The sequence below is a fragment of the Ambystoma mexicanum genome, chromosome 4q, assembly GCF_040938575.1.
Source record: "Ambystoma mexicanum isolate Mex_15411 chromosome 4q, UKY_AmexF1_1, whole genome shotgun sequence".
NCBI classification, from domain to species: Eukaryota; Metazoa; Chordata; class Amphibia; order Caudata; family Ambystomatidae; genus Ambystoma; species Ambystoma mexicanum.
The window spans coordinates 1157970553-1158042641 of record NC_090928.1 but is presented as its reverse complement, the minus strand read 5'-3'; positions in this window follow the sequence as shown (position 1 = coordinate 1158042641).

Genomic DNA, 72089 nt, shown 5'->3' with positions numbered 1-72089 from the left:
CCATTGACCTGATCAATGGGTATTGGACTGTACCTGTCAGTAGGGAGGACCAATACAAGCTGGCCTTTACCTTCGGGGGGCAGCAGTACACGTGGACCCGGACACCCTTCGGATACAACAACTCTGTCAATGAATTTAACATCTTTCTACAAAAGGCCATGCTCAACCTGGGTGAGAGGGTTAACCTGGCCTATGTAGATGATATCCTAGTCAAAAGCTCAACTGTGGAGGAGCACATAGCGGAGATCCGTTATGTCCCGACACAGTTGAGGGCTGCCGGAGCAAAACTCTCTTTCCAAAAGGCACAATGGTGCAGAACCCGTGTCAATTTCTTGGGGCATGAGATAACTCCTAAGGGTCTCTGTCCCCAGGAAAAGAAAGTAGAAGCCCTCCAGAAAATAAAAGACCCCACAACTCTGGGGGAACTAAGGAGCCTCCTTAGACTAACTAATTACAACAGAAAATTTATTGAGGATTACGCAGAGATCAGAAGACCCCTGATCCATCTTTTGAAGGGGGGGGTCAAGTGGGAGTGAGGTCCACAACAAGCCGAGGAAGTAAGAGAACTCAAAAGAAGCCTCTCACAAGCGCCTTGCCTAGCTTACCCTGTCCAAAACAAGGAGTTCTTCTTGGAGACAGGGTTCTCAAATACATGCTTGACTGCAGTATTATATCAAAAGCATGACAAGGTCAATAAAGGAATCTCCCATGGGAGTAAGACTTTATCCTCGGTGGAGGACAAATTCAACGATTGTGAGAAGGCACTCCTGGCAACGGTGTGGGCATTGAAGAACTACCACCTGTTTATCCAGGGGGAACACATCATAGTGGAGACTCCACACCAACCTTTGCAATATCTTCAAAGTGAAAGAATCTGGGCAGGAAATGTGAGTAATGCCCGAATTACTTCCGGGATTCTGTCAATGCAAGGCTTTCCTCTGGAGGTCAGATATGGCCAAAACAAGGAGAGTCCCCTCACACAAGGTCTGGCTGACTTGCATGATTGTGCCAGAGAAAACTGTCTCGAGGACGAAAGTCTTAAAATCAAGGACAACATGGAGGCATACCTTAATTCCCCACACAGTCTATGAAGAAGACCAGTGTGAGGGAATGCCCACTGTCTATGTGGATTGGTGCTCCTACCATGTTGACAACAACGGGGAAAAGGAACTTGTGGCCAGCGTAGGGAATGCATGGGTGAATGATGCCCCAGAACCCTCCGCTGGGTACAAAATCGGTCCCCGAAGTAGTCAAGTGGCAGAGCTGATGGCTGTGCATCAAGCCATCCTCACTGCTGTCCAACACCAACTGCACAAACTGGTCATAATCACAGACTCAGATTATGTACGGGACAGGTTCGTCGAGCACCTGGTTAACTGGAAAACCAGAGGCATGCTATGTGCTAATAATGAACCACTGAAACATGGAAAATTAATACAAAATATTGATGATCTGGTCACCTCGAATGGGATGACCATCTTCTGGAAAAAGATCAAGGGTCATTCTAAATTTGCGGGACCAGACAAAACAGGAAATTACCTAGCTGATCAGCTGGCCAAACCGGAGCCATCCAAGGGGACCTACTTGAGATTGAGTCCCTGTTGGGGGAAATCCAGGTCACTGCTATCACTAGGTCCCAGACAAATGCTCACAAAGAACTCTCAACTGCACAATGGAGTAAGGAGACCCTAGATGCTGATTTGATTGCAGCTCAAAAAAGTTGATCCAATAATTGGTAAGTTTTATCAACACATTGAGGACCCTGAGAACTTTCCCCTGACTGATACCAATTACATTGGGAAAGAGGACCTCAAAATGTTGATAAAATGTCCAAAAATGTTCTGAATCCAAGACAGTTTGTTGGTGAGGAGATCCATAGATGGCCATGACCAGTGGGTGGTCCCTACCTTATTCCGAAGCCTGATGCTAAGTCGTGCCCATGATGCGGCCACAGCCGATCATAGGGGGTTTCATACGACACCAGAAATCTTGCGAGAGGTTGCATACTGGCCACACATTGGGCAGGACCTTGACCAATATTTGAATGGGGTCTTGTGTGTGCAAAATTTTAGCCAACACCACTCACACACTGTGCTCCCCTCCAAAAGAGGGGGATGACACTGCCTTGGTCAGATTTACAATTCAATTTTATTGGGCCCGTGATTCGCTCCTCTAGGGGGAGCAAGTACATGTTGACTGTGACATGCTTGTTCACTAAATGTGTGGAATGTCTCCCGGCCCCAAATTGCAAGGCAGAAACAGCAGCTGCCCTGATGATCAATCACATCTTCTCGCGTTTTGGACTACCCCAAAGGATTGAGTCAGACCGAGCTAGTCACTTCACTAGCGAAGTGATGACAAAGATGTGGGAGATACTTGGGGTCAAAACGAAACTACACATTGCCTACCGGCGAGCCTCTAGTGGTGGACTTGAGAGATACAACAAGACTATTGTGAGCATATTGAAAAAGTTGTGGCAGATTCTGGGCGAAGTTGAGACATTCGATTACCCCTTGTCCTGATGGCCATCAGACCTACCCCTTCTTCTGCAAAAAAAAATGTCTCCATTTGAGTTGATGACTGGACAAAGGATGGTGCTACCCCAGCATCTGCTCTACAGAACCAAAGAGCAGACCTTGATAAATGCCTCCACAACTCATGAGTATGTTGAGAATCTGAGAAAACACCTTCAACATGCTTTTGCATATGCTCAGCGGAATCTAGAAAGATCTGCAGACAGTATGAAGACCCACTATGACCTTAAGACAACTAAAAAATAATACCAACTAGGAGACCAGGTCTACTTGTACAATGTCCAAAGGAACCAAGCCAAACAGCGCAAATTCATCCCAACTTGGCGGGGTCCTTTTGAAATTGTGGACAGAATCTCACTAGTCGCCTACAAAATCTGCATCCCAAGGGCAGTTTGGCAGAAGGGGAAGATAGGTGGGTCCACATAAACCAGCTGAAGAGTTGCCATCCCAGGCACACTTTGCGGCAAATAGAGGAGTCTACCGGAAACCCAAAGGGGGACATTCCGGTGACCTAGAAGAATCCACCTGTTAGAAACATTAGTATATATAGGCGGGGAATATGGTAAATTATATTCAATGTATGCATCTGCCCCACTACCCGAGTAGTAGAGGGGAAATTTCCATAACCATGCTCTGTTCTGTCTCATAGCATTGGAACCAAGAATTTCGAATTACCAAGTAGGACGACTCGGGGACCGGGAGGAAAGACCCAAGGAGCCCAGAGTGCTGTTCCATACTCCCATCCAGAACCGGCGAGGAGAGCATGTCACCTCCAGCACTGACGGGAGAAGCAGCTGAATTTCTCCACCTGGGCCAAAGAAAAAAAAGAACATCCCAATCTCCTGACTTCCCCTTGATGGGTGGTCAAATTCAAGTAGGGAGGAGGGGCTCTGTGGCATGTTTTGACCCACTTTTGCATGCTATGCGGCATCACTGTGTTATGATGGGGCCAGCAATAGCCAAATGAGAGTAAAACCCTTGTGCGCTCCAAAACCTCTGAAATCACACTTTGCAACACACAAAAAGATGGCTGCCCAATCTGCCAAGCATGTTGTCAGTGGTGGAACAGAGCTCTCACTACCGGAATGTGTCACTGGGCCCCAAAACAATGGAAAGTGGAGTTCAGAAAGAAAAAGCAGTGCTTTGTTAAATGAAACCCCAAAATCTTGCTTTAAATCCCTTTTTCTTTGTTGCTGAAACTTCAGAATGCTGGTACAGAACACCCTCAAACATCCAAAATTCATGCTAGGTGCTACAATTCACTTAGTTTAAGAATTTATTCTGAACTTACAAAGTTACAAAGCTGAGAGCATAAATACATTTCGACAGCAAAAGTGGCCTGTCTGTGGATCTGTCAAAAATCTCTGGGTGCAGTACCCTGGGCCACCTGAATGACAGCTGTCAGGAGCCTGCTTGATTAAACTTTAAACAAGTATAATCTGAAATCAAATGTTTGCAATCTAAGAGGCCTGTTACTGATAGTAATCCATCTTGTAATTGTTTTGATCCCATGGTTTAAAATCTTGAATAAGTATTCTAGCTGTGATTTGATGCAACAAGTTTGTTTTAACCCTTTAAGTGCCATGGGTATTTCTCGCCAGTGCCAGGGCCTTTTTCGGTGATTTTGGTATGTGGCCATTCAATGGCTTGTAATTTTTTTGTAGCAAAACAAAAGAGTTGATGGCTGGAAGGTTTAGAATAAATCTTGACCTCTGGCATTGCTCTGGGCAACCCTCCAGACCATCGTTCTTCGCCTGCCAAGCCATTACAAAAGGGGAAAGACCATATGCAAATCAGGCTTGGTCCACCCCCAAAGGGGTAGTCCAGCCCGAACTGCTAGGTCACATCCCTTTTGCACGAGACCACAAGCATCCCCAGACATGTTTCAGCCTTGTTGGGCGTCATCAGTGAGGAGTAGCTTGGGTCTCTAGGCTCAGCAGGCAAGGGACCCACGTCTGGGCATACCCTTCCCACTCGGGGTGACAATAGCAAAACAAAAGAGTTGATGGCTGGAAGGTTTAGAATAAATCTTGACCTCTGGCATTGCTCTGGGCAACCCTCCAGACCATCGTTCTTCGCCTGCCAAGCCATTACAAAAGGGGAAAGACCATATGCAAATCAGGCTTGGTCCCACCCCCAAAGGGGTAGTCCAGCCCGAACTGCTAGGTCACATCCCTTTTGCACGAGACCACAAGCATCCCCAGACATGTTTCAGCCTTGTTGGGCGTCATCAGTGAGGAGTAGCTTGGGTCTCTAGGCCCAGCAGGCAAGGGACCCACGTCTGGGCATACCCTTCCCACTCGGGGTGACAATAGCAAAACAAAAGAGTTGATGGCTGGAAGGTTTAGAATAAATCTTGACCTCTGGCATTGCTCTGGGCAACCCTCCAGACCATCGTTCTTCGCCTGCCAAGCCATTACAAAAGGGGAAAGACCATATGCAAATCAGGCTTGGTCCCACCCCCAAAGGGGTAGTCCAGCCCGAACTGCTAGGTCACATCCCTTTTGCACGAGACCACAAGCATCCCCAGACATGTTTCAGCCTTGTTGGGCGTCATCAGTGAGGAGTAGCTTGGGTCTCTAGGCTCAGCAGGCAATGGACCCACGTCTGGGCATACCCTTCCCACTCGGGGTGACAATAGCAAAACAAAAGAGTTGATGGCTGGAAGGTTTAGAATAAATCTTGACCTCTGGCATTGCTCTGGGCAACCCTCCAGACCATCGTTCTTCGCCTGCCAAGCCATTACAAAAGGGGAAAGACCATATGCAAATCAGGCTTGGTCCCACCCCCAAAGGGGTAGTCCAGCCCGAACTGCTAGGTCACATCCCTTTTGCACGAGACCACAAGCATCCCCAGACATGGTTCAGCCTTGTTGGGCGTCATCAGTGAGGAGTAGCTTGGGTCTCTAGGCCCAGCAGGCAAGGGACCCACGTCTGGGCATACCCTTCCCACTCGGGGTGACAATAGCAAAACAAAAGAGTTGATGGCTGGAAGGTTTAGAATAAATCTTGACCTCTGGCATTGCTCTGGGCAACCCTCCAGACCATCGTTCTTCGCCTGCCAAGCCATTACAAAAGGGGAAAGACCATATGCAAATCAGGCTTGGTCCCACCCCCAAAGGGGTAGTCCAGCCCGAACTGCTAGGTCACATCCCTTTTGCACGAGACCACAAGCATCCCCAGACATGTTTCAGCCTTGTTGGGCGTCATCAGTGAGGAGTAGCTTGGGCCTCTAGGCCCAGCAGGCAAGGGACCCACGTCTGGGCATACCCTTCCCACTCGGGGTGACAATAGCAAAACAAAAGAGTTGATGGCTGGAAGGTTTAGAATAAATCTTGACCTCTGGCATTGCTCTGGGCAACCCTCCAGACCATCGTTCTTCGCCTGCCAAGCCATTACAAAAGGGGAAAGACCATATGCAAATCAGGCTTGGTCCCACCCCCAAAGGGGTAGTCCAGCCCGAACTGCTACGTCACATCCCTTTTGCACGAGACCACAAGCATCCCCAGACATGTTTCAGCCTTGTTGGGTGTCATCAGTGAGGAGTAGCTTGGGTCTCTAGGCCCAGCAGGCAAGGGACCCACGTCTGGGCATACCCTTCCCACTCGGGGTGACAATAGCAAAACAAAAGAGTTGATGGCTGGAAGGTTTAGAATAAATCTTGACCTCTGGCATTGCTCTGGGCAACCCTCCAGACCATCGTTCTTCGCCTGCCAAGCCATTACAAAAGGGGAAAGACCATATGCAAATCAGGCTTGGTCCCACCCCCAAAGGGGTAGTCCAGCCCGAACTGCTAGGTCACATCCCTTTTGCACGAGACCACAAGCATCCCCAGACATGTTTCAGCCTTGTTGGGCGTCATCAGTGAGGAGTAGCTTGGGTCTCTAGGCCCAGCAGGCAAGGGACCCACGTCTGGGCATACCCTTCCCACTCGGGGTGACAATAGCAAAACAAAAGAGTTGATGGCTGGAAGGTTTAGAATAAATCTTGACCTCTGGCATTGCTCTGGGCAACCCTCCAGACCATCGTTCTTCGCCTGCCAAGCCATTACAAAAGGGGAAAGACCATATGCAAATCAGGCTTGGTCCCACCCCCAAAGGGGTAGTCCAGCCCGAACTGCTAGGTCACATCCCTTTTGCACGAGACCACAAGCATCCCCAGACATGTTTCAGCCTTGTTGGGCGTCATCAGTGAGGAGTAGCTTGGGTCTCTACGCCCAGCAGGCAAGGGACCCACGTCTGGGCATACCCTTCCCACTCGGGGTGACAATAGCAAAACAAAAGAGTTGATGGCTGGAAGGTTTAGAATAAATCTTGACCTCTGGCATTGCTCTGGGCAACCCTCCAGACCATCGTTCTTCGCCTGCCAAGCCATTACAAAAGGGGAAAGACCATATGCAAATCAGGCTTGGTCCCACCCCCAAAGGGGTAGTCCAGCCCGAACTGCTAGGTCACATCCCTTTTGCACGAGACCACAAGCATCCCCAGAAATGTTTCAGCCTTGTTGGGCGTCATCAGTGAGGAGTAGCTTGGGTCTCTGGGCCCAGCAGGCAAGGGACCCACGTCTGGGCATACCCTTCCCACTCGGGGTGACAATAGCAAAACAAAAGAGTTGATGGCTGGAAGGTTTAGAATAAATCTTGACCTCTGGCATTGCTCTGGGCAACCCTCCAGACCATCGTTCTTCGCCTGCCAAGCCATTACAAAAGGGGAAAGACCATATGCAAATCAGGCTTGGTCCCACCCCCAAAGGGGTAGTCCAGCCCGAACTGCTAGGTCACATCCCTTTTGCACGAGACCACAAGCATCCCCAGACATGTTTCAGCCTTGTTGGGCGTCATCAGTGAGGAGTAGCTTGGGTCTCTAGGCCCAGCAGGCAAGGGACCCACGTCTGGGCATACCCTTCCCACTCGGGGTGACAATAGCAAAACAAAAGAGTTGATGGCTGGAAGGTTTAGAATAAATCTTGACCTCTGGCATTGCTCTGGGCAACCCTCCAGACCATCGTTCTTCGCCTGCCAAGCCATTACAAAAGGGGAAAGACCATATGCAAATCAGGCTTGGTCCCACCCCCAAAGGGGTAGTCCAGCCCGAACTGCTAGGTCACATCCCTTTTGCACGAGGCCACAAGCATCCCCAGACATGTTTCAGCCTTGTTGGGCGTCATCAGTGAGGAGTAGCTTGGGTCTCTAGGCCCAGCAGGCAAGGGACCCACGTCTGGGCATACCCTTCCCACTCGGGGTGACAATAGCAAAATAAAAAAGTTGATGGCTGGAAGGTTTAGAATAAATCTTGACCTCTGGCATTGCTCTGGGCAACCCTCCAGACCATCGTTCTTCGCCTGCCAAGCCATTACAAAAGGCGAAACATGTTTGGGGATGCTTGTGGTCTCGTGCAGAAGGGATGTGGCCTAGCAGTTTGGGCTGGACTGCCCCTTTTGGGGTGGGGCCAAGCCTGATTTGGTATGGTCTTTCCCCTTCTGTAATGGCTTGGCAGGCGAAGAACGGTGGTCTGGAGGGTTGCCCAGAGCATTGCCAGTGGTTAAGATTCATTCTAAACCTTCCAGCCATCACCTCTTTGTTTTTGCTTTGTCACCCGAGTGGGACGGGTATGCCCAGACGTGGGTCCCGTGCCTGCTGGGCCTAGAGACCCAAGCTACTCCTCACTGATGAGCCCCAACAAGGGCGAAACATGTTTGGGGATGCTTGTGGTCTCGTGCAGAAGGGATGTGGCCTAGCAGTTTGGGCTGGACTGCCCCTTTTGGGGTGGGGCCAAACCTGATTTGGTATGGTCTTTCCCCTTCTGTAATGGCTTGGCAGGCGAAGAACGGTGGTCTGTAGGGTTGCCCAGAGCATTGCCAGTGGTTAAGATTCATTCTAAACCTTCCAGCCATCACCTCTTTGTTTTTGCTTTGTCACCCGAGTGGGACGGGTATGCCCAGACGTGGGTCCCGTGCCTGCTGGGCCTAGAGACCCAAGCTACTCCTCACTGATGAGCCCCAACAAGGGCGAAACATGTTTGGGGATGCTTGTGGTCTCGTGCAGAAGGGATGTGGCCTAGCAGTTTGGGCTGGACTGCCCCTTTTGGGGTGGGGCCAAGCCTGATTTGGTATGGTCTTTCCGCTTCTGTAATGGCTTGGCAGGCGAAGAACGGTGGTCTGGAGGGTTGCCCAGAGCATTGCCAGTGGTTAAGATTCATTCTAAACCTTCCAGCCATCACCTCTTTGTTTTTGCTTTGTCACCCGAGTGGGACGGGTATGCCCAGACGTGGGTCCCGTGCCTGCTGGGCCTAGAGACCCAAGCTACTCCTCACTGAAGAGTCCCAACAAGGGCGAAACATGTTTGGGGATGCTTGTGGTCTCGTGCAGAAGGGATGTGGCCTAGCAGTTTGGGCTGGACTGCCCCTTTTGGGGTGGGGCCAAGCCTGATTTGGTATGGTCTTTCCCCTTCTGTAATGGCTTGGCAGGCGAAGAACGGTGGTCTGGAGGGTTGCCCAGAGCATTGCCAGTTGTTAAGATTCATTCTAAACCTTCCAGCCATCACCTCTTTGTTTTTGCTTTGTCACCCGAGTGGGACGGGTATGCCCAGACGTGGGTCCCGTGCCTGCTGGGCCTAGAGACCCAAGCTACTCCTCACTGATGAGCCCCAACAAGGGCAAAACATGTTTGGGGATGCTTGTGGTCTCGTGCAGAAGGGATGTGGCCTAGCAGTTTGGGCTGGACTGCCCCTTTTGGGGTGGGGCCAAGCCTGATTTGGTATGGTCTTTCCCCTTCTGTAATGGCTTGGCAGGCGAAGAACGGTGGTCTGGAGGGTTGCCCAGAGCATTGCCAGTGGTTAAGATTCATTCTAAACCTTCCAGCCATCTTTGTTTTTGCTTTGTCACCCGAGTGGGACGGGTATGCCCAGACGTGGGTCCCGTGCCTGCTGGGCCTAGAGACCCAAGCTACTCCTCACTGATGAGCCCCAACAAGGGTGAAACATGTTTGGGGATGCTTGTGGTCTCGTGCAGAAGGGATGTGGCCTAGCAGTTTGGGCTGGACTGCCCCTTTTGGGGTGGGGCCAAGCCTGATTTGGTATGGTCTTTCCCCTTCTGTAATGGCTTGGCAGGCGAAGAACGGTGGTCTGGAGGGTTGCCCAGAGCATTGCCAGTGGTTAAGATTCATTCTAAACCTTCCAGCCATCACCTCTTTGTTTTTGTTTTGTCACCCGAGTGGGACGGGTATGCCCAGACGTGGGTCCCGTGCCTGCTGGGCCTAGAGACCCAAGCTACTCCTCACTGATGAGCCCCAACAAGGGCGAAACATGTTTGGGGATGCTTGTGGTCTCGTGCAGAAGGGATGTGGCCTAGCAGTTTGGGCTGGACTGCCCCTTTTGGGGTGGGGCCAAGCCTGATTTGGTATGGTCTTTCCCCTTCTGTAATGGCTTGGCAGGCGAAGAACGGTGGTCTGGAGGGTTGCCCAGAGCATTGCCAGTGGTTAAGATTCATTCTAAACCTTCCAGACATCACCTCTTTGTTTTTGCTTTGTCACCCGAGTGGGACGGGTATGCCCAGACGTGGGTCCCGTGCCTGCTGGGCCTAGAGACCCAAGCTACTCCTCACTGATGAGCCCCAACAAGGGCAAAACATGTTTGGGGATGCTTGTGGTCTCGTGCAGAAGGGATGTGGCCTAGCAGTTTGGGCTGGACTGCCCCTTTTGGGGTGGGGCCAAGCCTGATTTGGTATGGTCTTTCCCCTTCTGTAATGGCTTGGCAGGCGAAGAACGGTGGTCTGGAGGGTTGCCCAGAGCATTGCCAGTTGTTAAGATTCATTCTAAACCTTCCAGCCATCACCTCTTTGTTTTTGCTTTGTCACCCGAGTGGGACGGGTATGCCCAGACGTGGGTCCCGTGCCTGCTGGGCCTAGAGACCCAAGCTACTCCTCACTGATGAGCCCCAACAAGGGCGAAACATGTTTGGGGATGCTTGTGGTCTCGTGCAGAAGGGATGTGGCCTAGCAGTTTGGGCTGGACTGCCCCTTTTGGGGTGGGGCCAAGCCTGATTTGGTATGGTCTTTCCCCTTCTGTAATGGCTTGGCAGGCGAAGAACGGTGGTCTGGAGGGTTGCCCAGAGCATTGCCAGTGGTTAAGATTCATTCTAAACCTTCCAGCCATCACCTCTTTGTTTTTGCTTTGTCACCCGAGTGGGACGGGTATGCCCAGACGTGGGTCCCGTGCCTGCTGGGCCTAGAGACCCAAGCTACTCCTCACTGATGAGCCCCAACAAGGGCGAAACATGTTTGGGGATGCTTGTGGTCTCGTGCAGAAGGGATGTGGCCTAGCAGTTTGGGCTGGACTGCCCCTTTTGGGGTGGGGCCAAGCCTGATTTGGTATGGTCTTTCCCCTTCTGTAATGGCTTGGCAGGCGAAGAACGGTGGTCTGCAGGGTTGCCCAGAGCATTGCCAGTGGTTAAGATTCATTCTAAACCTTCCAGCCATCACCTCTTTGTTTTTGCTTTGTCACCCGAGTGGGACGGGTATGCCCAGACGTGGGTCCCGTGCCTGCTGGGCCTAGAGACCCAAGCTACTCCTCACTGATGAGCCCCAACAAGGGCGAAACATGTTTGGGGATGCTTGTGGTCTCGTGCAGAAGGGATGTGGCCTAGCAGTTTGGGCTGGACTGCCCCTTTTGGGGTGGGGCCAAGCCTGATTTGGTATGGTCTTTCCCCTTCTGTAATGGCTTGGCAGGCGAAGAACGGTGGTCTGGAGGGTTGCCCAGAGCATTGCCAGTTGTTAAGATTCATTCTAAACCTTCCAGCTATCACCTCTTTGTTTTTGCTTTGTCACCCGAGTGGGACGGGTATGCCCAGACGTGGGTCCCGTGCCTGCTGGGCCTAGAGACCCAAGCTACTCCTCACTGATGAGCCCCAACAAGGGTGAAACATGTTTGGGGATGCTTGTGGTCTCGTGCAGAAGGGATGTGGCCTAGCAGTTTGGGCTGGACTGCCCCTTTTGGGGTGGGGCCAAGCCTGATTTGGTATGGTCTTTCCCCTTCTGTAATGGCTTGGCAGGCGAAGAACGGTGGTCTGGAGAGTTGCCAGAGCATTGCCAGTGGTTAAGATTCATTCTAAACCTTCCAGCCATCACCTCTTTGTTTTTGCTTTGTCACCCGAGTGGGACGGGTATGCCCAGACGTGGGTCCCGTGCCTGCTGGGCCTAGAGACCCAAGCTACTCCTCACTGATGAGCCCCAACAAGGGTGAAACATGTTTGGGGATGCTTGTGGTCTCGTGCAGAAGGGATGTGGCCTAGCAGTTTGGGCTGGACTGCCCCTTTTGGGGTGGGGCCAAGCCTGATTTGGTATGGTCTTTCCCCTTCTGTAATGGCTTGGCAGGCGAAGAACGGTGGTCTGGAGGGTTGCCCAGAGCATTGCCAGTGGTTAAGATTCATTCTAAACCTTCCAGCCATCACCTCTTTGTTTTTGCTTTGTCACCCGAGTGGGACGGGTATGCCCAGACGTGGGTCCCGTGCCTGCTGGGCCTAGAGACCCAAGCTACTCCTCACTGATGAGCCCCAACAAGGGTGAAACATGTTTGGGGATGCTTGTGGTCTCGTGCAGAAGGGATGTGGCCTAGCAGTTTGGGCTGGACTGCCCCTTTTGGGGTGGGGCCAAGCCTGATTTGGTATGGTCTTTCCCCTTCTGTAATGGTTTGGCAGGCGAAGAACGGTGGTCTGGAGGGTTGCCCAGAGCATTGCCAGTGGTTAAGATTCATTCTAAACCTTCCAGCCATCACCTCTTTGTTTTTGCTTTGTCACCCGAGTGGGACGGGTATGCCCAGACGTGGGTCCCGTGCCTGCTGGGCCTAGAGACCCAAGCTACTCCTCACTGATGAGCCCCAACAAGGGCGAAACATGTTTGGGGATGCTTGTGGTCTCGTGCAGAAGGGATGTGGCCTAGCAGTTTGGGCTGGACTGCCCCTTTTGGGGTGGGGCCAAGCCTGATTTGGTATGGTCTTTCCCCTTCTGTAATGGCTTGGCAGGCGAAGAACGGTGGTCTGGAGGGTTGCCCAGAGCATTGCCAGTGGTTAAGATTCATTCTAAACCTTCCAGACATCACCTCTTTGTTTTTGCTTTGTCACCCGAGTGGGACGGGTATGCCCAGACGTGGGTCCCGAGCCTGCTGGGCCTAGAGACCCAAGCTACTCCTCACTGATGAGCCCCAACCAGGGCGAAACATGTTTGGGGATGCTTGTGGTCTCGTGCAGAAGGGATGTGGCCTAGCAGTTTGGGCTGGACTGCCCCTTTTGGGGTGGGGCCAAGCCTGATTTGGTATGGTCTTTCCCCTTCTGTAATGGCTTGGCAGGCGAAGAACGGTGGTCTGGAGGGTTGCCCAGAGCATTGCCAGTGGTTAAGATTCATTCTAAACCTTCCAGCCATCACCTCTTTGTTTTTGCTTTGTCACCCGAGTGGGACGGGTATGCCCAGACGTGGGTCCCGTGCCTGCTGGGCCTAGAGACCCAAGCTACTCCTCACTGATGAGCCCCAACAAGGGCGAAACATGTTTGGGGATGCTTGTGGTCTCGTGCAGAAGGGATGTGGCCTAGCAGTTTGGGCTGGACTGCCCCTTTTGGGGTGTGGCCAAGCCTGATTTGGTATGGTCTTTCCCCTTCTGTAATGGCTTGGCAGGCGAAGAACGGTGGTCTGGAGGGTTGCCCAGAGCATTGCCAGTTGTTAAGATTCATTCTAAACCTTCCAGCCATCACCTCTTTGTTTTTGCTTTGTCACCCGAGTGGGACGGGTATGCCCAGACGTGGGTCCCGTGCCTGCTGGGCCTAGAGACCCAAGCTACTCCTCACTGATGAGCCCCAACAAGGGCGAAACATGTTTGGGGATGCTTGTGGTCTCGTGCAGAAGGGATGTGGCCTAGCAGTTTGGGCTGGACTGCCCCTTTTGGGGTGGGGCCAAGCCTGATTTGGTATGGTCTTTCCCCTTCTGTAATGGCTTGGCAGGCGAAGAACGGTGGTCTGGAGGGTTGCCCAGAGCATTGCCAGTGGTTAAGATTCATTCTAAACCTTCCAGCCATCACCTCTTTGTTTTTGCTTTGTCACCCGAGTGGGACGGGTATGCCCAGACGTGGGTCCCGTGCCTGCTGGGCCTAGAGACCCAAGCTACTCCTCACTGATGAGCCCCAACAAGGGTGAAACATGTTTGGGGATGCTTGTGGTCTCGTGCAGAAGGGATGTGGCCTAGCAGTTTGGGCTGGACTGCCCCTTTTGGGGTGGGGCCAAGCCTGATTTGGTATGGTCTTTCCCCTTCTGTAATGGCTTGGCAGGCGAAGAACGGTGGTCTGGAGGGTTGCCCAGAGCATTGCCAGTGGTTAAGATTCATTCTAAACCTTCCAGCCATCACCTCTTTGTTTTTGCTTTGTCACCCGAGTGGGACGGGTATGCCCAGACGTGGGTCCCGTGCCTGCTGGGCCTAGAGACCCAAGCTACTCCTCACTGATGAGCCCCAACAAGGGCGAAACATGTTTGGGGATGCTTGTGGTCTCGTGCAGAAGGGATGTGGCCTAGCAGTTTGGGCTAGACTGCCCCTTTTGGGGTGGGGCCAAGCCTGATTTGGTATGGTCTTTCCCCTTCTGTAATGGCTTGGCAGGCGAAGAACGGTGGTCTGGAGGGTTGCCCAGAGCATTGCCAGTGGTTAAGATTCATTCTAAACCTTCCAGACATCACCTCTTTGTTTTTGCTTTGTCACCCGAGTGGGACGGGTATGCCCAGACGTGGGTCCCGTGCCTGCTGGGCCTAGAGACCCAAGCTACTCCTCACTGATGAGCCCCAACCAGGGCGAAACATGTTTGGGGATGCTTGTGGTCTCGTGCAGAAGGGATGTGGCCTAGCAGTTTGGGCTGGACTGCCCCTTTTGGGGTGGGGCCAAGCCTGATTTGGTATGGTCTTTCCCCTTCTGTAATGGCTTGGCAGGCGAAGAACGGTGGTCTGGAGGGTTGCCCAGAGCATTGCCAGTGGTTAAGATTCATTCTAAACCTTCCAGCCATCACCTCTTTGTTTTTGCTTTGTCACCCGAGTGGGACGGGTATGCCCAGACGTGGGTCCCGTGCCTGCTGGGCCTAGAGACCCAAGCTACTCCTCACTGATGAGCCCCAACAAGGGCGAAACATGTTTGGGGATGCTTGTGGTCTCGTGCAGAAGGGATGTGGCCTAGCAGTTTGGGCTGGACTGCCCCTTTTGGGGTGGGGCCAAGCCTGATTTGGTATGGTCTTTCCCCTTCTGTAATGGCTTGGCAGGCGAAGAACAGTGGTCTGGAGGGTTGCCCAGAGCATTGCCAGTGGTTAAGATTCATTCTAAACCTTCCAGCCATCACCTCTTTGTTTTTGCTTTGTCACCCGAGTGGGACGGGTATGCCCAGACGTGGGTCCCGTGCCTGCTGGGCCTAGAGACCCAAGCTACTCCTCACTGATGAGCCCCAACAAGGGTGAAACATGTTTGGGGATGCTTGTGGTCTCGTGCAGAAGGGATGTGGCCTAGCAGTTTGGGCTGGACTGCCCCTTTTGGGGTGGGGCCAAGCCTGATTTGGTATGGTCTTTCCCCTTCTGTAATGGCTTGGCAGGCGAAGAACGGTGGTCTGGAGGGTTGCCCAGAGCATTGCCAGTGGTTAAGATTCATTCTAAACCTTCCAGCCATCACCTCTTTGTTTTTGCTTTGTAATTTTTTTGTTACATGAGATATCTCGGCCAAATTTGGCTCCTTTTTTTCCCACATGTAGGCGGTTGTAAAGCCACCCAGGAATCCCAGGTTGCTGTAAGGGGGTGAGAGAAAATAAGGAAAAAGTGTGAAAATTTTGGGTTTTTTCAAAAAATGCCAATAAAATGATGTACAAAGAAGCCTGTGGTTTTTTCCTTGTAAGGGCTAGGAACAAATGGTTTGCTGTGCTGAGTTCCCCAATGTCGTGGCTTTCAGGAACAGGTTGAATGGAAATGAAAAAAAAATATTTTGATGTGGTTATCAACCGTTTTGTGAGAGGTAGGCGATTTTTGACATTTTTGCCAATTGGACATGCATGGACGGAATGGAAGAAAAGGGCAGGAAAGCCAAATTGGAGGACAGAAAGGCATATATTTCTGAAAAGTAGACAAAATTCCAAGTTTAGGAAGGGGTGATTTGCATAGGTCAGGCAACAACTAGGTAGGGGAAACTGCCATCGAATGGGGGAAAAGCGGGAAAATGACTGAATAAAAAGGTATGTGTTGGACATGGTTGGCTTGGTACGGCAATGGCTTCTATGAATTTTGAGAAAAGCAATGCTCCGCTACATTCCCCCGACTCTTGCAGTTAGGAGAGCATACCATTTTTGTAGTGTTTTTACAAAACAAGCAATACCACAAGCCAAACACTGAGCCATGGTACAGAGGAGTTTTACGCTCACGGCCTGACCAGACGCACTTAGCATGTGTAAATTGGGAAAACTAATGTGGTGAGGAACGGCAGCCATACATTTTTTGAAAGAGCACAGGCAGACCTTTTCAAGGGTAGGTGACTTGTGCAGGTTACAAAAGTGTATGGTGGCTAAAGCAGCGACTGAATGTAGGTCACATTTGGGAAAAGAAAGGGTTGTGAGACAAAGGGCACCAGCAAATGGGTCAAAACGTTATGAAAACCACACAAATACAACACATGGCCTACCGTCCCACGTTCCCACAGGTGTCCCGATGAAAACGGTATCCCACATGTGTGGGTGCACCTACCTGGCCGCCAAGGGGAAAGCCTAAAACACAAGTAACCCCAAGTGTGTTTTCAGAGCGAAATCTCAGACATTCTGCCGACCGGCACAACGTACAGATATGGGCCTCGGGTGTCCAAGCCACCGAGGAAAACAGGGAACCCCATGCATTTCCGAAAAGAGGACACCCGTGGGAATCCGCAGAGGTATGATTTGCGCACATCGCCCCAGAATTTTTTACCCAGACAGCCCCGCAAAGTCCGAAATGTCGGGAAAAAAACACTTTTTCTGCACATTTCGCTCGACGCACCCATCAAAACACGCCCCCAACAACACATGGCCTACCGCCATGCGTTCCCACAGGTGTCCCGATGAAAACGGTACCTCACATGTGTGGGTGCACCTACCTGGCCGCCAAGGGGAAAGCCTAAAACACAAGTAACCCCAAGTCTGTTTTCAGAGCGAAATCTCAGACATTCTGCTGACCGGCACAACGTACAGCTATGGGCCTCGGGTGTCCAAGCCACCAAGGAAAACAGGGAACCCCATGCATTTCCGAAAAGAGGACACCCGTGGGAATCCGCAGAGGTATGATTTGCGCACATCGCCCTAGAATTTTTTACCCAGACACCCCTGCAAAGTCCGAAATTTGGGGAAAAAAACGCATTTTCCGCACATTTCGCTTGACGCTCCCATCGAAACACGCCCCCAACAACACATGGCCTACCGTCACGCGTTCCCACTGGTGTCCCGATGAAAACGGTACCTCACATGTGTGGGTGCACCTACCTGGCCGCCAAGGGGAAAGCCTAAAACACAAGTAACCCCAAGTCTGTTTTCGGAGGGAAATCTCAGACATTCTGCCGACCGGCACAACGTACAGATATGGGCCTCAGGTGTCCAAGCCACTGAGGAAAACAGGGAACCCCATGCATTTCCGCAAAGAGGACACCTGTGGGAATCCGCAGAGCTATGATTTGCGCACATCGGCCCAGATTTTTTTACCCAGACACCCCTGCAAAGTCTGAAATTTGGGGGAAAAAACGCATTTTCCGCACATTTCGCTTGACGCACCCATCGAAACACACCCCCAACAACACATGGCTTACCGTCCCGCGTTCCCACAGTTGTCCCGATGAAAACAGAACCTCACATGTGTGGGTGCACCTACCTGGCCGCCAAGGGGAAAGCCTAAAACACAAGTAACCCCAAGTCTGTTTTCAGAGCGAAATCTCAGAAATTCTGCCGACCGGCACAACGTACAGATATGGGCCTCGGGTGTCCAAGCCACCAAGGAAAACAGGGAACCCCATGCATTTCCGAAAAGAGGACACCCATGGGAATCCGCAGAGGTATGATTTGTGCACATCGCCCCAGAATTTTTTACCCAGACACCCCTGCAAAGTCCGAAATTTTTGGAAAAAAATGCATTTTCCACACATTTCGCTTGACGCACCCATCGAAACACGCCCCCAACAACACATGGCCTACCGTCACGCATTCCCACAGGTGTCCCAATGAAAACGGTACCTCACATGTGTGGGTGCACCTACCAGGCCGCCAAGGGGAAAGCCTAAAACACAAGTAACCCCAAGTCTGTTTTCAGAGGGAAATCTCAGACATTCTGCCGACCTGCACAATGTACAGATATGGGCCTCGGGTGTCCAAGCCACCGAGGAAAACAGGGTCCCCATGCATTTCCGAAAAGAGGACACCCGTGGGAATCCGCAGAGGTATGATTTGCGCACATCGCCCCAGAATTTATTACCCAGACAGCCCCGCAAAGTCCGAAATGTGGGGAAAAAAATGCTTTTTCCGCATATTTCGCTCGACGCACCCATCGAAACACGCCCCCAACAACACATGGCCTACCGTCACGCGTTCCCACAGTTGTCCCGATGAAAACGGTACCTCACATGTGTGGGTGCACTTACCTGGCCGCCAAGGGGAAAGCCTAAAACACAAGTAAACCCAAGTCTGTTTTCAGAGGGAAATCTCAGACATTCTGCCGACCGGCACAACGTACAGATATGGGCCTCGGGTGTCCAGCCACCGAGGAAAACAGGGAACCCCATGCATTTCCGAAAAGAGGACTCCCGTGGGAATCCGCAGAGGTATGATGTGCGCACATCGCCCTAGAATTTTTTACCCAGACACCCCCGCAAAGTCCGAAATTTGGGGAAAAAAACGCATTTTCCGCACATTTCGCTTGACGCACCCATCGAAACACGCCCCCAACAACACATGGCCTACCGTCAGGCGTTCCCACAGGTGTCCCGATGAAAACGGTACCTCACATGTGTGGGTGCACCTACCTGGTCGCCAAGGGGAAAGCCTAAAACACAAGTAACCCCAAGTCTGTTTTCAGAGGGAAATCTCAGACATTCTGCCGACCGGCACAACGTACAGATATGGGCCTCGGGTGTCCAAGCCACCGAGGAAAACAGGGAACCCCATGCATTTCCGAAAAGAGGACACCCATGGGAATCCGCAGAGGTATGATTTGCGCACATCGGCCCATATTTTATTACCCAGACACCCCTGCAAAGTCCAAAATTTGGGGGAAAAAACGCATTTTCTGCACATTTTGCTTGACGCACCCATCGAAACACGCCCCCAACAACACAAGGCCTACCGTCACGTGCTCCCACAGGTGTCCCGATGAATACGGTACCTCACATGTGTGGGTGCACCTACCTGGCCGCCAAGGGGAAAGCATAAAACACAAGTAACCCTAAGTCTGTTTTCAGAGGGAAATCTCAGACATTCTGCCGACCGGCACAACGTACAGATATGGGCCTCGGGTGTCCAAGCCACCGAGGAAAACAGGGAACCCCATGCATTTCCGAAAAGAGGACACCCGTGGGAATCCGCAGAGGTATGATTTGCGCACATCGGCCCAGATTTTATTACCCAGACACCCCTGCAAAGTCCGAAATGTGGGGAAAAAAACGCATTTTCCACACATTTCGCTTGACGCACCCATCGAAACACGCCCCCAACAACACATGGCCTACCGTCCCGCGTTCCCACAGGTGTCCCGATGAAAACAGTACCTCACATGTGTGGGTGCACCTACCTGGCCGCCAAGGGGAAAGCCTAAAACACAAGTAACCCCAAGTCTGTTTTCAGAGGGAAATCTCAGACATTCTGCCGACCGGCACAACGCACAGATATGGGCCTTGGATGTCCAAGCCACCAAGGAAAACAGGGAACCCCATGCATTTCTGAAAAGAGGACACCCGTGGGAATCCGCAGAGGTATGATTTGCACACATCGCCCCAGAATTTATTACCCAGACAGCCCCGCAAAGTCCGAAATTTGGGGAAAAAAAACGCATTTTCTGCACATTTCGCTTAACGCACCCATCGAAACACGCCCCCAACAACACATGGCCTACCGTCACGCGTTCCCACAGGTGTCCCGATGAAAATGGTACCTCACATGTGTGGGTGCACCTACCTGGCCGCCAAGGGGAAAGCCTAAAACACAAGTAACCCCAAGTCTGTTTTCAGAGGGAAATCTCAGACATTCTGCCGACCGGCACAACGTACAGATATGGGCCTCGGGTGTCCAGCCACCGAGGAAAACAGGGAACCCCATGCATTTCCGAAAAGAGGACACCCGTGGGAATCCGCAGAGGTATGATTTGCGCACATCGCCCCAGAATTTCTTACCCAGACACACCCGCAAAGTCCGAAATTTGGGGAAACAAACGCATTTTCCGCACATTTCGCTTGACGCACCCATCGAAACACGCCCCCAACAACACATGGCCTACCGGCACGCGTTCCCACAGGTGTCCCAATGAAAATGGTACCTCACATGTGTGGGTGCACCTACCTGGCCGCCAAGGGGAAAGCCTAAAACACAAGTAACCCCAAGTCTGTTTTCAGAGGGAAATCTCAGACATTCTGCCGACCGGCACAACGTACAGATATGGGCCTCGGGTGTCCAAGCCACCGAGGAAAACAGGGAACCCCATGCATTTCCGAAAAGAGGACACCCGTGGGAATCCGCAGAGGTATGATTTGCGCACATCGGCCCAGATTTTATTACCCAGACACCCCTGCAAAGTCCGAAATGTGGGGAAAAAAACGCATTTTCCACACATTTCGCTTGACGCACCCATCGAAACACGCCCCCAACAACACATGGCCTACCGTCCCGCGTTCCCACAGGTGTCCCGATGAAAACAGTACCTCACATGTGTGGGTGCACCTACCTGGCCGCCAAGGGTTAAGCCTAAAACACAAGTAACCCCAAGTCTGTTTTCAGAGGGAAATCTCAGACATTCTGCCGACCGGCACAACGTACAGATATGGGCCTTGGATGTCCAAGCCACCAAGGAAAACAGGGAACCCCATGCATTTCTGAAAAGAGGACACCCGTGGGAATCCGCAGAGGTATGATTTGCACACATCGCCCCAGAATTTATTACCCAGACAGCCCCGCAAAGTCCGAAATTTGGGGAAAAAAAACGCATTTTCTGCACATTTCGCTTAACGCACCCATCGAAACACGCCCCCAACAACACATGGCCTACCGTCACGCGTTCCCACAGGTGTCCCGATGAAAATGGTACCTCACATGTGTGGGTGCACCTACCTGGCTAGCAAGGGACAAGCCGAAAACGCAAGCAACCCCCAGCCTGTTTGCAGAGGGGAATCTCAGCCATTCTGCCGACCGGCACAACGTACAGATATGGGCCTCGGGTGTTCAAGCCACCGAGGAAAACAGGGAACCCCATGCATTTCCGAAAAGAGGACACATGTGGGAATACGCAAATGTATGATTTGCGCACATCGCCCCAGAATTTATTACCCAGACACCCCCGCAAAGTCCGGGGCACATGTTGGGGGCGTGTTTCCATGGGTGCGCCGAGCGAAATGTGCGGAAAATGCATTTTTTTCCCCACATTTCGGACTTTGCGGGGGTGTCTGGGTAATAAATTCTGGGCGATGTGCGCAAATCATACCTCTGCGGATTCCCACGGGTGTCCTCTTTTCGGAAATGCATGGGGTTCCCTGTTTTCCTCGGTGTCTTGGACACCCGAGGCCAATATCTGTATGTTGTGCCGGTCGGCAGAATGTCTGAGATTTCCCTCTGAAAACAGACTTGGGGTTACTTGTGTTTTAGGCTTTACCTTTGGCGGCCAGGTAGGTGCACCCACACATGCGAGGTATCTTTTTCGTCGGGACACCTGTGGGAACACGAGAAGGTATGACATCTGCTGTTGGCGACGTGTTTCGGTGAGTGTCCACAGGGAAATGTCTCTGAAATTGGCCGGAAATGAAGACAATTCTCAGACATTTCGCTCTGGCCACCCACCGAAACACACCGCCAACAACACGTGGCCTACCTTCCCGCGTCCCCACACGTGTCCCGATGAAAATGGTACCTCACATGTGTGGGTGCACCTACCGGGGGCACAAAAGGAAAAGGGTAACCCACTGGGAACCCCAAGCCATTCGCCACTGCCCATTTTGTTTATGTGGGCAACCTACAGATTTGGGCCTAGGGTGTCGAAGCAAGCAAGGGAAACGGGGAACCCCATGCATTTCCCAAAAGAGGACACCCGTGGGAATCCACAGAGGCCTGCCTTGCGCAAATTGCCCCAGTTTTTATTAGCCACAATCCCCGACAAAGTGTGATATTTGGTGGGGAAAAAACACAATGTTCACTTTGTCGGGGGCTCTGGGTAATTAAATTCTGGGCCCCCAGGGAGGGTTGCATGAGGTGGGGCCCTCCATTTGGGGTGGGGGGGGTTGAGGGCCACCCCCCGTTGCGGTACATCATTCGCTGCCAATTTAGGGTGGCCCTCAGCCCCCCCTAAAAAGCAGCCTGTGATTTTGTATATTTTTTTTTGTTTAGTCAACTTCGCTTGGTGCAGATGGCCACATTAGTGTGGCTATCTGCCCCAGGGTGCCCAAACCCTACTGCCCCATCTATTGAGGGTCCTGCCCCACCTTTTGGGGTGGCCCTCTCCCCCTCACCCCGAATGGAGGTGGGGTGTACCTCACGCAGCCGTTAGGAGGAGGCCCAGGGAGGCCTGCATGAGGTGTGTCCCCCAGCCATTGGGGGTGGGGGGAGGGGGGCACCCCAAAAGGTGGGGCAGGACCCTCAATAGATGGGGCAGTAGGGTTTGGGCACCCTGGGGGCAGATAGCCACACTAATGTGGCCATCTGCACCAAGCGAATTTGGGTAAACAAAAAAAAATATACAAAATCACAGGCTCCCTGGGGGCAGATAGCCACACTAATGTGACCATCTGCACCAAGCAAAGTAGGTTAAACAAAAAACAAAATACAAATTCATAGGCTTCTTTTTAGGGGGGGCTGAGGGCCACCCTAAATTGGCAGCGAATGATGTACCGCAACGGGGGGTGGCCCTCAACCCCCCCCACCCCAAATGGAGGGCCCCACTCATGCAACCCTCCCTGGAGGGCCCCCTTCCTGGCGGCAGATAGGGGGGCCCCACCTCTTGGATCCCTCCCTGGGGTCAGATGCCCCTTCCTAGGATTGCGCGCCCTGCGCCCGATCCGTGACCAGCAATGCCTCATATGTGGTGTCCTTGGAAAGGGGAGAAAGTCCCCTTTCCAGGGACACCACTTTTTGATCAATCCCTGGTGGTCCAGTGGGCCCCAGGGCCCCAAACCCCCTCCCACCTCCCTCCTCCCCTCAATTTTTTGTTGCTTTTATTTATTTTTATTTTCACCCCTGGGGGCAGTGATTATCTGCCCCCAGGGATCTCTGGCGCTATGGCCCCATGCCTTGGGGCCACAGGGGGAGGGGGGCCGCTTACCTAGTAAGCAGCCCCCCTACCCATGCATCACAAACGGATCTGCGTTGATCCGCTGGCATTGCTGCCCGCGGATCGCGCGCCCTGCGCCCGATCCGCAGGCAGCAATGCCTCATATGTGGTGTCCTTGGAAAGGGGAGAAAGTCCCCTTTCCAGGGACACCACTTTTTGATCCATCCCTGGTGGTCCAGTGGGCCCCAGAGCCCCAAACCCCCTCCCACCTCCCACCTCCCCTCGATTTTTTGTTGTGTTTTTTTTCACCCCTGGTGGCAGTGATTATCTGCCCCCAGGGGTCTCTGGCGCTGTGGCCCCATGCCTTGGGGCAACTGGGGGAGGGGGGCCGCTTACCTAGTAAGCAGCCCCCCCTCCCCCTGCGTCACAAATGGATCTGCATTGATCCACTGGCATTGCTGCCCGCGGATCGCGCGCCCTGCACCCGATCCGCGGGCAGCAATGCCTCATATGTGGTGTCCTTGGAAAGGGGAGAAAGTCCCCTTTCCAGGGACACCACTTTTTGATCCATCCCTGGTGGTCCAGTGGGCCCCAGGGCCCAAACCCCCTCCCACCTCCCACCTCCCCTCGATTTTTTGTTGTTTTTTTTTTTTATTTTCACCCCTGGGGGCAGTGATTATCTGCCCCCAGGGGTCTCTGGCGCTGTGGCCCCATGCCTTGGGGCCACTGGGGGAGGGGGGCCGCTTACCTAGTAAGCAGCCCCCCCTCCCCCTGCGTCACAAATGGATCTTCATTGATCCACTGGCATTGCTGCCCGCGGATCGCGCGCCCTGCGCCCGATCCGCGGGCAGCAATGCCTCATATGTGGTGACCTTGGAAAGGGGAGAAAGTCCCCTTTCTAGGGACACCACTTTTGTTCCATCCCTGGTGGTCCAGTGGGCCCCAGGGCCCCAAAACCCCTCCCACCTCCCTCCATCCCTCGATTTTTTATTTTTTTTATTTTTTTATTTCACCCCTGGGGGCAGTGATCATCTGCCCCCAGGGGTCCCTGGTGCTGTGGCCCCATGCTTTGGGGGCACGGGGGAAGGGGGCCGCTTACCTAGTAAGCAGCCCCCCTCCCCCGCGTCACAAACGGATCTACATTTGATCCATGACGTTGCTGCCCGCGGATCGAGGCGCCCTGCGCCCGATCCGCGGGCAGCAATGCCACACAATTGGTATCGTTGGAAAGGGGAGAATCTGCGTGTGCACTGTCAAGGACGAGATACCTCATCCTTGGCACTTAAAGGGTTAAGCTAAGGAAAAATTCAACAGAGTTAACAATTAAAATTAAACCTGGCTGAAGCTACCAAACTGGAATAACAGGTTTCTCACAGAAGGAAGGTCTTTCCCCCAGCAGGAAATCACACAAAAGCACTAATTATGGGGTTGGGAAAGAACCTGGTCTCCAGAGGCATGAGGAACAATGACCAGCTGCAACTAAGGAAATGTGAGGTGTGGGGACAGTCGTAAACGGCCTCTGCCAGAACAAACAACGAGGAGACTGCTACTGAACTGCAGGGAGACAAAAAGAGGTGGTTTCAAACAACCATCTGTGGCTGAACATTAACAAAGAACATTTTTTTAAAAGACTTTTAACTTGCCAGTTAAAATTGTGAAAAATATAAAAGTAACAGATTTGTGAATCTAAATTTTGGCCGAACGTTTCAAGAGGCGGCAAAACCGTGTGACATGTTCTGGAAAGAAACAGCAAGAAATGTGTTTTTACTCAAAATGTATTTCTGCTAGAAGTATGAAACCTTATACACTTATGCCCATGTTAAATGCGCACACTTGTAGAAATTTGCTTATAAATTGGACATCGTGTTGCGGATGAAAAGGGCAACATTCTGTGAAAAGCAGAGAGAAGATCCCACAGCTACAGGGTTTTGAGCAGTAGCTGCTATGTAACATATGTATATGTGATTGTTATAGAGGTTGCACATGTGTAAATATGGATTGTACTGAAAGTAGAATTTGTGTTCTAGGGGCTAGGGGTGGATTCTCAGCCTCATAAAATCACACCATAAAGGTGACACTCTGTTTTTCTTCTGCTTTCAAGGCAGAGAGTAGACTCTGACCCAATCACCTGTCAAAAGGGGCAAGCTTAGGATAAACCGGCCCATACACCCCCTGTATCATAGCATAAATAGAAACAGCTCGCCACTCAAAAAGACAAATTCACTCACTATCCTGATCCTGGCAGAGCACCCTGCTGCTGAACTCTACACATTCCTTGCTTCAGACTCCAGAAACTTGGCAAAGCAGAAACCCATTGCATGGCTGAACCATTTTCAGCTAGGCCTCAAAATTCCAGAACCCCACAAACCTAAGGGGAAAACATCATAATACAGCTGGGCTGTGCTGTACTGCTTGCCTGCTGAGAATAATTATCATCAGAACCAAGAAGGGCAAATCCAACCCAGTCCTGTGCCGTGCTGTGACCAGAGGGCCTTGCAGATCCAATCCAGTCCTGGGCCGTGCTGTGACCAGAGTGCCTTGCAGATCCGATCCAGTCCGATGTGCCCAGCTGTATGTCCTAACCCAGATCCCATCCCCTGACCAGAATTGATGGTCCAGAATCCTGACAGTTCCATTTAAAAACATATCCAGTGAGTATCTATAGAAATAATTGTGTCTCTGGCATATGTATTTTGCATAGTCAATCCCTATCTTAAACCCATTCTATCTTGTATTCAGATCCTGTATTGTTAGGAGTATTTTTGAATTGTCTGAACTCTCTATCCAAACCATCCTATCTTCCTCCTGTACTAGTAATGCTAAAACTATCTTTGCGCTAATCTTTTCTCATCTGAAGAAGGTGAGTTTCCTCCACAGGCATTCATTCTGATCAAGTGACTGTGCTACTGAGTGGTATTTGTTTTGTTCATAGTCATCCTCTAGTGTAAGAAATCCTTTTGTCATTTTAAAAGTGCATTCCTGTTTTCCATTCTTGCACCTATCTTGAGAAAACAACCTCTACTAAAACGTCTATAACTCCCTCAGTTTTTACGCTAGAAACAAAATGTCAACTTCTGCTTGTAGCTAACATCCACAGCTTTAAATCAGAAATTGCATTCCAAATCAATACGGTTCTCTCGTTATCGTGGTTATCGCGCAGTGAAAAGTGTGCCGCAAATTTTCATTTTGGGAGATTCTTATACGTGTAAAACAGCTTTTAATTGCTTCTGACTTGAATTTTAAGATTTCAAGTTGTTTCTTGGTATTACATCATTGCTTGTGTTTGTGTGCAACTATCCCAAGCGGCTCACATAAGAATTTATAACAATTTCAGCAATTTGACCACATTTAGTGTTTTTACCCAGTTCATTTTAAGATAACTTTAACAGCCATTCTGACAGCTTGTCAGTCAATTCCATTTTCTATTGTGTTTGAAAGGGGGAAAGTGGGATTGATATTCTGTTGATTCTTGCCTTTCATGAATACTTTCTATCTCCTCCTGTCTCTTTACATTGCCTATTGGGGGATGAGGGGTGTGCAGGGGGGACCTTTAACCACAGTGCTATCCAATCTGAAACCACACACAAGTATTATTTCCTGTGCCGAATTGTTTGCTCACTGTTACTCCTTGTGTATTAAAGAGATTATTCCGTGTTACCTCACCCCATTGGTGAGTGTGGTGTACCTATTAAAACCTATTGTGATAAAATTTTAAACACATAAATAAATCTGTATCTTTGCAAACCAGCCTGATTCCTGGTTCAGTGTGTCCACGGGGTAGGGGTTCCTCGTAGGCCCCGATGAAACAACGTGGTTCTTTTATCTTCTGTCCATCCGCTTCTACAACCAGTCTATTAAACGTGGCAATATAAGTCAGCAAATCTTGATTCCCTTGGTGGAGGGACAGGAGTTCGTTATCAAGAACTTGTCCATTCAAGTGTCGAGTAAATAACTTTTTCATCTTCTGTTGAAAACCCCTGAAGTTCTGCAGTAATGGGTCATCCTGGCTCACTAAAGGTACCGACCAGTCTGTGGCACTTCCACCCAAATATAACAACAGGAAATCCACCCTCGCCTGGTTGTTTGGGAAAGCCCCAGGCCTACAAAGAAAATGGAGGTGGCACTGGTTCATGAATGTTGCGTACCTTCTGGGGTCTCCATTAAATCATTCTGGTTGTGCCAGGGGTACTGCTCCCGGCAATGTTATCTGTACTGGATTGACTGATGATGTTGTAGCGACGGATGGGGCGAATCCAGATAATGGAGCCTGCCCCGCCTGTGTTTGTAGTAGCTGTTTGCTTATTTCCTCAGTACAGTCTTTTGTGACTATTAACTCTCATTTTAAGGCACTGGTTTCCTGCCAGGCTGTGTGTACCTCGGCGCGTAATTGCCCCAAAAGCTGGACTAACTGATCAGTTTCAGATGTCTTCTTGACGCCCAGGTGGATAAGGTTTAAAGGCTTTGTGTTCTGTTATGCTCACCTGATATCCCCAGGGACGTCTGGAAGGCTCTGAGACCTGGAACCCTGGATGCATAGTTGCCCAGTGCTGAATAATTAATCTGCAATTACAGAAGGGAGGATTTGTGATAACTGCCTCTAATGGGTGAATCTCCCACCTCCCTCTGACCGATTCCCTTCCCACTGGGTTCTTTTCTCACCTTAGTTATTTGTAGGGTGAGCTATCCATCCTGCGTTTCTTGTGCAGGGGCGCTTGAAGGTTGATGGCGAGCTGCACGAGTTGCTTCACTAATGCAGTACGCCTTCCTTAGGCCCAGGCCTGCTGTGACCCCGAATCTGCTGGTAGGCAGGTAGGTTTGTTAATTGTAAGTCTTTGTTCTGTTTATGGTGGGAATTTGTTAATGTCTTTATCTCCTTCTTTTCAGGTGCGAAGGTCTTGTTGCTGGCATGCCGGATGGAGAGGCACATTTTCTAGGTAAGAGAAAGCGCAAAGCGCAGCGCCTTTATTGTCTTTTAAAGCTAACCTGTGTTTTCTTCTTCTTCTCCTCGCAGGCCGCTGTAGTGCTGCGAGTGGATGAGAGCGCAATGAAAAACAGGCCCTCGGAATCCCTTAAGGTAAGTACAGCGCTGTGCGGTTGTTTTATATTGAAAGCGAACCTGAATATGTCTCTTTTCCTTTGCAGATGTTGCTGTGGTGCTCCGGATGGAAGCGTGGCGTAGCGCGTTGGAATTCATGGAAGACAGATAGAATTCGATGATTTTGAAGTGTGTGTTCTAATATTGTTTTTCTCTTTCTCGTTATTGCAGGTCGCAATGTTCAAACAGCAGCTGTGGTAGCAGTTCACCGGAAGTCCTTAAGCTAGTACTCACACGTGAGTGATGTTTCTTCTTCTCTCGGTTTACACAGATTGCAGCCCAGTTGAGATGCTGAGTGCTGGATGGTGTTTTCTCAGGTAATACAGAATAATCTTGTTCTTGTTCTTGCAGGATTACAGGAAGATGCTGAAGACCAGGAGCTGGACACAGTGAGCGCCACGCTGCGGGTTGCAGAATAACACAAAGCCTGTTCTGCAGTCAGGGTGTGGTTTATATAACCCAGGTAAAGTAGTACCAGGGAAAGTAGTTCCAGGCCTGCCACACCGAAAACACTAGTCCGCATGGCTTGTTTCTTAGAACTAGACTGTGTGGGTGCTTCCATGTTGGATTTAAAGGCCCATGTACATAAATGGGACCTAGTTTGAACAGCCCTTCCTTCCTACATATGAGCCTGGTGCCAAAGGCGCCAGGACTGGCTCCAGGAGCCCTTTTGCAGAGGTTTTAAGGCCATCAGGGTTCTGGTGTGAACCTGCTTGTGGTACAACTTGTGCCCCCTCACAGTGGTCATGACAGCACTTCCCCCCCCAAGGCCCCACTCATGGTATCCTTCCTGTCCGGGTTTGGTGGGGTTATCCAGGTGAAACCTCTTAATCAGACGTGGTGCGTGAATATGTTCACTTGGTTCCAGCGTCTATGTCTAAAAGGATGTGTGATCCTGGACATTGCCCTCTTGTGTTTGTGTCCTGTATGGTGGTAGATGACCTGATCCCCTCTTGAATTGTGTCCATTATGTCACATGCTTCCTCTTTTTCTACATACACACGCAATCTGCCCTGTTTCCCACAATTCCAACACACCAGGGGTGGCCCTCTGGCAAACCCACCATTATATCCTCTCTGAGTATTCTGACTTCCACCCTGGGCATTTTGAACTCTGCATTGTGTGTTCTGAATGCCACCTCCACTTTTTCTAAATCCTCCACCTCTTCCTTGTGGCCAAAACCCATACCCACTTTGATTCACTGGGTGTACATTATTCACATGAGATGCACCCGTTATTTCTTGTGTTCGGTTCTTCTATTTCTTTCTATTCTTCTCTTGTAACAATCGGCAACGATCCACAATAGTCAATTGTATCTCATCCCACGGCTTCGGTTTCAATCTTACTTGTTTTTTGCTTTTGTCTCTGTACTTTTTCTCTCAATCATTGACACAAAATATGATAGAATAGTGTCAGTTTTTTTCCACAAGGCTCACACATCTCAAGCTGTCATGTCTCTTGAATATCCTGAATATAATCAATAGGGTCTTCATTTTCTTTTATTTTACATGTTGTAATTGCACCAATATCTGACGTATCGGGATACTGTACGCTGAGAGCCCTCCAAACATCTGCCCTACAATTATTAAATGGTGCACAATCATGCCCTGTGTTTTGTGCTGTCACACTTGTAAACCCCGCTCATCTCAAAATATCATCAGCTCTCTCTCCAGGAATAGCTGCCAATAGACCTAGTATGTCCCCTATGGCAAACCTATTTACCCCTTTCATTTTCTGCAATTTCGTAGATCCATTTTCCAGCCCCCAAAGTCAAAATAAGTATCTTGCATTTTAAGTTATCCTTTTCCATCTGATGCCATGGAATATATTTTGTTCTTGCCCCCCCCATTCTCAAGCAAGGGGAACTGTGAGAAACCCATCCCATAACTTGACCCTATTATTCGTTTAGCCAATTCAGGGGTAATAGTCCCTATTCGCCTTTGTGCTGGTAACAACCTCAACCTACTCACATAAGGTGGAGATTTCTCCTCTCACTTTATACAATTGTCATTGGGGAAGTTTTGGATATGGTGTAGCATCTGGTGTTCTTTCCTTATCTGACCATCTAAGCTACTTATCCAGATTTTGACTTCCCAAGAGGGCGTATGTACCCTCCCCTCCTATTTCACAACCTGACTCCCTTTCTTTGTCTGACATTGTCTGACATTGCTCTACCCCAACTGGTGTGACTATCATCCTCCCCTCCCCTTCCCTATCTAAATCGAGTCTGCTCAAAGACAAGTCTTCGCATTTATCACTAAACATGTTATCATCCTCATCCCGTGGTTTTGGTATCGGGGATCGTCTGCCATTCCCTTTAGTCTCATACACACTGTTCTGCCTTATTTGCTGAAATATCTTGTTTGTTTGTTTATTATTTGTAATGCCCACCAGACCAAGGGTATCAGGGCGCAGCAGATACAAGAATATTAGCTTAGTTACAGTGAATCATAAAGTGAAATACATTACTTACAAAAGCAGGTTATGCGGATATTTACATATATTACAAGGCATTGTGCACAAAATTGAGGTTACCGCCAAGTGAATCATAAATTGAAATACGTTATTTACAGAAACAGGATATACAGATATTTACAGATATTGTAGGCATAGTACACAGAATTGAGGATACCGCCAAGTGGGTAGCCGGTGGCTATTTACTAGTTGCATTTTAGTTACACAGGCATGGATTATGCATCATGCAAGTTAATGGTCAGTGGATTTCTACCACAAGATAGTATTAGTTTTGAAATTCTGGTAAGACTGGTTTACTCTCAGTGTAGGAGGCAGTGAGTTCCATAGTTTGGCTTCGTTAATGGGGAAACTATTACCTCCAATTGTAGATAGTTTGAAACTAGGGATGGGCAAGCAATCTCTGTTTGCTGATCTGGTTGGTCTTGCAGATGTCCGTTTGTGGAATCTCTTAGAGAGGTAAATAGGAGCAGTGTTATTAAGAGATTTATGGGTGAGCTACACAGTTTTTTGTAGGATGTTGTCATTGGTCTGGAGCCAGTTGTTCTGTCGTCTACTCTCAGAAATGTGCTCTCTTCTGGAGATACATAAGGCCGTTCTAAGAGCATTATTTTGTAGGGTTTGGATTCTTCTAATGATGGATTTGTTTGAGCCTATGTATAGGACATTACAATAATCCAAACGGGACAGGATGAGGGCTCTGGCCAGGAGGGTACAGCTGTTGTTCGAGAGAAATGGCTTACTAGTTCTAATGTGTTTACATGTGTATGCCATAGAGGATGCTAGCGTGTTGACCTGCTTGGAAAAGGACAGAGTAGAGTTGAGGTAAAAACCTGGTGTTTTTACCTCCTGTGTTACCTTGATGAAGTAACTGTCAATTATGAATGAGAAATAGTCAGGTCCTAATTTTTTTAGGTTAGTAGGGGTACCCTGGATGATGAGTTCTGTTTTGTCATCATTCAGGCATAGGCCGTGCATGGCCATCCATGCCTGAATGATGATGTACACTCTATTCACCAAGGCCAAATCCTTGTCATAATTCCCTGAAAGTGGGAGGAGGATCTGAGTATCATCTGCATAGTTAGTGTAGGTGATACCGAGATGATCCAGATCATCGAAAAGGAGCTTGGTAAAAATATTGTACAGTGCAGGCGAGACGCAGGACCCCTGTGGCACACCACAGGTGATAGGTGTGGGGTCTTCTGCTGCTGAAGGGGAGAAGACTCCCATTGTTCTGCCACTCAGGAAAGATCTAATACAAGTTATGGCGTACTTGGAGACGTGTGCTGCTGTGTCGAGATGGTTGCATAAAATCGTATGATCCAACAAATCGAAAGCAGCAGAAAGGTCCAGAAGGAGGAGCAAAGCTGATTTACCAATGTCTCTAAGCTCATCGCCTTGGGTCTTGAGATCGAAGAGGGCAGTCTCTGTTCCATGTTGTGGACAGAAGCCTGATTGTCTGGCTCCTAACAGGTGGTGTAATTCCAAGTTTTTGTATGTAAGCCACCTTGTCTAGTATTTTTAGAAGAAAGGGGACTGTTGTAATTGGCCTATAGTTGGTGGGTGTTAAGGGATCTAGATTTGTTTTTTTTTTAAGTGGAAGAACCCATGATTCTTTAAGGTTTGTAGGGATGGTGCCGGTGGCAAAGGAAGTGTTGATAAGCTTGGATATGAATGGTGATAGGTCTCGAGCCGCATCCTTGATGAGCTGTGCCGGGCAAAGGTCACCCTGGAAATGAGTTGGTTTGAGAGACAGAATAATTCTTTCCACCTCGATGATAGATACTTTGGTGAAGTTGAACCGGGTAGGCCATTTAAGGAGGCTTTTTTTTTGGGATATTTTATTTTGTAAGGTAGATAGTCTATTGGCGAGTGCGTGTTGGATATCTGAACACCATTTTCTATCTTTGGCGCAAGTGTCAGGTATTGCAATGGGAGTCTCGAGTTCTTTAAGAATGGTAAATAATTCTTTCATATTGGAGTTATCTTTGGAGAAACGGGTGTCGTAGGATTCCCGTTTAGCAAGGCATATTTCTTTTTTATAGAGGGATGAGAGTTTGGTGAGCTTTAGTTTGTTGGCTTAAGATGGTAGTAATTTCCATGCAGCCTCGCAGTTTCTTTTTTGTTGTCTTAAAATTTTTTAGGAATGGTGGAAACCATTTGTTTAAGTGGTTTTTTGGCTTGCTTGGTCTCAGTTTAGGGGGGCAATCTGATCCAGGGAGGAAGCCATCATTTTGTTATACTCATTGACCAGGCTCTCTGGGTCAGTGCTGTCAGGAAGAGAGTTAAGGGTGGGGAGAATAGCAGGGATAAGCCTATCCGCTGTAATCCTCATTTTATTTCTAGTTATTGTGGGTGGAGCCATGGGGCAGGTATGGACGGGGTCTGTTGGTAGAGAGCGTAAATGAGAGTAGATAGTGGTCGGTCCAGGCTAGCTGTGAAATGGAAAGGATATTGGCATGGCAGTTGTAATCTGCCACCCAATCTAGTATTATACCTTTGTTATGGATGGGGGTTTTGCTTCTTTGTGTAAGGCCAAGTTCCGATAAGATGTTCACCGTTGCCAAGGCAGACTGATCTGAAGGGTCATTAAAACCCAGATTGCGGTTGCCTAGTGTACTTGGGTTGAGCTTTTGAGGTTACTAGAGAGTATGGTGTTGATATCTTCCTCAAATGTCCCAGTTGGGCCCGGAGGGCGATATATCAGGTGGATATTAAGGGTTTGGGAGTTAATCAGTGGTACTTTGACAGAACTTCACACGATTGAATGTCGTGAGGGGGGCTAATCTCATGGAGAGGCTGCATTTACAGATAATGGCAATGCCTCCACCTCTAGTCCCTTGTATATCTTGTGTTAAGATCGTATAACTATCGGGAACTGCTAGCATAAGCATAGGGCTTGTGTCACGATCCCTACACCCAACCCTCATAGGCAAGTAAGCCTACCCATTGAACCTAGGTTAGGGTCTCCTATTATGGCCCCAAAGGCCTTGCCATCTCGCCAAAGACTCTCCTGGAGTCAGTCCTGGCACCTCTGGCACCAGGCTCATACTCAATGTGAAGGTAACATGGGGGCCTGGACTTGGTAATGGGCTTGGCCCAACACAGAGGCTCCCACATAGCTCAAGAACTGATCTATGTGGTCTAGTGTTTTGGGTGTGGTCGGGCCTTGGGATACCTGAGGCTAGATAAGCCATGCCCAAACGGATGAACACGCTTTGGGTTACTCTGCGGTTAGTAGCATGACGCTCACTGTGTCCAGCTCAGTCTCCTGAGTTCCTTACATGCTGTATCCTGGAACCGCGATCCCTGAAAGAACAAGAACAGCATTACTGCAGCACTTACCTGTGTGTATCATCCTGTCTCCGGTCCATTGCTTACCCGGTCCAGAGAACACCAGCATCAGGCACTGCATCCTTCTTCTGAACACCAGCATCCAGGCGCCGCATGCTCCTCCGGAACACCGCGACCTGGAAGAGAGAGAGAAAAAGCAGCACGAGTGAGCACCAAATCATTCTTATTAAGGAACCAAAAGAATCTTACCTGATTCGATCGTCTCCTGGTCGTCATCCATTCTGGAGGCATCACAGCGAGCTGTGCGCAAGACAAGAGACACAGGTTAGCACAAGAAAAGGCAAAATAACACTGCGCATCACATATTACTGATGGAATAACGCCACGCACCACGCATTCACTCACCAACTGGTTCTCCACTCCAATCGGCACTAAAACACCAAAATCACTTTCCACGCCTAAAGGAAAGAAACAGAGACATTAGCAAAAGAACAAAGAGAAAGAAAGAATGAAGAGACAGATATATCAGAACTGTGAGAAGCAACCTTCCTTAACAAGTTGGAGTCACAGCAGGACTGGACTCGAACAGAGCTCGCACCAATGAAGCAACTAGTTCGCAACACGCCCGATCGATCTACGCACCCCTGCATTTAGAAGCAGGACGGAGAGCGCATCGTACAAAAATAAGGTGAGGCAAGGTCTAAGGGAAGGTTGGGTTCTCAGGGGAGGCAGGGGTCGATCAGCAAGGAACTATTATGTTTGAACCCAGTACTCCTGTATTGCAGGCCCAACTCTCTGAAGCATTACCAAGGGAGAAGATTTGAGAGTGTGAGTGGTCCTGACAGGGTTGAGTGGCGTCCCCGTGGATACCAGGTGAGCAGTACAGCCTGCTGCAGCATGCAGCCATGTCTCAGTGATGGTGAGGAAGTCTAAATTATCACTTAGGAACAGGTCGGCAATCTCTGTGGTGTGTGCTGTTAGAGATCTGGAGTTTATTAGTGCTCCTTTAATAGGCGGGCTTGTGAGAGTTGTGGATGCTGGGTGGGAAGTTCGAAGGTCTTTACGTTTGGGGTGCTGGACTGTGCAATTTTCAGTCATAGGAGGGCAGTTGTGTGCTGACTTGGTACTCGTGGGAGTTGGGCCAAGCAAGGTTTTTGGGGTCCTCTTTCCTATAGTGGTGGGTAGCGAGCTGATAGGAGGCTCATATATTTTGGCTAGTCTGCCTCTAAGACGAGTGTTCCTACACTCTGTTGTGCAAGGAATGCTTGGGGTTAGGCATTGAGAGTCGTTCATAGCTAGGGGCTGTTTAGTTATGGTGTTGTTATTCGATTCGTGGTAAGTCGTACTTGATAGGTCCCCAGGGGCCAGTGTGTGAAGTCTAGCACAGCAGAGTAAAAAACTCAATATGAGTAGTGATATGCAGACAGTCTGGTTAGTAGCTGTAGTGGGCATTCTAGGGCTTGGTGAGAATGCCAAATTTCTGGGTGAAGTGGGCTGAACCATGAAAAGCAGTGGTAGCCTAGTATATGTGCAGATTGGTAATTAGTGCAAATATACAAGTACAATCAGGTGGGTACATTCGTGAAAACGTAAGGTGATAAGCAACTAGTAGCAAACAGGTGGTAGTGTGAGGAAATAGCAGTTTGTCTTACAATGCTGATTAGAGGCCGTAATTTCTGATGGTTAAACAGTTGCAAGTCTTTCATACGTGAGCGCAGTGATAGCCAGACCACTCCAAATTAAGTATACAAATAGCAATAGTAGCAATACAATTTAGACTCATAGGTGCTGGTAATATTAGCGCATTTGGTATTTTGAGGGGCAGTAGATCTTATCAATCCACTCTCCCATACCTTTCACATCAGATCTTTCCTCTTCTTGGGCTACTTTATGTATTTCTTGAGCCAATTCTCTCATTGTGAATACTTCACTTATCGTTTCCCATCACCCCTCTATTTCATTGCTTGGTTTTATTTGTTCTTTAAGAACAAGACTGGTGTCAAGATCTCGCTGCCTTCTATTCTCTTTTATTTCTTCTTCCACTTCCCTTCACGCTCTTGCATCCCTTCTTGGCCTCTCTTCTGCTTGCTTTCGTGATTTTGTTCTTATTTATTCTCTTCGTTGTTCTCTGTAATCTTTTTTCCTTCACTTATTGTGCCTCTTCTTCTCTTTCTTTCTCTTCTATCCCTTTCTACTATTTCTTTCTTCCAACTGTCATTCTTCATTTGTTCCTGTGCCAGATTTACGTCTTCCCCTTGTTCTTCTCCAGATATATTTTCCAGTCATTCCCTGCTTTTCCTTCCTTGCTCATCCTTTTTTTCTTGCTTGTCTTTATCTTCCTTTTGCCTAACCTCCTCGATGCTTTTCCCATCTAACTTGAGTAATATCTGTCCTGCCATCCATTCGTTCTGTACAAGTGTTACCTCATTGGCCCTATCCTTTTCACCTTTCCATCTCTTAATTTCTTTGTCTATATCTGTTGATGTATATAGCTACTATAAGCGGGGGTGGGGGTGCATATGTCTGATTACTGTACCCTGTCGCTGTTTTTAAATATTTTAAAGGATACAATCCTGTCTCCCCTGCATCTACATTCTTAGTGTCAGGTGGAGTAAGAGGCCTCCCATTAATGCTGATCAAGCATCCACTCTTCCTGTGGCTGGTCCTCTTTCTCATCTTGATACATTTTCCAGAGTTCTAAAACTGCTAGTCTTTTGTCTAATTTATTTGTCTTTATTTATTTTTGTACTCAGCGTGCAGATATGTGGTCATGTGTTGTAATACTGCTTTTGACAATGATCCCCTTGTGGACCATTCTGCACTGTACTGTTTGAGCTTGGGCGCATGCAGTGGTAATGTTTTACAAAGGTGCATAAGAGGAGTGTCCTCCGTAACGACAAGTCAAACGTAACTGTCAATACTTACCAGATTGTTACCCTCTTATATTTAATACATCTCTATTTATATCAAAGCTTATTGCTCAACTCTTTTACTCCAAAAACAACAATAATAATGAGCAAGCAGCATCATCAATCTTCGCTCAATCCTCTTTTGTCTCAACAGCCTATCTGTATCTGACTGGCGCCCATCGTTTCTACACTTAACTCAAACCAACTTCACTTCCAACTTTAACAATGTATCACTTTCAGAACTTCAAATATCAAGTAATAATCCAAATAAAAACACAACACACATTAATAATAATGTCTGTGTTTATTTCTTTGATTATGGAGTTTTAGATAACTCCATAGGCATCATATTTTCATGTGTGTCACACAGCATCCTCAGTGCAGTGACACAGGGAAGCCTTTTGGGCTATCCCAAGTTTTAAATACCTTCTCTGGGATAAACTACTGTTTCCCAGAAAAAAGTAAAGCTAAATTGACCTAGCACACACCATCTTCCTATAGAGTGCTAGAGGGGTTACCTAGTATCAGCTGTGTCTAGAAACTCATGTAGCAATCAAATGCTACCCTTTCCTATCGAAATGGCTGGTGGCAGTGGTTTTACAATGAACTACCATGATTTTTCCCGACAGCGAACACAGGTAGCTAAAAATTGTGGGAGCCATGTTTTTCAAGATGGCGTCTGAGCCCCCTTTGTAGAAACAGGTCCCTGTCTTCTTTTTTCGCTGTTTCTTTTTGGAAAGGTCCTTCTGGAGTTTGTCTCTGCGCGCCAAACCAGGTTTGGTCCCTTTCTTCCTACGCCTTTGGCGGGCTTCAGGAATGAAGACCGCCTCTGCCGCATGAGTGTCTGGGGTGGGTAGGAAGTGAGGGAGGTGTCTAAAACTCCCTGTGCTTAGTCTCCTAGGAGACCCAAATGCACTCTTGCATGATTGGCTGGATGACTTTCTGGCAAGCACAGCCACCCTGCTGGTTGAGTGGCAGCTAGGCTGGAATGAATGGGAGAAAACTGTTTAAAAGGCGAGTCTCTTGGCTTGGATGGCCGAGTCGACCACTGGAACGAAAGAACCAAAGACGAGATGGAAGAAGATGGCGGCTGCAACTCCTGGACCGTTGGTTTGCCCAGTGAAGCCCTGCTGCAGGTCCGAATAGCCAAGTTCATCTTGACAGAGAAGGCTTTCAAGGACGACTTCTTCCTTTGAGTTGGTGGAACCAATCAACTCGTAACCCACCTGGACACCATTCTGGGAGCTGGTTGTATTTTCCTCAGAGTGCTGCAAGAAACCGAATAACCAGGGAGAAGGACAAAAGTTTGTGTGCTTGAAGACAGCTACCGGAATCGAAAATGTGCCAGTTTGCAAGGTTTGTGACCAGTCCCCGTGCAGTGCAGGAGTCCCCCAACGTCCTCCCTCTTGTCCTCACGATGGAGGCTCAGGATCAGGGAGATCTCCAGGAACTGCCTGGAACAGAAGTCTTCAGCTGCATCTTTTTCTTCAAAATAAGGTACTGTGAAAACCCGACCGAGAGAATTTACCTTTCACTGCGAAAGTGCGTGAAACTTTGGCAACTTACAGGCCTAGTCAGCTTGTGACTCAACATATGAACCTTTCTTCCATGACGCGAGGCAAAGACTTTTCAGTTGAAACTACCAGAACCGTTTTTTTTCCTAGACAAGACTCTAGTCCATTTACTTTGGCCTACCTATTGCATTGAACTAACTCCTCTGGTGAACTCAAACTATTTGCACTGTTTTAGAGTAACTGTAATATTCGTGTAATGCTCACCTGGTATCCACGGGGACGTCACTCAGCCTGTTCTGACGTCTTACGACCTCAAACACTTCCCTGGAGTCTACTCGATTGGAGGCTGGGCCTGAAACACAGGATTGGTAGAGTGTGATTCCCTATTGTCTCTGTGCACTTGAACCCCTTCTTCCCCGGGGTCCTACCCTTCCATTTGATCCACAGCTCACCTTGTTTTCTTGGAAAGTGTGCTCTCCGTCCTGCTTTCAGCGCAGGGGCGCGTTGATTGATGCGGGCTCGTTGCTGCCTAGTTACTTCACTGGCAAGAGTCCGGCAGGTAAGTATAATGAGTCTTTTGAACCGTTCTATAACTTCGTTCCTTTCCTTCCTTAGATGATGGCCGGCATCCGGGGTTGGCGACGAGCTGCTGAGATGAGTAGCGCTGAAGATGAGTGAGAGTGCGATGCGCAATGCGACCCTTTTGTATTTGTATTGAACTGAGTTATTTTTCTGTGTCTTTTAGGTGCCGCAACGTTTTCAGAGTGGATGCCGGTTATGAAGAAGAAATGCGGTGAGTAAGCACGGTATGCGTCGCCTCTAGATGTTTCCACACTAACCTGGAGTGTCTTTTCCCTCTTGCAGATGGATGAGAAGTTCCGGAGACAGAGTTCCCCCAGAGCGGCTGGGATTCAGGTAAGTGTTTGAAGCTCGTACAGTCTTTAAAAATAAGTGAAGATTTGCTGAATGCTTACTAATGCCTTTTTTCTGTTCTTTTGTAACGCTCACCTGGCTCCCACGGAGGCGCTGGTCTAGTCTGGGTTGCTGTGGCCTCTGCAAGCGTGATGCGCAGAACTCGGACCAACGATTGAACAGGACCCCCAAATCTTGCTTGTCTGGCCCGTAGGAATATCCTTCTGCAGATGAGAAAGGGGATTAACTGTCTGCAGAATAGTGTGCTTGCTCCCCCCTTTCCCCCTTCGTTCTTCTCTGACTTCCTCCAAAACCCCCGGTTTAAGCTCACCTTATGGTTTGGAAAGATGAACTCTCCATCCTGCTTCTGGTGCAGGGGCGCACGTTCGTCCAGTTACTTCACTGGTTTTCAGAATGGCGCTGGCAAAATCCACTTGACTTTTCTGAGCGATACGCCGTAAGTATGAAGATTCAAAAGTTCAAGTGTGAGCCTCTTTTTATGTTGTCTTCCTAACCTGTGATCTGTCCTTTATTTCGGGTGCAGAACGAAGGCGATGCGTTGAGGGGTTAAATTGCCGATGGTAAAATCAGGTGAGTTAGTGATGAGGGCGACCCCTCTAAATGTCTTTATGATTCCCCAGTAATGTCTTTTGTCCTTTCCCCATAGGGGCCGGGGTGCGGTACCTACCAATGAAGCGGCGCCGACCCGAAATGTGGAATGGTTCACCAAGAAAAGCCGGTAAGTATTATGGCTGAAAATTCGGCTTTCCTCCTGTGTTCCCTCTGCTCACCTTTTGTCTCTTCTTCTCTCCCCTAGGTGCAGAGATGTGGCGACCGGTGCTGACAGCCGTGATGGAGCCGGGAGATGTTTCGAGGACAGGTGAGTGAAGCGCGGCGCTGCAGCGAGCAACGCAATGCTTTTAAATGGAAGTCTTTCTTCAAGAATGCTGGCGTGAAGATTCCGGATGCAGGTAAGAAGTTTGAATAAGTTCTTGGTTTTCACCTTTCTCTTCTCTTCTTTCCTTACAGGTGTTCCAGGTTCGAGGCGGGCGTGGCTGGAGTCCAGGTGCAGGAGCAGACACGGTGAGCGTTCAGCTGCTGGGATGCAGAACAACGCGAAGCACATGTGGCTGTCCGGGAGTGGCTTAAATAGCCTTGGAAGAAGTCCTAGGTAAGTATTCTTCCACAGCCCACCCAAGTAACAAAATAGTCCCTTCAGTAAATTAGTCCCTCCTAAGCCTCATTTGGCTTGGGTCTTCATGCAGCATGGTCTGCATCAGGTGAGTATGCAGCATGGTCTGCATCTGGTAAGTGCACCAAACACTTTCCTTTATGAGCCTGGCGCCTATGGTGCCAGGACTGATGTCCAACATGAGCCTGGCGCCAAAGGCGACAGGACAGAGTCCAAATAGCCCCTATAAGGGGCCGCTGGGCTTTTACCCGGGGGCATGATGCCTGCTCCCAGGGGTGCTGGGCCTGGCCTGGTGCTCCGGGGGTAGGCATCATGACAGCACTCCCCCCCAAGGCCCCTCCCAAGGTTGTTCCCTCTGGAGGTTTCGGTTTGTTTGGGAAATTCCGATGGAACCTTTTTACTAGCCGAGGTGCATGTACGTGGTCGCTGGGTTCCCAAGACCTTTCCTGAGGCCCGTACCCCTTCCAATCAATTAGATTGAAAAGCTTTGATTTTGAGATCTTAGAATCCAAAAAGTTCTTCACCTCGAATTCATGCTCCCCATCTTTCTGGATTGGTTCTGGTGGCTTTATTAATCTGGTTCCTGGTTGCACTGGTTTCATAAGTGACAAATGAAAAACGGGGTGAATCCGCATGTTAGCTGGTAGATCTAGCTTGACTGTCACTGGGTTAATTATAGCTTTGATCGAGTAAGGGCCTAAATACCTTGGATTAAAAGTCCGAGGTCCCTTGAGCGATAAGTGTTTGGTAGCCAACCATACTTGATCCCCTATTTGGTATGGAGGCGCCTCTCTTCGATGCAGATCTGCATTCTTTTTGTATTTCCCTTTCGCATGTTGTAAGTGTGCAGTTGCATCCTTGAAGGCTTGAGTAATCGTAGAATGCAAATGGTCCACTGCGGGCATTTCAAGGCTCAAAGGTGAGTCCAAGTCTTAAGTACGAGGGTGATGTCCATATAGGGTATAAAAGGGGCTCTGACCAGTTCCAGAGTGTATCGAGTTATTGTATGCATATTCAGCCACCCATAAAATATCCTTCCAATTACCCTCCGATTGGTGCAACATACATCGTAGATATTGTTCAAGGGTCTGGTTCGTTCTCTCCGTCTGACCATCGGTCTGTGGGTGGTGGTTGGTTGAGAGTCTTACGTCGATTTGTGCCAGTTGACAACACTTTTTCCAAAAATGAGAAATAAACTGGCTTCCCCGATCGGAGACTAGTATGGACGGGAATCCATGCAAACGGATGATATTTTCGAGGAATTCCTTGGCAAGAACAAAAGCTGAAGGTAATCCTTTCAACGGAATAAAATGGGCCATCTTGGAAAATAAATCCACCACAACTAGAATAGTATTGTATCCATTACAAAAGGGCAGGTCCGTGATAAAATCTAGTGACAAGGTGTGCCAAGGTGCTGGTGGAATGTCTAAGGGTTGAAGAAGACCGGCGGGTTTTGTTTTTTGACCTTTGTTTTGGGCGCAAACTCCACAGGACATCACGAAAGATTTAATATCCTTTCGCCAGGAAGGCCACCAGAATTGTCGTTTAATTTTTTCCTCTGTTTTGGCAATGCCAGGATGTCCTTCCATCAGAGTATCATGATGACGGGAAATAACCAGTTCTTGCAATTCCTTTTCTGGCAAAAAAAAGCGTCCTTGGAAGTAAGGTAAGCCATTGTTGACTGAAAAGTAAGACCCCCTTTTGATCCAATCCTGCAAGGCTGAAGAGTCCAGGAATTGTTTTACCCGTGCTTGAATGTCTTCAAGGGTTTGTAAAGTGGTTATCCCCAAAATTCTTTGTTCGGGAATTATCGGCACAGGTTCTGAGTTTGTGTCCATTTCTCCCATTCCAATTCGAGATAGCGCGTCCGCTTTGCCATTCTTACAGCCGGGACGGTAAGTGATTACAAAATCGAACTCAGCAAAGAACAAAGCCCATCGGAGCTGTCGTGAAGACTGAGCCTTGGCAGTTTTTAAATATTGTAAATTTCGATGATCAGTGATCACGGTGATGGTATGCCTGGCGCCAAGAAGATAATGCCGCCAAGCCTTAAAGGCGGACTTAATGGCTAATAATTCCTTATCGTGATTGCATAATTTATCTCCAGCGGCGACAACTTTCTGGACCAAAATGCTACGGGGTGCAGTTGGTTGGTTTCGGGGTCTCTCTGAGACAGGACAGCTCCCATGGCTAAGCTGGACGCGTCGGTTTCGACTATATATGGGAGATCGGGATTCGGGTGTTTCAAAATAGGTGCGGACGTAAATTTAGCTTTCAATTCCTGAAAGGCCTGTTCAGCTTCCTCGGTCCATTCAAAACGTTTATTTTTCTGCAAGAGTGCAGTGATGGGTTGCACCACACGTGAAAATTCCGGGATAAACCTGCGATAAAAATTGGCAAAACCAAGCATGCTTTGGACACCTTTCACCGAACTAGGTGATTGCCATTTGAGGATGGCATCCACTTTCTGTGAGTCCATTCGGACCCCTTTAGGTGTCAGGATGAATCCAAGAAACTCAACCTCGGTGGTATAGAAAACGCATTTTTCCAGCTTTGCAAACAGTTTGTGCTGGCGCAATTTCTCTAGGACGGCCCTGACATGTTTTCTGTGATCTGATTCCGAAGAGGAGTACACCAGAATGTCATCGATATACACGACAACACAGACATCGATGAGTTCCCGAAGGACATAGTTCATGAAGAATTGGAAGGCAGCAGGTGCGTTGCACAACCCGAAAGGCATCACCTGGTATTCGAAGAGTCCATATTTTGTACGGAAGGCCGTTTTCCATTTGTCGCCTTCTTTTACTCGTACCAGATGATAAGCCCCCCGGAGATCTAACTTGGTGTATACGCAAGCGTCCTTCACCTGGTCAAGGAGTTCAGGGATCAAAGGCAGAGGGTAACGATTTTTAACAGTTATCTGGTTCAATGCGCGGTAATCGATACAAGTTCTAAGGTCGCCTTCTTTTTTTGGCACGAAGAACAAAGCCGAGGATGCCGGAGACTTTGACGGGTGAATGAAACCATTGGCTAGGAATTGATCTAAATATTGTCTCAAATGCAGATTCTCTGGTTCAGTAAGGGCATAAATCCTGCTACAAGGGGGTTGTGCACCGGGCACCAGATCTATTTGGCATTCGTACGATCTGTGAGGAGGTAACGTGTTGGCCTGTTCCTTTTGGAAGATGTCCTGAAAGTCTTGGTATTCCGGAGGTAGTTGCATGGAGACAGAGGTTACTGATGCTAGACTGATCTTCAGAGATTTTCTGGGTAGCAGGTTTGTGCACAATCCGGGAAGGTTATTCTCTTCGCTCGCCAATCAATTCGAGGATTATGTGTCTCTAACCAAGGGATTCCGAGAATAACCTGAAACTGTGGAGCCTTGATTACATCAAACACAACTGCCTCCCGATGGCCATCCGGACCTACAAGTGTCACCTCAGCTGTGGAATGTGTTATCAGTCCAGAGGCAATTTCGGTTCCATCAACTGTGGTGATGACATCTTTGCTGGGTTTAGGACGCAGAGGGAGGTTAATCCTGGAGACCAATTCACGATCCACATAGTTTCCTATAGCCCCACTATCGATGTATGCCTTTATTGCATGCAACCGCTTAGGCTGTTCCGGATCTACGAGGACCATTGGCACAATGAAATGCAAGGTCTGAGAGTTAGTTTTCAAGCTCGGCAAGCGGACCCCTACGCTTGTCGGGCGTGGTCGTTTCCCGATACAGAGTTTTCATGGATTTTATCAGCGGCTCCTACCACCTTCTTGGGCGGCTTTGCCGGGCAATCTCGTAGAAAGTGTCCAGAGGACCCCCAATAAAGACATAATTGCATCTGCCGTCTTCTTTCACGTTCCTTTTGAGTTAGAGGTCCTTTTACCCCTCTGATTTCCATTGGCTCAGAGGCTTCAGCCCCCTTGAGGTTAGCGTGGGTCTTGACCAACACCCGGGTCTCAAACTTGGACCGATCTGCTTTTCTGTTTTGCAGTCTGTGATCCAATTGGACCACTAAGTCTATATATTCTGAGCATTCTTGGGGCGGATTTACAACTTGGGCCAGGACATCTTTAAGTTCTCTGTGTAGACCTCGATAAAATAACGTGATTCGTTTATCCTCTGGCCATCCAGTTTCCACAATTAGTCTATTAAAGGTTGCAATGTAGGATAGGAGGTCTTGATTGCCCTGTCGCAGAGATAGAAGTTCGTCATCCAGAGCCTGCCCCTGGGAGTGACGAGCAAATAACCTTTCCATGCTTGCTTGAAATCCTTGAAAATCACGAAGAATCGGGTCATCTTAAGTTACCAGTGGAACTGACCAATCGGCAGCACTGCCGCTGAGATATGACAATACAAAGGCTACCTAGGTCTGGTCATTAGGGAAGGCCCCAGGTCTGCATAGGAAATGCAAACGACACTGATTCATGAATACGGCGAATCGTTTGGGGTCCCCAGCAAAGCGTTCGGGTGGGGCCAGCGGCATGTTTCCAGGTAGATTAATCTGCACCGGGTTACTGGAAAGCACAGGAGCGGGGTTCCCCCCCCGAACCGGGTAAAGAAGTTTGTCCAGATTGACCTTGCAAAAGCTGTCTAGCCAGTTCATCAGCTCTTTCCTTTGTTACAATCACTTCCCTCCTGAGAGCATTAGTCTCTTGACGAGCGGCGTGTACTTCGGCCCATAATTCCCCCAGTAGTTGGGCCAACTGGTCAGTCTCAGAAGTTTCCATAGCGCCTGCGTGGGAATTTGTAGGAAGGCTTTGTGTTCTGTAACGCTCACCTGGCTCCCACGGAGGCGCTGGTCTAGTCTGGGTTGCTGTGGCCTCTTCAAGCGTGATGCGCAGAACTCGAACCACCGATTGAACAGGACCCCCAAATCTTGCTTGTCTGGCCCGTAGGAATATCCTTCTGCAGATGAGAAAGGGGATTAACTGTCTGCAGAATAGTGTGCTTGCTCCCCCCTTTCCCCCTTCGTTCTTCTCTGACTACCTCCAAAACCCCCGGTTTAAGCTCACCTTATGGTTTGGAAAGATGAACTCTCCATCCTGCTTCTGGTGCAGGGGCGCGCGTTGTCCAGTTACTTCACTGGTTTTCAGAATGGCGCTGGCAAAATCCACTTGACTTTTCTGAGCGATACGCCGTAAGTATGAAGATTCAAAAGTTCAAGTGTGAGCCAATTTTTATGTTGTCTTCCTAACCTGTGATCTGTCCTTTATTTCAGGTGCAGAACGAAGGCGATGCGTTGAGGGGTTAAATTGCCGATGGTAAAATCAGGTGAGTTAGTGATGAGGGCGACCCCTCTTAATGTCTTTATGATTCCCCAGTAATGTCTTTTGTCCTTTCCCCATAGGGGCCGGGGTGCGGTACCTGCCAACGAAGCGGCGTCGGCCCGAAATGTGGAATGGTTCACCAAGAAAAGCCGGTAAGTATTATGGCTGAAAATTCGGCTTTCCTCCTGTGTTCCCTCTGCTCACCTTTTGTCTCTTCTTCTCTCCCCTAGGTGCAGAGATGTGGCGACCGGTGCTGACAGCCGTGATGGAGCCGGGAGATGCCTCGAGGACAGTTGAGTGAAGCGCGGCGCTGCAGCGAGCAACGCAATGCTTTTAAATGGAAGTCTTTCTTCAAGAATGCTGGCGTGAAGATTCCGGATGCAGGTAAGAAGTTTGAATAAGTTCTTGGTTTTCACCTTTCTCTTCTCTTCTTTCCTTACAGGTGTTCCAGGTTTGAGGCGGGCGTGGCTGGAGTCCAGGTGCAGGAGCAGACACGGTGAGCGTTCAGCTGCTGGGATGCAGAACAATGCAAAGCATGTGTGGCTGTCTGGGCGTGGCTTAAATAGCCTTGGAAGAAGTCCTAAGTAAGTTTTCTTCCACAGCCCCACCCAAGTAACAAAATAGTCCCTTCAGTAAAATAGTCCCTCCTAAGCCTCATTTGGCTTGGGTCTTCATGCAGCATGGTCTGCATCAGGTGAGTATGCAGCATGGTCTGCATCTGGTAAGTGCACCAAACACTTTCCTTTATGAGCCTGGCGCCTATGGCGCCAGGACAGAGTCCAAAGAGCCCCTATAAGGGGCCACTGGGCTTTTACCCGGGGGGCATGATGCCTGCTCCCAGGGGTGCTGGGCCTGGCCTGGTGCTCCGGGGGTAGGCATCATGACATCTTTTCCTTTTTCCTTAGGAAGCGACGAGCCGGGATGGGAATGATACCGCCGAAGATGCCCGCAGAACAGAAGGAGCAATGAATGATGGGCAGAAGCGCTGGAAGGTAAGGCTGTTACTAACGGTGTTCTTGTTCTTGCAGGAGCTGAGCACAGAAGAAAGTTGCAGGCCTACTGGAGACCGATCCGAACACCGTGAGTGTCACGCTGCAGGTGCAGAAAACACAAAGCATGTTTCTCAGCATGGGCATGGCTTAAATAGTCTCTGGGTATCCCAGGTGTCTCTGTGCTGAACCACACCCAAAAGACTAGACTGCACATGCAGTTCTGGGAACCGGAATATGTGGGGGCATCCATCTTGTCCCCATCAATGCACTACAACTCCAATCCCCAATGTTATCCTATGGGAGTGAGTGAGTCTGGTGCCACAAGCGCCAAGTCTGACTCCAAGTGGGTTTTTGGAGGGATGGAGAGGCCCTTGAGGGCCATGTAGGTGATCGTGGCCTGGTTACAGCCTGCCATCTTGGAGAGCTGGGGACATGAGGGGCAGGAATCATGACAGCACTCCCCCCAAGGCACATCTCAAGGTGGCTCTTCTGTCTGGTCCTGGTTTGTTTGGATGGTTTTGATGAAATCGTCTAAGCAAGTGAGGTGCATGGATGTACTCACAAGGCTCACATGTCCTGTCTTGTGGACCATACCCCTTCCAGTCTACTAAGTAGTATAATTTGGATCTGACGTACTTTGAATCCAGAATGTCCTTGACTTCGAATTCTGGCTCCCCGGCGACTACTACTGGCTGCGGTGGCGTTGCTACCTGGGTCCCAGGTTGAATAGGTTTAAGGAGAGACACGTGGAACACAGGATGAATCTGCATGTTTGACGGCAGAGCTAGTCTGACCGCCACAGGATTTATCACGGAGGTGACGGTGAATGGACCCAGGTATCTTGGACGGAAAGTTCGGGTTCCTTTAATGGGCACGTGTTTAGACGCCAGCCAGACTTTGTCTCCCACTTGGTAGTTGGGGGCCTTTGCTCGGTGTTGATCAGCAAACTTATTTTGGTGATTCTTAGCTTGAAGTAGGTGTTCAGCTGCCCTTTTAAAGGTTTGAGAAAACTCTGAATTACGTGGGTGCCTGCCATACATAGTATAAAAGGGTGTCTGTCCAGTGCTGGTGTGAAGGGAATTATTATAAGCATATTCAGCTATCCATAATAGGTCGAACCAGCTTCCTTCAGCTTGGTGTAACATGCAACGCAGATACTGCTCAAGCGTCTGATTTGTCCTCTTAGTTGGACTATCCGTTTGGGGATAGTGACTGGTGGATAGCCGGATGTCGATCTGGGTCATAGAGCAGCATTTTCTCCAGAAGTTAGATACAAATTGAGTACCTCGGTCTGAGACCAAAACTGAAGGAAACCCATGGAGCCATACGATGTCTTCAAGAGATACCTTGGCCAGAGTGGAAGCATTTGGGAGCCCCTTAAGAGGAATGAAATGTGTCATTTTTGAAAATAGGTCCACAACCACAAGAATAGTGTTAAACCGTTGACTGGGTGGTAAGTCAGTAATAAAATCGAGGGACAACGTGTGCCAGGGTGCTGGTGGGATTTCCAATGGTTGTAATAGCCCAGCCAGTTTCTGCTTGGATGACTTGTTTTGAGCACACACTCCACAAGATAGGATGAATTGGATAATGTCTTTACGCCACGTGGGCCACAAATAATTTCATTTTACCTTAGCTAGGGTTTTAGCAATTCCGGGGTGGCCCTCGATCAAGGAATCATGATAACCGAACATGACTTGTTCTCATAGTTCTTGGTTTGGTAAGAATAAACGATTCCTGAAGTAGGGCAACTGATCTTTTAACATGTAATTTTCTCCTTGTGCACTCCACGCTTGTAATTGCTCCGGACTCATCAGGGTTTGGATTTCTTCATGTAATTCTTTGTGAGTTTTGGTTTCTGTGATTCCTAGGAGCTTGTCACTCGGGATGATTGCTATTGGATCAGGGGTCTGATAACCTTGCTCTTCCACCCTCATACGGGAAAGGGCATCGGCCTTCCCGTTTTTCACCCCTGGTCGAAATGTAATCACGTAGTCATGTTCAGCAAAAAAAAGAGCCCAACGTAGTTGTCGTGAGGATTGGGCCTTTGCCGTTTTTAGGTACTGGAGGTTCCGGTGGTCAGTTATTACGGTGATTGTGTGTCTGGTGCCCAAGAGGTAGTGCCGCCCATGCCTTAAAGGCTGACTTAATGGCCAGGAGTTCTTTGTCTGTGGTAGCGTAATTGAGTTCAGGGGGTGTGAATTTACGCGACCAGAAGGCAACAGGGTTTGACTGGCCCGTTTCGGGGTCCTTTTGTGAGAGGACGGCTCCCAATGCCATGTTTGACGCGTCTGTTTCCACCAGGTATGGGAGATCAGGGCGAGGGTGGCGTAAGATTGGGGCAGATATGAATCTTGCTTTGAGTTCCTGAAAAGCTTCCTCGGCTTCTGTTGTCCACTGGAACTTTTTGTTGCTTTTCCTTAGCAATGACGTGATGGGATGCACAATTTGTGAAAATCCTGGGATGAAACGGCAGTAGAAGTTTGCAAAACCCAGCATACTTTGAACCCCCATGAATGAATTTGGGGATGGCCAGTTCAGGATAGCATCTACCTTGTGTACATCCATTCGGATTCCATTCGGGCTGAGAATAAAGCCCAGGAATTCCACCTCGGAGACGAGGAATGAGCACTTTTCGAGCTTGGCGTAGAGCTAGTGTTGACGGAGTTTCTCCAATACGGATCGGACGTGTTTAACGTGGTCCTGCTTTGATGCGGAATATACTAGAATATCGTTGATGTAAACTAGAGCACAGACATCAATCAATTCCCGTAGGACATTGTTCATGAAGTATTGAAATGCTGCTGGCGCGTTGCAAAGGCCAAAGGGCTTGATATTCGTCCAAGCCGTATTTGGTGCAAAAAGCAGTTTTCCATTCGTCCCCCTGTTTTACACGAACAAGGTGATATGCCCCCCTCAGGTCTAGTTTTGTGTAGATTTGGGAATCTTTGACTTGATCAAGCAATTCAGGGATCAGTGGCAGGGGGTATCATTTTTTTACGGTAATCTGGTTCAGTGCGCGATAGTCGATGCACGTTCTCAAGTCCCCCTCCTTTTTTGGTACAAAGAATAGAAGACTGGCTGCTGGAGACTTCGAGGGACGGATGAACCCATTGGCCAGGTATTGGTCAAGATAGGCCTTCAGGTGCTGGTTTTCTGGTTCTGTGAGTGCGTAAATTCGCCCACAAGGGCTTTGTGCGCCGGGTATCAGGTCAGTTGGCAATCGTATGGTCTATGCGGTGGTAGGGTATTAGCCTGTTCTTTCTGAAAGACATCTTGAAAGTCCTGGTATTCACTTGGTAGGGTGCCGATTGCCACAGTCGCAAGCGTGGAGGTTCTGGTGTCTATTGGTTGTTTCTCTTGGCGATAACATGTGTGGGCTCAAGTGTCGGGAAAGGCCAATTCTTTTGCTCACCAATCGATTCGAGGATTGTGAGCTACCAACCATGGCATTCCCAAAATCAACCGGAACTGTGGTGCCTTAATGAGGCCGAAAACGATAGATTCTTGGTGTCCATCCTGGCACAGAAGGGTTAAAGCTGCACTGCATTGGGATACTGGCCCAGAAGCGATTTCCGTGCCGTCGACAGTGGTAACAGTGTCGGTGGTTGATTTAGGGCGTAACGGAAGCCCCATCTTTGCAGCAAGATCCTGGTCGATGTAATTCCCAATGGCTCCACTGTCAATGTACGCTCTTACTGCGTGCATTCGAGATGGTTGTTGGTGATTGATCAAGACCACATATAGTGCAAAATGGGAGGTCTGTAGTTCACTTTCTTCATCGACAAGTGGACCCCTACACTTGCCGGGCTGGGGAGTTTTCCGATTCCTTGATGGTATCTTCCTTGTCCGTGGCCCCTACCGTCCTCCTCAGTGGCTTCACACCACTCTTTAAGGAAATAACCTGACCTTCCACAGTACAGACATAACTGCTGCTGTCTCCTTTTATCCCTTTCCGCTTCAGTCATGGAGGATCTGACCCCCCTGATTTGCATTGGTTCTCCTGAACCTTCCGTTTTGCGGGCAATATCGTCCTTTGAACGCACATACATAGGGCGAGGGTCATCTGAACGGGATTGGCTGATGGTGCTGGCATCGAGGGCACGCTTCCCGGCAATGGTGCATGCCCTGCTAGTGACTGGAGAAGTTGCCGGCTTAAAACATCAGTGCGTTCTTTGGATACTATCAGCTCTCTCCTCAGGGTGTTGGTCTCCTGCCTGGCTGCATGTACTTCGGAACGTAGCTGCCCCAACATGTGGGCTAACTGGTCGGTTCTGATGTTGCCATGACGCCCAGGTGGATTTTGATGTGAGGCTTTGTGTTCTGTAAGACTCACCTGGTATCCACGGGGACGTCACTCAGCCTGTTCTGACCTCTTACGACCTCAAACCCTTCCCTGGAGTCTACTCGACTGGTGGCTGGGCCTGAAACACAGGATTGGTAGAGTTTAATTCCCTTTTGTCTCTGTCTGCTTGAACCCCGTCTTCCCTGGGGTCCTACCCTTCCCTTTGATCCACAGCTCACCTTGTTTTCTTGGAAAGTGTGCTCTCTGTCCTGCTTTCAGCGCAGGGGCACGTTGATTGATGAGGGCTCATTGCTGCCTAGTTACTTCACTGGCAAGAGTCTGACAGGTAAGTATAATGAGTCTTTTGAACAGTTCTCTAACTTTGTTCCTTTCCTTCCTTAGATGATGGCCGGCGTCCGGGGATGGCTGCGTGCTGCTGAGATGAGTAGCGCTGAAGGTGAGTGAGAGCGTGAGGCGCGATGCAACCCTTTCATATTTGTATTGAACTGAGTTCTTTTTCTGTGTCTTTTAGGTGCCGCAACGTTTTCAGCATCTATGCCGATTATGAAGAAGAAATGCGGTGAGTAAGCGCGGTATGCGGCGCCTCTAGATGTTTCCACGCTAACCTGGAGTGTCTTTTCCCTCTTGCAGATGGATGAGAAGTTCCGGAGACAGAGTTCCCCAGAGCGGCTGGGATTCAGGTAAGCGTTTGAAGCTCGTACAGTCTTTAAAAATAAGCGAAGATTTGTTGAATGCTTACTAATGCCTTTTTTCTGTTCTTTTCCCCTTTCCTTAGGAAGCGGCGTGCCGGGATGGGAATGACACTGCCGAAGATGCCCGCAGAACAGAAGGAGCAATGAATGATGGGCAGAAGCGCTGCAAGGTAAGGCTGTTCCTAACGGTGTTCTTGTTCTTGCAGGAGCTGAGCGCAGAAGAAAGATGCAGGCCTACTGGAGACTGATCCGAACACGGTGAGTGTCACGCTGCAGGTGCAGAAAACACAAAGCATGTTTCTCAGCCTGGGCATGGCTTAAATAGTCTCTGGGTATCCCAGGTGTCTCTGGGCTGAACCACACCCAAAAGACTGGACTGCACATGCAGTTCTGGGAACTGAAATATGTGGGGGCATCCATCTTGTCCCCATCAATGCACTACAAGTCCAATCCCCAATGTTATCCTATGGGAGTGAGTGAGTCTGGTGCCACAAGTGCCAAGTCTTACTCCAAGTGGGTCTTTGGAGGGATGGAGATGCCCTTGAGGGCCATGTAGGTGATCGTGGCCTGACTCCAGCCTGACATCTTGGATGGCTGGGGACATGAGGGGCAGGAATCATGACAATTCGTTTTACTATCTTAAGCCTTTTTGCTCCTACTTCAAATGCTCTGAATGCCATTTTGCCCCTCCTTCAAAGTAGTTTAAATGCCTCAGAACCTGATAGAGGGAAGTTCTATAGTATATTTTTGTGTGATATTGGTTGCCTCATTTTAGTGAATGTTTTATAACTGACTGTGTAATAAATTAAGAAGTATTTTACCAAGAAACCTTGAGTATAAGTGGCTATCTGAATACTTGTAATTATAGACCTCTGTGTAACACCATTACAGCTCACATTCCCTCTTGAGATAAGCCTGGCTGCTCAGCTCGCTACCAAAAACTGTGTGGTACAGACTTATACAAAAGGTTGGTTTTGTTTACACCTGTAGTCATAGTTGTGTGTAGTGGTCCCAGAGGGTACTGCATGCCAACTCTGTCTAACACCTGGGAACACCTGTCTTCGCGTCTGGAAGAGGGCTTTTTAAAGGACTGATTTCATGAGAGGGTCCAGACCAACTCTTCTTGATGTTCTTGAAGGTCCAAAGGTGAATCCAATAAGGAGTGGGTGACTCCCTCTTTTATAGATAAATGGCCAGAAGCGGTAGGATAAAAGCAAGCCTGCTTTAATGGTTCAAGCCCTGTTCCTTGAAACAATTGTCACTTGCTTCAGGGTGGCTTGCTCAAAAGGAAGTAGAACGGACAGGAAGGAACGAAAAGCCCACAGAAAGGCAAGATTGAGGAACCATTCTTCAAATCCACCTGTGATCTCTTGGTGTCCATTCTTCACCCCCTGCAAGCTTTCAGCTTCAAAGGCCCTCTGAGGTGCTCCCCCCCCTAGAGTGAGGCAGTCCTTCTACATGGAATGACCTATTTGAAACCAGGTTTCCAGGAGATCTTCTGGTGAGAGCCACTGGTCCTGGCAGGGAGGAGTTACCCACCCTCCCAGAGAATTATCAGAGCTAGGCATCCTGTCTTTTATCTCATTCACTAGAATGCCGACAGTCATACTTCCTGAAATCCACAGAGCCTCTCATAGTTGGTCCGAGCTTGTAGGGTTGAGATGGGAATGAATCCAGTTTGGCGTGACTTTACCAATCATGGTTCTTTCAGTCACCATCCTGAAATCAGCATGGATTATTCTTATAGTTTAACGTGCCACTTGATGGATAGGTCTAGGTTTATATTTAAACCAGATGTGCTTGAGTTAATACAACCTCTGCCTTTGGGAGGGTCATGCTCCAGCAGCTGTCAAAGGGCAGGTATGACTTTTGAACCTGCTTTCTATCACTGAAAAGCAGGTGCTGCAGGTTTGTCAGGAGACTAGTGAAGCATGACACATGTTATAAGGTTTGTCAGGTGACTCATGCAGCGTGGCACATGTGTACACCATGCTTTTGGCATGTTGTGTCATGAGATGGTGTCCTGTTTAGCAGGCTACCCTTTCTGAGATGAATTAACTGCATCATTGTATTAAAACAAATAAAACATGTAAACAAAGCTTTGGCCTGTACATCCTTGCCAGATGGCAATCGTTCAATTGTACAAACAATGCATACCAAAAAAGGGGATTAATATTATTACACAATTTAGCAGCTGAATACTCTGGAATAAAGCATTATATAATCACTGAATCAAGAATTTTGCACTGCAGAATCAACACCAGTGGGCCTCATTATGAGTTTGGAGGTAGCCATGCCTTTTATAGCGGCATGGCTACCCCCAAACTGAGGTCCGGGTCTGGGTCCCCCAAAAGGGGACTTACCGTGCCATTCCTACCTTGGAGGGCCCTGTAATTCCCTTTTGCGGGACCCGGACCCAGTACATCCCCATTCCTATTTGAGCCCCATAGGGCTTAATGGGAATGGGGAGGATTCTAACAGCGGGCCCTTAATGACGGCCCGTTGTTAGCATCCTGTACTGCTAGTGGGTCCCGCTCTGGACGTCTGGTCTGACCAGGTGTACGGAGCGGCCCTGCTGCAGAACTCTTAATGTGGCGGCCTGGAATTAACGGTGCCGCTCCCTTAACGGCACGTTAATTCCGTGGCCACCACCTTCGTAATGAGGCCCAGTGTGTGCATTATTCCGCAACAATGAATTCAGGCAGGAAGCTCTAATCAAGGCACGGGATGTGTGTAGCGTCATGCTGACGCTATAGCACCTGCCTGGACCTCACGTGCCCAGGCCAGACAGCGTGCCTGTTTCTCGTAGGTCATCTGTGGCCAGGGTCATCAAATAATTGGTCCATTTAACACGCCCACCTCCGAATGCACATGCGCGTTGCTGTGGGCTGGCTGGACCTCAGGCACCCAGGCCTGGAGAAGCCATGCATCTTTACGTGTTGTTAACAAAATCTGTAGGCGGTAGGACAGAATGTGTTTGGTGCTCAAAATATTAGGAACTTTACATAAGACGCGGTGTTATGTATTACTCTAGTATCCGTCCTGTTCAATTGTGTTCACAATGAACTCCGTAAAGACTGACAGTGCTTGTTCATTTGGATTTTTTGTTATGTTCTTTTTTGCTGCTAAGTGGTCGAATTTGCAAATATACGTTCCAATAAGCAAATATTCGTGCAGGGCTAAACGTGGGCAATTAGGGAAACAAGGCAACTTTTCTTTAGGAAACACAGACCTATTAGACGCAAATAGATTTTAATCAATTCCGAGGGATACTGGAGAGCCGCACTAACAGCTTGTGTCAGTCGGTCCCGAGGGGACATCAGGTGAAGGCTTTGCATGTGGGCCCGCACCAGCTGCTGTCACATGGCACCAGGATTACTCGGGGAGTTTAGCTGAAACCAGCCTGGCAGAATGCCAGCTCCGTGTGGGTCTCCGGGATCAGTGGAGGGAATTAGTAAGCAGTCTTCTGCATGACGTTAGTAGGGCAGCAGAAATGATAGCAGACGGGCAAGGCAAGTCAAGGATGCGGTGGGCTCAGCGAGTTGTATTCATCAGCGCCTGTCCAACTCTCCCAGCATGCATTGCATTCGCCTTACTCCTGCAGGGTTTCACTTAGGTCAGGCAGTATGCAATTGCTGGGAGTCCCCAGGGTCCGCCTTACGCCTGCCTACCGGCCCTTCTCTGTTGCAGGGCTGTGGCTCGGCGCTTTCCCCTGACACAACGCATCAGGCTCGCTGGTAAATGATCTGTCATTTGGTCACATCAGCCAGCACTTGTTTAAAATTGCCCTGTTTGGGCTAGATTGTGTCCTTTGACCCGAGTCGCACTGAGATACTGGGACTGTCGGGCGCAGTTACTTGGCCAATCACTTACATTTCACGCCAGCCCAGTCCGCCTACAGTGCGGCACACGTGAAGTGGTCGTTCTGAAGGGTTGGCAGACCACATTGTTTAGCAAGGCACACGCAATCGCTATTTCAGTGCACAGTAGACAGTGATCGAAGTGAGCGGGAACGGTCGGGAGCGGTGTGCCACTACTTTTATTGTTTTCAGTTTGCCATTCCTCTACTTTTTACGACCATATTTACCCTTCTATACAGAGGATTTGTCAAGTCATGTCCCTGTGTCAGTGTAAAGTTGTAATAGGAGCCTTAGTTACTAGTCACTTAGACTATTGCAATACTCCAGCAGCAACACCTTGTCACGTGTTGCACTATGCTTCTGCCTACTCTTGTCACGTGTTGCACTATGCTTTTGCCTACTCTTGCCCCTGCCGACACCACAGTTCCACTACTTTTCTCGGTACACTCCTACCACTGACAGTAGATAATACTGTCATGATCTTCTCTGTTTTTCCAACTTGTCCCTAATGTCCCAGCCAGTAGCGAGGCAGCTTTGAGTGCCAGGGGGGGTGGATAATAGGGTGCCAGCGATAGGCTGGGTGTGCACTGGGCACAAGAGGGGATCTGGGGGGTGGCAGTCTCCCTCTTGCCCCCACCCTGATTGGTCCCATCTCCATCCTCATCCCCTCATTTAGCTTCCTGTGCCTCTCTGTTACTGTGTCCTTCTTCTGTATCTGTCTTGAACTCTGCCTAATGACATTTGCTGCGGTTGGTACAGTTCATGAAAATGATAGTCAGTTACACCATGCAAAGGCCAGTAACCGCGTCACTGCCACATCCATTCGCCACACCAGCAAAAAGCACACAATGACAGAGAAATTAAAATGTGTTTCAGCGCTCCAGTAGAAAAAAAATATATATATTTTACATGGGCTGCATATGACATCACTCCTAAGAGTATTGAGGAACGAGCAGAGCAATTGTTTGAATGGGGATCTCAGTGCTGTTCTGAATGCAAACTAAAGTTGGTTTCTTTCAATGTGTCTTATATGTGCCATTGCAGTAACATTGATGGCGCGAGGAAGGAGAGTTTGCATGGCAAAACATTTATTTCACAATTGCCTTTTCATGGTATTTGAATGGCAATGATATTGGCGTTTCCTGATTAATTCTAGCAACATCTAACATCATGGAACCGTACTATATTGGGTGTATCAACATGAGAACAAACTATTCCTGCGTTCACCATCTTTTAAAAATAAGCCTTTACCTCAGCACCCAACATTTCATTTGCAGGTGAACCCCTGCAGAAGATCATTGTAAACAACCAGTTTGAATGTGTTTGCATTTGTATTTCTACAATCCAACCAACAGAGAGGTAAAGGGGAAACAGATTTCTACTGCTTGACCAAACTAACCCCCTACATTAGGGCAACCTAAACAACATAGACTATGGGCCTCATTACGACTTTGGAGGTAGCCATGGCGCTATTGGCGCCATGGCTGCCTACAAAACCGTGTCCGGGTCCAGGTTCCCTGAATGGGGAAATACCGGGCCATTCCGAGTATGTAGGGCCCGGTATTTTACCTATTCAGGGAACCCAGTCTCGGACATTCCTCATTCCCATTCGAGACCCCATAGGGCTCAATGGGAATGGGGAGGGAGCTAACAACGGGCCCATTACAAGAGGGCCCGTTGTTAGCTCCCTGGCTCCCTCGCGGGACCTGCTATGAACGTCTGGATAAACCAGACCTCCACATCGGGTCCCGCGAGCGAACCTCGTAATAGTGCGGAATGTGTTTAATGGCGCCGGCACCATTACCGCCGCCGTTAAACGCATCCCGCACAACTCGTAATGAGGCCCTATGGGTTTGGTAAGCAGTTGTTGTCACAGGAGGGAAATCCACCTTCCCCTAGAGAAAGCCTAAGGAGAGGACAAACTCACACATGTGAAGGGCTGGTGGCCAAGTATGCTGGAAATTACACAACAAACTTAGCACTTAGTAATACACCATTGCGTTTCTTTTGTGTTGTGCTTTCTTATAATGGTAAGAATGTGTGTCTTTTAATTGTGTGGAATTGCATATAATTGTATTCTTGTAATTGTTCTTTTATTTTATGGTTTTATGGTTTTAATTTTGTGTGAAAGGTTAATTTAGCATATGCACAGAATAAATAAATAATGTCTACACAATGAATATTGAATTATGCAACTATGAAGCACATGTGATTAAAAACAAAATGAATACAATAAACATCCTTTTCCTGTACAACATGTATACAACACATGAACTAGTCGTGGATATAATAATGGCCATATATGTCCAGATTTTCCACACTGCATGAAATAATATTCTTGCAAAAAAAAAATGGTAGCCAGTAACGTGAGCCCATATTTTACACAGACACACTTTCTCAAGGCTTAGGGAGCTTAAAGGTGCTGCTGCCTGTTTATCATCAAACTTGAAGCTATTGTTTCCATTGGTAACACCAATTTGTTGGATCATTAGTTTTGGAGAAAAAAAAATGTCTTTGAAAATTTAAAGGGAGGTTTGCATAATAAGTTGCATTTGCCAAGAAAGCTTTTCTTCAACTTGTTTATGAAACAAGGATTCTTTTTAGTGAGGCTTCTATCAGAGTTTGTAGTCAATATGGTTCAGCTGCTGATATGGCCTGCTAAGAACCTGACTACAAAATGACACTCTATATGCAAAACTTCAGTGAAGTGTCCAACAAATGCAAAGGGCAGAAGCCACTGGAAAGTTGAAATCTGGGAGACAGTGGAGGCACAGCGGCTAAGGCCTGGTAGTTTGTAATTGGGCTGAGTAGCAGCAGGCAAAGGGCATCATTACGAGTTTGCTGGTATCTGGGTGGTTAATCTGCCCAGATACCACCAAATTGTATTACCGTTACTGCCACTTGGTACGGCAGTATTACTACCGGATTACAAGTGGCGATGGCTGTAATTCCCCCACAGTAATTCACCCTAACTTGTTGGAAAACTGGCAGATTTACCTCTAGCTCATGGCTGGAGCTGAATCCTCCAACTTTCTGCCAAACCTATAGTTGGGTAGTGCACTAATGTGGCAGTATACGGTGACACTGCTGCATTTAATCCGTACCACCCACCTTGTAATGAGGCCCAAGGTAGGCCATATCCTTACTGACTTACACATTCTGTCTCATCACGAGTTTGGCAGTAACCCTTAAATGCGGCGGTAACACTATTGCCGCCGTATTTAACGGTCCGCCAAATCACGGGTTTGGCAGGATTTACCCCCAGCTCTGAGCTCGGGCCAAATCCACTGCAGTTTTGCCAATTTTCGGTGCTATTACCACACGCTAATACTGCCAGCGGTCGCAGCGCCGAACATTCCCCATTGGGCCCAATGGGGAATGGGGAATTCCCGAATAGGCCAAATGGGGAATGGGGACTTAACGTTCCACCAAACCTGTGATTTGGCACTCATAGCACCGGGGGGGTTGGCCGTAATGCTAATAGCCCCGGCGGTAATACCGCTGGGGATACTGCCCAAATCGTGAGGAAGCCCTTTGTCAAGACAATGCCTGTCCCCTCCTTGACCTACTTGACCACCTAACCTCATGGATACATGCTTTATCAGCAATTGTCAGACTGTAAAGAGAAATGGTTGCTCCGGCCCAGAAGACTGCTCACATTTCAGCCAGATTTGCCATGCAAACATGCACTGCAGTAGCTACAGATGTTCCACAAGTTGCCAGTGCACAATCTGAAGATGTCAGTGACCACCTTTTGGGACTCTACTTTGTACATCTAAGAGAGGTTTGGTGAGTAGTTCATTGCCATCACTGATTGGTGCAACAGTCTCAGAGCTCTAGGTTGAACCTTTTTGACATCATGCCAGGGGAAACTACTGTCTAATTTCTACTCTGTGCTATTACTTTTAAGACCAGGTTTTCCACATATCACTACATGGTTTAGAGATGGATGACTGTGCAAGGATGCTTCGCCGCAGCACTTGCAACAATAATTAGAGAAACAGAACCAACACAGGCAGCAGTAAGAAAACCAACCGACACAAACGTTGCCAAATACACTGGGAATGTCAATCTGAAGAAAATTGATGGTATTAACATGGCATGTATTGCCCTCATCCACTTGATGGGACAACACTGGTAAAATGGGCTGCTGCTGGCCATAAACGCTGGTTCCCTAGGCGTCAATTTGGCAGACAAAATGAGTGCAGGGTTTTGGATTGGCGTGCCTAATGCCATTACTGCGATGCACCCTGGTCCTGGAAAGTACTAGGTCCCTCTCCCAGCTCATCACACCTGGAAGAGATGGTAGTGACAGCCTTGTTATTTGAGGGATATACGGGGGAAGTAGACTGGTTCACATAGCAGCTGCACTTGTGCCACCGAGTGCTTGACATGGCCTTCACCCCCACAGTGCAGCCCACATATCCTCCCCACAGATGGTCTTCCCTGAAGACAGGCATAGTAGTCCCACAATGTGGGCTGAGTATTGGGGTAGTAGTCACTATAGAGGAAGATGTAATTGGCATGGCCCTTTCTTCATGGATCTGCTGAGAAGCAACTCAGTGGAGGATTGACACTGACTACTGGCTTGGGATCCCTTCTGATTTTCTCCTTATTATTCAGCCAATCCGGTAGTGCCATAGCTGAGTGGGATCTCATTGTGGCTAGGTGTTTCGAGGCTGCAGGTAGCATAGTGCCTTCCTGAGATAGGGTATCCCTTCAGAGTCATCACTCCTCTAGCACTTATCAGTCTTGAATGTGAGGTCCCAGTATATCCATGCCTGAAACTGGAAGGTAAGTCAGTAGGTCAGTTGAGATAGTGAGTTGGGATGGGTGTGGACTGCTGGTAGATGGTCATAATTAAGAGGATTGTGTGGAATTGTTTTAGGTACAAAGACGCAATGGTCTGGGAGGGCTTATCTGAAGCTATTCGTTGTCCTTGGCAAACAGTCCAAGCAATGCCAGGATGTCGAAGGGCTTCCTGTAGAGCTCTACAGTTTCTAATGTATAAATATACATACTTTGTGGTTTACAGGCTGGTTTCAGGCTGATTCTAAAAGATCAGTGGTCATGATCTGCCACCCGACAAGCAAAAAGGTGCATTTTGACACCATGCGGAGTAATGCTAATACCATCCTGCAATATTATTCTTTTGAATTCATTTGATTCTGTTTTATCAGAAAAGTTCACATCAGAAGCCCTCTTTGAAGAACAAGTGCTACTAATGAGGCAGTCTAAAGGGGTGTCTTCCATTTAATGAGGTAGAATAAGCCGCAATCGCTGAACATGATTAAGAAAATGTATCTTGCAAGAACTAGAGGGGCAGTCAAATATGGAGCAGCAGTGTGGGGTTTGTAGAACAAATGTCTATCCAAAGAAAACAGAACGCCTTGGCTCTACCACGTTTTGCCCTGAACTGTGCCACTGATAACAAGGTAGGCTATCCTAAATACAGGATGTGATTTCATTGCAACCCACCTTTTTATGGATTAGGGTATGAGCTAATTCAAATGCCACACTGACTCATCACATTTTGAAAAATGCACTAATGAAAACAGGCTCTGCGAACATTAAATGGATTTCACATATAAAACAAACTTTAAAGAATTTTAATGCTGGGGCATACTTTGAAAATGCAAGTTTACAAAATAGGTTGATGAGTCGTGACTTGAAAGAAAGAGCTGAAGTTTGGATAAATGAGAGAAGGCAGATGCTGGAAATCGCAAAACCAGCAAATAGGTGTCTTGTGAGTCTAGCAACAAGCAAAAAAAAACAGCTATTTGGTATGGACTTATAATACATTTCAAAGGTGCCCCATCACAAGAGCCCGCTTTGACTGCTTACCGCTGGGTGAAGTACTGGCAAGAAGGTCAGGATTGAGTTTCCAAGCATGGTGCCCCGCTTGTGGAGCAGATGTAGAGGATCTTGCTCATTTCCTCCCTCATTCAACAAATATCTGGCAGATCTCCTGGCGAGATTGAAGTCAGCAACAAATTGCCCTCCTGCACTTGGCTGTGACCATATAGTATGTTTATCATGTGTAGATGATCTAGCATTTTTTGATCACACGTACATGGGAACTACTAGAAAACTGTGTGCGCATGGAAAATGACCTGGAGATTAATATTGAGAAGAGTTATGCAATTTACAAACTGGCCAGCAAAGAAGCCAGTTTTCAAGATCACCAAGGTATTATTGAATATGCAGATAGTTACACCTATTTGGGTATCAAGTTTGGAATGACCCTGGGCTATAAGGAGATGATTACGACAAAATGTAGAAGAGTGGTTCAACTTAGAGTACTGTTTAACAATTTTGTCAAACAAACAGCAGGTAATAGATGGTAAGCAGTGTTAAGATCAAATTAAAAAAACAAACTAGTTTCAAGCATCGAATGTGTTTAATGTCTAATTATTAAATAACAAATTGTGCCTGTAAAAAATAAGAATTTTGAATGTTAACTTTAATTACTCGAAATACATATATAATAGCTATTTTTTCAATCAAACTTCAGTTGCAATATTTTTTTTTGTCCATTGGTTGTCACCGGCGTCAATAGTTATTTTCTATGTAATTTAATAGGAAACTGTTAAATGCCATTTTCTTCAGTTTTGCATCTGCGATTGGTCGTGTTGTTGTTTTTTCGGGTTTGGATGTTCATTTTTTGGGAAGCCAATGGATTCTCTTTTTGTGGATTTTTTCGGTACCCTCCTGGATTTTATTCAATGCAGTTTGTGATCGGTCCTCGTTTTTTTTTTTTTACTTTCCTGGATTTCAATTCAGATTTATTGTCCTTGGACTAGAATAACACTTTTTGGATGTTTCTGGATGCCTTTTTAGTGGATTTTTCAGTACTCTGCTGGATTAAGTTCAATGGATTTTTATTTGGATTTGTTTGTTTTTTTTCAAATAATGTTTGGATTAATTTGATTCTCATTTCAACTGATTCCCTCGAGTTCGCTGATCTTTGTACGATGGATTTTTCCAGCCTAGAAGTCTACATTGCTAAGGCTTATTTATGTTCTTATATATTTTGATTCTTGGTGTATAGTTTCTTAATTTGTCTACCCATAAATGGTGTTTCCTTCTCTTTTGCTTTAGTACTTTAAGTTAAATGCCACAATTTGTAGATAAAGCATTGCTTCCAACTTTTACAAAATTATTCATGCTTTCTTTTAATCTACTGGCTGCATCTCAGTATTATGTATGTGGGCTCTTTTTTGTATCTAACTGCATTCATTTCTTTATTGCTGCAGATCCTTGTTTCATATTCGCTATTTCTTTCAGTTAGATTGGCTTGCACTGTATTCACTATTATTTAATCTGTTGTTTCATTTTTGTTAATTATTATATTCGCTATTTTATATTTGATAAAATCACAGGTGTTCGTGTTGTATAAACTGAGTTTCTGTCCTGCAGTTCTTTATGGCTTAGAGGCCCTGACTCTGAAATATTTAAGATGGTTAAATATCCGGTAGGGGACATTTTGGAAGCAGATTTTGAAGCCCCCACAAGCAGTCCCCATGGAACTGCTTAGATTAGAATTGGGGTTCATATCATTACACACCCTGGCCCTGAAAATAAGTGGGGATTTATATCTGAAAACAATTCATCTTAATAGGTGTGTGTTCTCTTGACTAAGTTTGAAGAACATTTTTGTAAGGAATCCACTAACAGGCCCTCTATAACAATGAATGATGTGAAATTAAATGAGTGAATGTTTAACAATTGGTTGCTCAACAACTATAGCTACCGGCACAGGCAGGGGCAATAGATAATGGGTGTTACCAGCTCAAGCAGCTCCTAGGAAAGAAATTAGACATCTGAGATTGGAACATGAATTATTCCCATGTATCAAGGTTGAAGTATTATAAAGCTGTGCCTGGGGTGGTTCACACATTTAAGGCCATGTACTAGTCCAGCTGTTAGGATGCTGATCCTATGGTTACATACTAACCAGTTTCCAGTCCTGATGGGGACTGGTCCTAAGGTGAAGATCACGCTGAACAATAGGTACTGTCGAATTTGCAAATTGAGACATGTGCTCGAGACAACTAAACATGTGATGAATGAGTGTCGGGTGATGGGTAGTCTTTACATGTGCAATCTGGTTCCGTTTGTTCATGATTATAATGAAATCAAGCGTGTAGATTTCTGGACCTACTGCCTGAACTCGAGTCTCTCTACATTGCACGTTGCCTTTATCGTATTTTATCTTGTGATTTTAGATGTTTACTTTTTTAAAACAATTCTGATTTTAGGGTAGGAAATGATGCAATTTGATGTGATTTGATGTTTTGTTCTGTTATAAATGTGTGAAAAGATTTTAGTGAACTAAGCTTGATAATAATAATAATAATAATAATAATAATAATAATAATAATAATAATAATAATAATAATAATAATAATAATAACAACAATTAAAACAAATCCCATTCTTCTGTTCCACATACAGAGTACTGAGAAAGCAGCTTTTGGTGCAAGTATTCAAAGAGAATACATGTATGCAGTATGGCCCGGCTTTATATGTTTTACAGAATGCAAATTCGCCACTTATAGCCTGGGCGTTGTCACTCTTCATACAGAGAGCCTTTCAGGCGTGACCGAGGAAATTCAATTAACATAAATCATTAAAAAAGTTGTTGTTTCTTTTTATTTTTAACTTGGGCAACAAAAACTGCATACTTAACTTATATAAATGGCAATCCTCCAAAGTAGGCGTTCAGAGTTGTCCCGAATACACTATCTCTAATGATATTATTATATTTAATCCTCTGTGTATTGATGTATTTGTGCTTGTATTCGTGGGAAATCTTGTTTGTGTCTGAGTAGAGGTTCATGAATGTATGACATGTGAATGAGGGCACTCTATGAGTATGCGCATGTGAGAGGGCACGTGTGAATATTTGTGCATGTTAATTACTGCAGTCTGTGTGTGTGCATGCGGGTGAGAATAGAGAGCCAGAGGTTACTGACAGTGCTGGGGGACACTGTTGCGGGTCTGTACCTGCAGTGAAACATGGATTGGATAGTATGGCTTTTTTCAGTGGCATTAGTGCATTATGTGCAAAGCCAAAAAAGATGCTGTTATCATGTTGGAATACTTGCAGATATGGGATAAATCCAACAAACGTGTTCTTACATGGGGAGTATGGCAAATATTGGTGCCACAAGCAATGATATGCCTTCTAAGGACACACAAATTGTATTATAGTAAAAGCCACCATGAGAGAGTAATTTTGTGGGAACACTTGACCATAGTGCATTAAGGCTAAAGCCAAAATCAGTATCACTAGAGAAATTATGTGTAAAGCCAATATGAGTGTTTTTACATGGGAAACAGAATATATTGGCACAACAGGCATGGCTATTTCTTCTTAAAGGGAATTACTGGTGTTATAGGAAAAGACAACATGAGTGCGGAATGATGTGGGAATACTTGCAAATATAGGTGCTGTTAGGATATATGGCAGTATTTTTAAAAGCAGCCATTGCGGAAGGTGTGCAGATGACAGTTTTATTTTTCTATAGCAGCCATTAAAATGGGTGCTCATTTTAAAAGCACTCAGCAAAATGTTTTCAATAGCAGCCAGCAAATGGGTGCTCATTTTTAAGAAACACCCAACAAAATGTGCATTCTAAGATGCAAATGGGTGCAGGGGGGGCAAACTAGGGATACAGATCAGCAGGTTAATGGGATTAGCCTGAAGGCAGAGAAGAGATGGGACATTACATGAAGCAGGAGAAATGTCACATTAGGCCTGCAGTGACAAAGCAGAGTGTTTGCAGAAAAGACTGCGGGTTCAATGTGCATTACATATACCAATTATGAGAATTGCAATGTGTGTAAATGCATTGGGAAATAACCTATATAATACAACTAACTTCCCATTAACAAAATCCTGACTAATTAGATTTCCTGATTAACAATGCAATGAAATTTCAGAAGACTTGGATAGACTCTGTTTAATATTTCTCCATGAAGGAGGAATGTGTAAAAAAATAACCACGGTAAGTGATGAATAGTTGTTTCTTATGCAGTTTGAAGACTTCATTGTTCGCACAGGAAGAAGTAGATACATGAAGGCTCTTGTGAACCGATTGATCAGTATAAGTTAGAAGTTGTGGAGGTGTCAAAACCACGTCAGGGAAAGGCAGGCTATTCTTGATGGACGGTGGAAGAAATTAAATAGGGGTTTGAACCGAAAGGCTGAGCATTCTCTGTTCCTGCCTGTTCCATTGTCGGCTGCTGGGCTCCTGGGCTGCAGACAGTGCAGAGGGAGATGATGCTCTGGCATTGAAGTGGCTGGGATCCCAAGGCTGAGTCCGGGGGCAGTGCAGGGTTTACACAGATAAGCCCCAGCAGAAAGAGATTATCCAGGTGAATCGCGGAGGCACCATAAATTAATTGTAAGTGAAGTTGAAAACTGAGGAGTACGTGGGATGAGTGCAATTCTTTATCAGTCAGCATAAGGGTCTATTTTTTAAAACACAATGCCATATTTTTTCTTCTTTCTTTTGGTACATGTTTAAAGAGGACAGCATGCCAGGTTAACAAATACTCTCCATGTTTTGCCATGTGTTTGCATTTTATCTCTTAGAGAGTCGAAGCTGTGCCAGCTGTAGGTAAGAAAGTGTCAATGTGCTATCATGAAATGTAACATTTTGTTTCTGATTACATATTGCTGGAGATTACATATTGATTGAGAAAGTGGCGGCACCATACCCTAAATGCAGCAGCTGATGCCGCAGTAACAATTGAGCTCTTGATAACCAACCCAGGTTGTGCAAAAAGAAATATCTATGAGTATGATTGGATTGGCAACATGGCACTGTGTACAAAACTGAAGGATTTCAATCCCAATGCTTTCGGCTCCAAAAGGTGTGGTGTGATAGCTGACTATTTAGTAAAATTTCCATCACACTCACATCGTCGAAAACTACTAAAATTTAGATTAAATCGGCATGAAACAAGAGATATCTTGTGTAGAAGGCAATTAATACCAAAAGAGCAGAACTATTGTTGCTTCTGTTTGGTCAGGGATCAGAGGGAAACTCTACAGCATCTTATAATCGTGTGCACTGCACTAGAGATCATAAGGGCAAAATGTTTTGGAAAGAAACTCATTGTACAGAATTATGTAGATCATGATCAAATTTGGAACATGCTGTTTTCTAATTTGAGATTAACTGTTCAGATTGCCATTGTGCCATTTTTAGACATAGTATTGGCTGGAATTTGAGAGTGTAAAGTGAGAGCAATGTCTCTCTCTTTTGTATGAAAAATTGAATTTTTAATTTATCATGAATATGATGAGTATTGCAATTTATATTGTAATTTTGTGCAGTTTGTTGATGTATTGGATTAATTTTGTTAATTTGCTATCACACTCTATTGTTGAAGGTGCAATATTTGAAAAGTTGGTTAACCAACTGTATCAAAAAATAAATAACAAAAAAAAATTATAATAAACATAAAGGAAATTGCTGGATTTAAAGAAATAATAATAACTGCCATAGCAGAAACAAGGCTGGTGTTTGGTTTTGGTTTCACTTCATGCATCTGATGGTCACTATTTCAGGGGAAAAAGTAACTGGGAGATTCTGGTATTTATGTCACAGTGACAAAATATTCACTGCCTTATTTACCACATGAAGCAATGGTAGAGAAAAAAGAAAATATATATAGATAAGCTAGATGGTTTGTGTGTGTGTATGAGTGTGCTTCACCCTGCATGCTTAAAGGGGAAGCAGAGTGCTCTAACAGGAGCATAGGTCTCTGGTGTAAATAAACCAGTGAAACCAGCTACACGCAAAAAGTGACATTATTTATGATCTTACTGGGTTCTCTAAAATATTTACTAAGCTTAGGGGTTTTCCACAGTCCACCCGAAGTGTATCATATTTATAAAGAGGGAAGGTTTGTCTTATCATAGGGCTGTATTACTGAAGGTATGATCACCACTAAAATTACCAAAACATAAGATACCACTAAATTGCCACCAACTAGGATAATACTAAACTACTACCAAAATAGGGTAATACTAAACTACCACCCAAAATGAGGTAAGGCCAATTTACCACCAAAATACCACAATACTAAAATTATGCTAAATCAGGTAATAGCTCCAAAGACAAAAACCTCCAACAGTGCACACAAATTATGCAGGAATAGCAGCAGATACAGGTGCAGCCAGCTTTTCCGTGCTTTAAAGAGTGACAATTTGGCTATTACTGGGCACAGCCTGTTTGGAAATGCATTCTTGCACTGGAATAAAACTGGCATAGATTGAGGGTAGAGGCAACAGGAAAATGCTCATCGGTACAGTTGTCCACCTGGCTTCTATTGATTTGTGTATGTGTTATCTCACAAACTGTTTATACTTTTGTACACACATTTCAATCCAATATTTTAAAACATGTCTTATGGGGAGGACCACTCTGAACACGCCTTGGTTAATTAGAGACTCCTTTCTATGTTCGCTCGCTCAAGCACATTCATGAGAAATATGAAACTTCCCCATCAATGAAAAAAAATCATCATCCACACCAATACATTTTCCCAACACACAGACCTTACGAATACAAATCTTTCATATAAATGAATGGCAGAAAATCCATAAGCATGTTCATAATGGTTACCCAATTTCCCTACATGTGCATATGTGTGCTCATGGTAAAGTCAACCCTATAAACCACTGCAAACGGATATACTTATTTTAGTGCAAGGCAAGCCCTATTAAGTTTGGCAATGTTCTGTTCAGAGGGGCTCCTCCCTTCCCTACAAAATGTTGTGCCCCCCAATTATCACTCCTCCCAGGAGGCAGGTGTGGGCTTGGGGTACTGTGGTTGCTGCCTCTCTATGGAGAACGCCAGCATAGAACAGAAGAGAAATGCTCTATCGGGCTGATGCCTCAAGACCAACAGCAGCCAAATATAAGGCTCCTGCTCTGACTGTTGGGTCAGGATATCGGATGGGTGGCAGGATGCCACGTATGGGGCTTGTGATCTGGGTAGTTGGGGGAAGAATGCCTTTTATGGTATTGTGAAAATGCATTTATTCAGGTTAGACTTAAGCTGATCCATTTTGTTTCATGCACTCACTCCATTTTGCAAATCTCCAATTTAGAGCTAAAAGAAATATGTTTGCCAAATACATGTGCTTAGCCACATAGAAATGTTGCTGCGAAGACATGAGCTCATTGTTTATACAGCCTTGGATCTTGCAGAGCCGGGACCAAGCGTGATAAGATATTCTCGTCTTTCATTGTTAAATGTGTGGGTCTCACAAATGCACATACTAACATTTAAGATTAATTTATGACGAGGGAGATGCTCTGTTCTGTTCTATTCTGTTTGTACCACGAAAGGGTTATCCTAATGAAATTGTAAAACATGCCGCTGCACAGTTACCCTTGGTCATGAAAATAAAAGATAATATTGGTAGGAATGTCTCCTTTCAGTGAGAACAGTCTGTTGCCTTGTAAGGTCAGAAAGCTAGAATGTACGACCATGAAATTACTGACAAATGTATGTTTTCACAGAAAACCCTATATGTAGCAGGGAGCTGCAAACTGTCTAAGATATCTATTACATCACACTCACAGCAGAACTCATGTAAACTGGGGTGCATAAAATACATGATTACCTTTCTGTAAATTGCTCACTTATACACAGCTATTGTTGTGTGGAACCTGGGTCCTCTTGAAGTGAATAAACTCTGTTGTTCATAGTCATTTCTGTGTCTGTTGGTCTTATCTTGTTTGCAGTACAGTTACCAGATTTTGGTTTTGCAATTGCCGCCTGTGACGTGGGCCCTTTCGAGGATGATCCATCATATTTAGAGGATGGAGTGACCGAGCATCGGGACCACTGAGTACCAAATTTGAGAGGAAGTTTCTCACCGCTGCTATTAGTGATTCACATCGGCCTCTCTGCCCAGTGATCATTCGGCGAGGCTTCCGACTATAGCTGTGTGACTACGTTTTGCCCTTTTGAAGACCACCAGTCACAGATTTTGTTTCATGGGGGATTCATTGTCTTTATTGAAATCAGGTGAGTTTGTTTCGACGGAATTTCGCAGGTGAGGTACCATTTTGTGTAAAAATGCTGAGGTTCAGTAAAATGTGCAGTTGTTGGGCAATGTAGAAAACAACCCACCGGGTTAGAATATGGACAGCCTGCCCCACGTGAAGGTTCTCCCTCTTCTGATATGTATAGTAAATATAGGTTAGGAGCAATTATTTTTATAGTCTTTGGCATCACCAAAACAGTCATGTACCTGATTTGCAATGGCATGATTTCGGTTTGTTTGAATTGGCAAGGATACAGCATTTGGAGTCAGTTTTAATGCAGAAAAAGGTTAGGCCATCTGCTTTTGATGCGGTTAAGGATTGGCACAAAGAGGCAACCCAGCGCATCAAATGTAGACAGAAGCAAGCTCGCAAATATGTGACCCAAACAGAAAAGGATTTAGTGCATGACCAAAAGCAACAAGAAGACTGTGATAGGGCGACAGTAATACAGTTAGACCTATGCAAAATTACCCAGCTGCATACAGCTGATAAATAATTGGACAGAATATCGATTGAAAGACGAGAACATCTGACTGAACCACCTCCGTATGTACCTTAGCCACCAGCGCTGCGTCAACCAGTGCTGCATGTACCCAACACTGACTCTTGGCCTCCTTACAGCTACGCAAACTAGCTCCCCTGCCACTTCCAAATCCAATACCCCTCTATTGCAATATTCACGCACGCTAAGTGACCAGAGAGCAGGGCTTCGCCGTGCACTGATGGAGAATAAAAAGGCAAGGGTATAAGTAACTGCAGAAGCCTATATACTGGAAGGGACTGAATTAGCTGTTGCACATTCTTTGACTGGCTACTATACCGCTGTCACGACCATAGCCCCTGGCCTTGGAACTCGGGGTCTCTGGCTCTCGCCACAGTGTTCCTGCAAGGCCCCAAGGGCCCAATCATGCCCCCCCTCGGCTGTCCTAGAGCCAGTCCTGGTGCCTTTGGCACCAGGCTCATATGGCAGGTGGACTTTCCATTGGGGAATGGACCAACATGGCTGCCCCCTCAAGGTTCAGCGTGGGACTGCACTATGCAGTCTAACATCTAGGGCGCGGTCCGCCCTGGAGGCACCTGGGATACCTGCTGACTATTTAAGCCACGCCCAAGCTGAGGCACGCGCTTCGCGTTGTTCTGCACTCGCAGTGCGACATTCACCGAGACCTGCTCGCAGCATCCTTGGCATGCATCTACGAGGAAGAAGAAGAACACCATTATTCCTCCTTACCTGTTCAGCAACCCGCTCCTCAATTGCTCCGGATTCTTCCCTGGAGCTCGTCCTCATCTGCAAGCAACATCCTAGAGAGGAGAGAAAAGAAGAGGACAATTAGTAAGCGTTCATCTTCTGATTCCAACGCCTTTTCAGACTCACGCTTACTTACCGAAGCTCTCCTAGAATCCGACAACAGTCCGGACATCTTCCACGCTACGCTTCGCTTCCATCTGGCCTGGCCACATTTCTTCCAGGAACTTCTCAGCGACCTGCAAGGAAGAATAGCATAGGTTAGCCCGATTCAAAGGACTCTCATAGGGCTGCGCTTCACGCATTCTCTTACCTTCTCGAGCATCACCCTCTCCATCAGCTTGACGTCTTCATCATCCCTTCTGCATCTACGAGAGAAGGAGAAGGTTAATAGGGCAACTACTATTGTGGACGTATACTCTTTAAGGACTAAAGACTTACCTCAAGAGCAGAGTCACAGCCGGACTGGAGTCCTGGGCACAGTAACTTGGCTGTAAGGTGCCCAGCCACGACGCGCCCCTGCACAGAACACAGGACAGAGAGCGCAGCTTATCAAAATATAAGGTGAGGAAGGCTCTAAGGGGCTCGCTAGGGGAATACTCGGGAGGCGGGTCCTGAGGGAAGGTGATAGTGGCTAAAACTGAACTCATGTCTTCGAGATTAGACCCAATGCAGCGCGAGTCCCCGGGGATGTGAATCCAACTCAGAAGCGATCCAGCCAAGTCGGGTGGCGTTCCTGTGGATACAAGGTGAGCGTTACACCCCTGAACGAAAATATTTGTTACAACACATGGAAAAAACGCTTGCCTGAGAATGGTCCAAACTCACTGATACTGCAGTACCAAGAGAATTTAAAAATGTAAATGGTTCAGCATGCACTATCAATATACTAGAAGACACATATCAGCACTTATCTGAACTGTTCTCACATAAGGAGGAACTACATGAACTACAGATAGCATAGCTAGATGCTTTAGAAATATCTCATCATTTAATAAACAATGCATTGATTCAGAAGAGCATTCTCCCCGAACACAGTGTAGATACTGCAGAAATGTGCATCATGATTAGAGAAGCTCTTAGATGGATTTCTAATACATCCCTTTCCCCTATGGTGTTCCATGACACATATAAGCAATGCTCCCCATCCATTCAGAAACCGGTATTACAAATAATGGCTGAATACCTACAAGACTAATACGGTTGTAGGACAAATGATCGAATCTAAATGGTCGACAGGACAAATGGTCGACACCAAAAGGTCG